This window comes from Silene latifolia, chromosome 1 (assembly GCF_048544455.1).
Source record: "Silene latifolia isolate original U9 population chromosome 1, ASM4854445v1, whole genome shotgun sequence".
NCBI lineage: Eukaryota > Viridiplantae > Streptophyta > Magnoliopsida > Caryophyllales > Caryophyllaceae > Silene > Silene latifolia.
In genome coordinates, this window is record NC_133526.1 from 118,373,642 (window position 1) to 118,445,730 (window position 72,089).

General features: G+C 37.2%; 2 protein-coding genes and 1 pseudogene across 3 annotated transcripts; 2 read left to right on the forward strand and 1 right to left on the reverse strand.

Moving 5' to 3' along the window:
- Positions 1-3,890: 3,890 nt before the first annotated feature.
- Positions 3,891-26,603, reverse strand: LOC141601731 (uncharacterized; annotated as a pseudogene).
- A 2,873-nt stretch (positions 26,604-29,476) lies between these two features.
- On the forward strand, positions 29,477-38,479 carry LOC141608701 (monocopper oxidase-like protein SKS1). 2 transcript variants are annotated; one of them, XM_074428054.1, is made up of 10 exons: positions 29,477-29,662; positions 29,830-29,914; positions 34,896-35,005; positions 35,227-35,497; positions 35,779-35,917; positions 36,020-36,383; positions 36,999-37,364; positions 37,442-37,520; positions 37,706-37,902; positions 38,001-38,479. In XM_074428054.1, the coding sequence occupies exons 2-10, from the start codon at positions 29,855-29,857 to the stop codon at positions 38,104-38,106; spliced, it is 1,692 nt and encodes a 563-aa protein (XP_074284155.1). In that variant the 5' UTR covers positions 29,477-29,662; positions 29,830-29,854; the 3' UTR covers positions 38,107-38,479. The 2 variants fall into 2 exon arrangements, with proteins under 2 accessions (XP_074284155.1, XP_074284149.1); XM_074428048.1 differs by lacking the exon at positions 29,477-29,662 and having other exon boundaries at positions 29,669-29,914.
- Positions 38,480-43,093: 4,614 nt separating this feature from the next.
- Positions 43,094-44,699, forward strand: LOC141654182 (uncharacterized). Its single transcript, XM_074461808.1, has 3 exons — positions 43,094-43,810; positions 43,949-44,497; positions 44,595-44,699. Exons 1-3 carry the CDS (start codon positions 43,094-43,096, stop codon positions 44,697-44,699), a joined length of 1,371 nt encoding a protein of 456 aa, XP_074317909.1.
- Positions 44,700-72,089: the final 27,390 nt, after the last annotated feature.

The following is a 72,089-nucleotide window of genomic DNA, read 5'->3' on the forward strand; positions in this document are numbered from 1 at the left end:
ATTTAAACATGTGATCATCATGTTCGACAATTGTGATCGCATTATTGTCGGGGACACTAACTCCAACACAACCACTAACCCGAATGTATGCAGGCAAAAAGCAATTGAATTTCATATACGTGCAAATTAATGATACATGCTATCCAAGGAGTATAATACTCAAAATCCTACATGAAACCGGTCACAAATGACACCAGTTTATAAGGCTCTAAAACTTAGAAATTATAAGTAGGTTGCCAAAATTTTCAGGTCAAGTCTATTCGTTCAGCTAAATTTCAACATTAACTCGTAGATATGCAGAAGACAAAGCTAAAAGATATTAATTTATACAAGGCTTAAGCAAAAGGACAAATTATAGTGCAGTTTCATCATTGAAATCTACCGTTCCGACTTAACCTATATGCTAAAATAAACGTGAAATTTTTTGAATTTTCTAATTTTTATGGGATTTTTGAATTTTATGAAAATGAACAACAATGCATACAAAAATTAAACGTGATAACAGAAATGCAATAAAAACATAAATGCATACACAGATATGGATGCATAACCTCTCCAACCCAAACCATACAATGGCCTCATTGTACTCAAAAATAGGGAAAGGAAATGGAAACTAAAAAGGAGAGAGTGGAGATGCGGAAAACTCACAAGAATACGTGAAGTAGGGACCTCCTAAAACCAACCAGCAACATGGGAGGTCGCTAAATAGCCCCAGAACAGCGTCACAGGAAGCGAATCAAAGCAAGCCATCTCGATCGAGAGAGTGGATTACTCGATCGAGTGAAATGGGCTGTGGAAGTGCTCGATCGAGAAAAAGGAAATGCTCGATCGAAATGGTCGTGTCTGTGGATGCTCCATCGAAGATGGAAAGCATTCGATCAAGGGAGTAAGTCACTCGATCGGGTAGAAGATTGCTCGATCGAGAACTCCTTATAGCGCAACTCTTAGGCGTCAAGGGAACACCTGCAAAGACGCAAATATCAGCTACAAATACGACCAAAAACCAAGCCTAGATCGTTCAGAGTCTATGGTTGCAAAAACCATTTATTACACACTCAAAACTGAAATGTAAAACAACTAAAAAAAATTAAAACTCCGGGTTGCCTCCCGGGTAGCGCTAGTTTCAGACAGGTCCCAGCTCGACCTTCTTTTCTTCATCCAGCTGCTCCAGTTGGTCACAATCAAAGCAACTCAAAGCTCTTAGCATAAGATCATAAATCTGCGCATGTTCTACACAAAACTGTAAGTAGCACCATAATATAATAATAATATAGGAAATTGAAATGTGCATCCGTTTAAACCTAACGAATTTTCTATGACAGCTCCCAAATTTATCCACAAAATAATTTTGCCCTCCAGCTACGGGCGGAATATAAAAGCTCAAATTGACCGCGAGTGGAAAATAAGAGAGCTCATGAGCATTTGACTCAAAAATAACGCGAGTATAATCCAGATGCACTGACGGGTTTGTATTGTGAGGTGAAGGAATCTGGTCTTCTAAAGGAGAAGGTGGGTATTCATCCCAAATGCAAGGGACAGTAAAGTCAATTGGGTCAATTGGGTCCTCAATAATAGGTTCATCCATAATATCGTCATAACTATCCCATTTAACCTCAAGACTGTCAAAACTTTTCTCCTCACTCTCCTTATGGCTAGACTCGTCAGTAGGGAAGTTCTCAAAGAGACTTTCCCACTCGTCCTCACTATCTGTGCAAGAATCATAGAGGGGTTCTAAATTATCCTTATAAAAGGGGTTATCAACCACGCTAATGGTCTCCTCTATTTCTCCGTCAGTATTTCCTAAAACGGTTTCTAAGGTCTCACCCACCCCCTCATCTGAGTCAACGTGAAGAGAGAAATTGGGTTTAAGAGTTTCAGTAGCAAACCATTCAAAAAATTCTAATACCTCTTTTTATGGGGATTCCTTCGAAATCCGACTTACCATTAGCCTCGAGGTATGCTCGCGTAGGGGCATTAATTCCCCGGATGATAGACTGGCATATTTGGAGTCTCGAAAGCATTCCTCGTCTTGGTTCGAGCCACTCCTCCCACCTGTCTATATAAGAACCAAAACTGAACTTTCGTTCTCTCTCTACGGAAAGTCAAGAACGAGAGACATGAGAATGGTCTCAAGGAACCGAGGTTCCTTGAGACAAGAAATAGACTAAATAAAAACAGATAAAACTACGCTGCCTCCCTGGCAATGGCGCCAAAATTTGATACCGTCGTCAGGTACCAAAAATAAATACCTAAGTACTACTAACAGAAGCTAGCGGTAAGTAGGGTCGATCTCCACGGGGAGGCAAAAATGAGATTTATCTATTTTAAATTAGTCTAAGAGTAACGGGGGTTTGAGTATGATTTCTAAACTAAGAGAGGTGGAAAGAGAAATTGAGCGATAAAAATAAAGGGATTAACAATAAAGAGAGAGAACTAGGATTGTCGGGTCATCAATGAATGTCAGATAATTGAAGCTGAGGTCACAGATTGGTCACTTGTATCAGTCTAAGGGGCAACGAATATCTCCTTCCGGTCTCAATTCACCCTAAAACATCATTAGCTTAGCTTCCGCCCTCACTAAAGCATCCTAATGTTCACTGCAGGTCTCACCCCTTCCAACCTTCCGGTCTAGGTCAAGGCTTACCAAATCAATTAGCTAGATGCGTCGACTCAAGCAACTAATTGCAATTATATGCGGTGATTAACAACAAAGACGTGATTTTAGCAACAGGTCTGCGAACCTAATTAGCAACTAATATCGACTCATTGAATCCCCTAAATCCTAGCAGGAGAATTAGCTAAACATAATAATGAATAAAGCAAAAGAGAAAGATGAAGCAAGAACAAACATAATGAAGAAATAAGCAAAAGAGAATTAATATAAAAGAGAGAGAAGAAAGGTTACAGAGGTTTAGAATCCTGCAAAAGAACAAGGTAGCAGCAGAAATTAAGAGTAAAACAGTATGATAAGATGTTTTTAACCTAATCCCGACTTCCTTTATATAGGGAAGTGATTATTAACAAAAAATAAACCTAACACGGAATAAAAATCCCGAGTATATAAGCTAGTCACTCGATCGAGCAACTTTATATCACTCGATCGAAAAAATCCAAGCTAAAACCTCTCGATCGAAGACTTTAGGTACTCGATCGAACACTTATCAAAAAGGCTCATTCGATCGAGTAGAAAAAGGACTCGATCGAACAAGATAGTACTCGATCGAGTACTTTCCAGCGCACAATTCCTGCTTCGCGCACTGAATTTCAAACGGCCGCCATTTCTTCGTTACTTGGTCAAACAGAGCGTTTCCGGTGGCGTTGGAAAGCTAAGAGGACAAGATTTCATATCCAATTAGAATAACCTGGAAATCAATTGTAGAACGCGAGATATAGCTCTTCAAAGTAAGAACTAGTAATTTGAAGTTCTTCCTTTGCTCGCCTAGCTATCCTACTTCTTTGCGCATCTCAAAATAGTAGTTTCCAAGCTCTAAATTAACTCATCTCTTAAATGCATGCATAAGGACATGTATTAAGCTTGATTTTGCTCCTCTACGATTCATACCTGTAAATAATACAAGACAAACCAAAGTAGCCTATTCAGGGGACATTTGTAGCTAAACACTACACATAATGCGTAGAAATGCGTGCAAATACGGCACAAAAAGTCTATATTAAATGCACGCATCATTAAGCATCTAAGCGATCTAATAAAAAAACGTTCTCGCAAAAAAAAAACAAATTTACTTAAAAATCAAATCACAATATCTTCCACAATTCACAAAAAAAAAAACCACAATTTACAGAAGAATAGATCTAACTTAAAACCCATACTGATATGCACTGGTATAAACAATGAATATGGAAGAAAAAAGAACGATCGGTTCTAAAAATCACACATCCCCTTCAATCCTAGCAGAGGTAGGAGCAACACAAGCGTCCACAAAATCAGTATCAATAATATAAATGGATAAAACCTGCAAGCGATCAACAATGCCCCTGGAAAAGCACCGAGTCATAAACAACCTCGCATATCCATGGATCCGATCCGTCACGGGTCTCACACATAAAATTGGGTTATCAGCTTGAGGGATGAAGGTATTTTCGACCCGGTAGAAAAACGTCTTAGATGACACAGGTGGTTGTTCACCCAAGTGCTTTAAATTGCTCTCAAATTTGGTTGATGGCAAATTATTATCGATCCAATTATCCTTCAAATACCCGGCACTACAAAGTAGGCTATCGTGTTTCAGAGTTGCGGACTTCCTCGGCTTCCATACACAAATGACTCGTTTAGGGAGTAACTCAGCTACAGTCTTACCAAAGATGTGATCATCCTGATGAATCAAGTGATCCCCAAGTTTTTGTTGGGATTCATTAATCTCATTTGTTTACATATCCAATATATGAAAGTTTAATTTAGTCATAAAATTAAATCAGATCTTATGCATGCAAAACAATTACAAGTATAAGGAGAAAATCAATTCTTACATTGATGATTTCGGAATATGGGCACTAGTAAGTTCACCTTCTTACTAGTTCTTGAGCTTTCCAAAGATGGAAGAACAAGATTCAAGTGGAGAATCTCTCCCAAGGAATTATACCCAAAGCAACACCCTTAATAATTATAATTAATATGATCTAGTATTAATTAAAATCTAACTTAAAATTGACACAAAATATTGATTCTGTTCTCTTATATTTCGGTTGAGAGGAGGGGATTTGATGAATATTTCTTTCTCTAAGTATTTCACAAAATGTAGAGAGTTTTGTATATCATTCTAACACTAGAAAAATTGTTACATAAGTGAATAATAATATAAGAAACCCTTGGCTTCCTCTAGGTAGAAACCGGGTGGGGGTGGGATTTATGGGAGCCAATGCATGCAAAAGTTGCTCTTTTCAAAAGCTATAGGGTTGCATGGCTATAAACAAGAGTAATCATTGTGTTTTCTATTTAAAATAATCAACACAATTAAAAACCCTAACCCTCCCCATTTTCGGTACACACGTGTATAAAATGGGGTTCCATTTTATCTTTGTCAATTGTCAATTTTGTCTAATGTCACATGTTACATGACATGTGACAATATTATGTAATTTTTAACATATTAAAAATCAACATATTTATAAAATATGTCACATATAAAATTAACTAGTAATTCTTAATTATTTGAACCAAAATGGTTTATATAATTATAAATCACAACTACTTGTGTTCATAATAAATTATTCATCCTGTTTTAATTGTTTCGTAAACAATAATTTAATCTAAGTAATAAAACGATTCGATTACTTAGACCGTATCTTATTTAATCGAATTACAATAAGACACGTTAATTTTACTCACAAAATCATCCGTCAATTTTAAGCAATTTAATTAACTCGTATCGGCATACAATTAATTAAATAATCAATTAAGAGCATTACTCTATAGGTATGACCTCAGGGTATCAACTGATCACCACCGTCGTACGACAGTAATGTCAAACTCTAGTCAGCCAATCATTACCGATATGTGTGGACCAGTTGACAATAAAGTATTACTTTCCCTCATGTATTCTTAAATATGAGATTTAAACATGTGATCATCATGATCGACAACTGTGATCGCATTATTGTCGGGGACACTTACTCCAACAATCTCCCACTTGTCCTCGACAAGTGTGCGTCACCAATTCTCTTGTCCTATTACTATCTCCCACTCAATGCAAGGTGTCTTTCAGGTCGTACTTGCAAGTGATCATATCGAGAGTGGTTTCCTCGATCTGGAGAATAACTGATTGACCGTAATTATCTACCATAGATACCTTCCGAGCGTGGCCACGCATTTCTAGTTCATTACTCCTCGAGTGGCGCTGAGATATTGTTTTAATCCTGACAAAGAGGTGGACAATTCCTATCGCACTATTCCCTTCGACTAGCCACAGCTCATCATAACCCAAAATAAGCCCATTTGACCCCATTTACGAAGGTCGTAGGAACACAAATCAAAGTTACTCTGAAACTGTGCCACCTTCGGAGAATAGTCTTTAGTCAAAAGAATCGTCTCATTAGAATACTATAGTAGCTCTCGCCACGACCAGGCTATATAAATTTGCCAGAACTCTATAAGCGGTCATAAGCCCGACAGAGTGTCCCTTACAGTCTGCCTATGTGATTGACTAGTCATCTTTTATGACTCTATGGCACTTGAACTTGCCATCAATCGCATCACATTCTAGTCACTTCGAGACGTCACCTTATACAAGTGACTATGGGCAAAATACCATGTTAATCCGGGTTCACTTTAACGGGGCTCAATATTGTCTCTACAACCTGTTTGGATGTAACAAAGTACAAGATGAGTTAATGATAACTCAAACAATAAATGTAGACATTTCATTTGAGTGGTAAATACCATATTACTACCATATGTCTTACAAGTGTGTTAACACTTTTTGATGCAATAAAAGTTCAACACACCATGTGTCCACGTGCTCAAACTTTCGAATTGCGATTTCCCTTATTTTCATGTCATCTCTCATAGCATGAACTCTACCAAGCACATGTCTAGTCTTCGAACTAGACTTTGGTTCTTTAATCTTGTAAGAAACCCTTTTGTTGTTATCACATAACCAACAATTTGGATTATGGTGGATGATACAACTTGCACTAGTCAAGTGTTCCACCAACTCACAATGCACTAGGTATATGTTTTGTAGGATCCTGCAACAATTTTCAAGATGATTAGTCTAGGACTTCTCACAAATCCTTGCATATTAGAAAATACTAGTTTTGTGTAACTTCTTACCACAACCAAGTATCCTTCCAAATTCTTATTTCTCTTAGCGTAATTGGCTTAGGATCTTCATAAATCCTTATGTGTTTGGAAACTCCAGCATGTGTAACTTCTTATCACACAACTGAGTGTTCTTCCAAACTCTAGAATAGCTCATTAGTTCTCCTCGAGAATTCATGACGATTCTTATATGGCTTACCAATGACTCATCATGCTCTAAGCATATGATTTATTTAGGAGATGTGCATGATTATTCTAATGGCGGAAACATTAGTGATCTTAATCATGTAGTCAACAGTTCTTAGGTTCAATGAATGACCATGAACTTCTCATGGTAATTCCATCTTCATCGATATGAATAACCTACGTATCTTGTTGATTTGATGTGCGCATCTTAATGCCAATCCAACATCCCATGTTTTAATTGGATTCATCTTAGTCCATATTCATCCAGAATTGAAAACTTAAGTGCTTTCTTTATCAAAGATAGTATATGCTCGTCATTCTCAATGAGTAATAAGTTGTAAAATTCATGGAGGATGATTACTCCCACTAAATCTCATGTCTGTACATGACAATTTCAAACTCCCACTCAATTTCACATGTTTTGTGTTTGACCACTCAATCGAAACATTTCATGAATTGAAATCATTTTTGCTTTGCTAGGTTGTTATGATAAAACCACATATGTTATCAACATATCCTTTCAAAATACCTATTTGGAAAGAGGTTTCGATCTCTAACAATGGAAAGAGATTTTAATCTCTAACTTATTCATTCTTAAAATGAAGCGAAGCAATGTCATTACTAAAATGTAAAATTCAATATGGAGTTCATACGTCCCTCTCAAAATACTCATTTCGGAAAGAGGTATAACTTGTCCATTTTCATGAAGTTTAGCAATGACTCTAGCATGGTTAACCATTAACTTAGCTATTATAGACATCGATATGTCTTTCTATGCAACTCTTAATCATAAATCTCATTTATATTCAAGGATGCATTTCGTTTCATTAGGCTCTTAAGTAAACGTTAACGTTGAATCTTTATGTTTAGTTTGATTATAATCAAACAAGAATCTTTATGTTAAGTCTTTTCATTAGTCATGTTCCTTTAAGTACTTTCTTTTGGTCTCCTTACGTAGTTTCCTTAAGAACATCTTCTTTTGGTCTCCTCACGTAGTTACCCTAAGAACATCTTCTTTTGGTTTGTTCACATGGATTCCATCTATACATAATTAGTAATGTATACAAATTATTTTCTCTTATATAGATCTCATATACCCAAGGTATACAAATCATTCTTTGTGTCTCTTATATAGATCTGATCTACCCAAGGTATACAAATCATTCTTTGTGTCTTAATATTACTCCCACTCTATATTTAGAATAAATACACTAAATATTCAAAAGATAGCTTTTGTGACACAAATGATGTTCTGGTGAAGAAGGAGAGATATCACATAGATTAATAGACTTATTCGATTTTTAAAGATTTAATGGGTGTATGTAGGTTATTAAGTTTCCCTTAAGTGAGTTCATTAACTCAATATTAATTTATAATCGATCATACACAAACTCCAAGCTTATGGACATATAATGAATCTATCATTATAATTGTCTATTGGATCAATTTAAGTAGATATTCATATGTTTCTATGTCAAGCATATAAAGATGAATTTTAGAACAATTAAAGTACGATAAACGTAGTGACTTGGGTTGCAAACCAAGTCACTATTAATCCAAAATTACAACCATTGTTCAAAGATTAAAACAAATTTCCATGTCAAACAAGGAAATTAAAATAGTTCTAGAATTCGAAACACAACATGAAATTAAAGACAATAAATAAAGCTAAGCTTCATGGGTGGCTACTCCTATCTCCCTCACAATCTATTAAGCTTGCTTTTCCTTACCCTTGTTGTTGCTTGGAGGAGGCCCTAACTACAATAAAAAGGGGATACTTTATCACAACTTGTATCAAAATACCAAAGTTGAATTAGAAACATAAAAGAAGGGATAGTCATTTACCTACTGGAGTGATCTTTCCAGATTTGATGTCGCCTAGTTACTTAGGACAATTCCTCTTCCAATGCCCAACACCATTACAATAGTGCATTTGTCCCCGGAGGGGGCACCCTTCTTGGGCTTTGAAGAGCTAGCTTCACAAGCTTTTCCTTTGTTCTTGTAGGGAGTTTGCTTCTTTCCCTTGTGACCACCTTTCTTGAAATTGCCTTTGCTCTTTTGATTAATGTTGAGCACATCCTTGGTGGTGCTAGCATTTAGCCTCATCTCCCTCTCGGCTTGCACAAGCATTTTGTGCAATTCATCGAGGGATACTTTCAAGTTTTGCATATTAAAATTCACCCTGAATTAAACATATGCCTTAACCTTGTTCAAGGAATGAAGAATTCGATCAATGATGAGTTCCTCGGGAATCTCTACCTTTTGCATTTTCAAGGTCTCAGCATGCTCCATTAATTTGAGCACATGAGGGCTAACTTTTTGGCTCTCCTTGATGTTGAGATCAAAGAATGCGGAAGCCGCTTCATATTAAATGATCCTCGGAGCTTGTGAAAACATGGTCACAAGATTCGTATAGATCTCATAGGCGGTGCTAATCTTTATAGCACTCCTTTGGAGTTCGGCCTCCATTGAGAAGATCAACACATTTTTGATCGCGGCCGACTCCTTTTGGTAAGTCTCATAGGCTTGCCTAGCGGCGGGAGTAGACCTAGCGGTAGGTGCGGCGGGAGAGGCCTCGGTAAGGTAACGAATCTTATCGTCACCCTCCGCGGCCAAGCGAATTTGTGCGTCCCAATCTGTGAAATTTGACCCATTCTTTTCAAGTTTACATCGATCCATAAAGGATCGGAGCCATGAAACATTAGTGAGAGTGTTTGCGTTGGTGTTTGGTGCGGCCATTTGTTATTGAGAAATAAAAGCGGACTACAAAACAAAATAGAAGGAATAATAAAACATTTATTGTTTTAATAATAATTGTAAACATTTTAAACAAGTTTTAAGCATTTATATAGTGACCTCTACCCAACTATTATAAATGATCCCGAGATCCAAATTCATATCAATTCGGGCACGGTGAGCCGATTCATCCCTTATCAATATAACTCGGTGGATTAACTCTTTAATCGATTCTACTTCTAGAACTCTCGGTCGATAAAATTACTCTAATATTTATATTTATCCCGGAACACATGCGACTACGGTCTCGAATACTTCCGTTGACCTCAATCCAAATTTCGATGTAATAACATTTTACTACCCACTTACCCAACGTAACAAGATTTGTATTACGGTGAAGCCGGATTAACTCCCTTATGAAATTAGGATTCATGGTTTCTACTATTTGGTAAGGCTAAATCTCAATTATTAATATAGCGAGAGGTTATGTCAATTTATTATCTATTACGTTTTAAGCGAACTAAAGCGGTGAACTACGATAATTATAATTGACACGGTTGATGACTCGATTAAAATAGAATGCATGTTTAGTTATGGCGATTTAGCGATGCATGCAAACATATAAATAAAATGCAAAGCATAAATATAAAATCCTAGTATGGCCTTCCTAAAAAGAAAATTTAATTAACTATTACAAATTCGGAAACCAACTCCATTGGTCCCTTGAACTTCACTTGGCACACATTCTAAGGCAACATCGTCTTGTCGCAACGCCTTTTCCAAATGGCACCGTCTTCAAGGATCTCCGGAATTACAAGTAATAATTAAAAATTACATAATTTCCTATTATACATTTGTAATAAAAAATAAATCTATTAAATTACAAACGGTGATACGAGATCACAATAATTACAACCGAATCGATATTCCCATACATTCCGGGTAATACCAATTAAAAAACTAAGGCCATACTAAGTAAAATTACATAATTCGAAAATTATATAAATCAAAAAATATGACAATCATAAATAAAATTCAGCATTAAAATATGTATGAACATGCTTAATTTTATGCTAAATCGCCTTTTAAGAGCCAATATCGTATATTACATCGGTTTTTATGGATTTGCGTGATTTAACTTATTAAAATCACAATATGTTACATAAATTCATATTTATGTTCAAGTTAATTACCCTAACCATCTTAGGACTCAAAACTTAGTCTTCACTAACATTTTGATAATAATTCAACTTGATTTCTTAATATTGTTCATAATGGACCCAAAAATACAATTTATAATATAAACTCCAAATTAAATTATAATAATTTCAAATAATTTCAAAATTTGAAACTAAAACTCATGAATATTCTGGAAAATACCATGACACTCATAATGTTCAAAACTTAGGTTGAAATTTCGAAAAACATTTCGAGAAAAACATCGTTGCGGTTTATCGGTTTTATCAAATATGACCATTAAAATATGAGATAATTAATTTTATTCAACTTTTCACTTTTAGATCTGATAAGTGGGTTAAAAAACAACATTGGACGTTTTTCTTAAGTCATGAAATATGTTTTAGCATTATAGGCTAATTTAAGTCACTATTTATTGAATTTTTACTCACAAATTCATAAATCATGCAAAAATGGTTCAAAACAGCCAAACATTTTACACACATTGAGTAAATATGCATGTGACAACATATTAAAATTTCATGACCAGATTCGAAATATAACTCATATTAACCTAATAAACCCTTTAAATTCGATTTTGACTTATAAAATTCATATTTTATGCAAAATAACTTAGTTTTTCACGAAATTTAACATGCAACCAGTAGATTATATTTCTGAAATCATATACAAAAATTACTGAAAAATTCGAAGTTTAACTATTTTTCGTCCAAAATTGACATTTTTCTCATAAAAATCACATTTTAATGCCAATAATATATATAATGAACAATAAAATCCATAAATCATCCCATATGACCTAAAATCCATTTAGGACCAGAAACTTTTAACATGCAAAATTATTTCATGATTTATCTTCATAAATCCTAAATAACAAGTTTTATTTGTTAACTAATTAACTCGGAAAAACAAACCCGATTTTGCATGCAACAACCTTGTGCTCTGATACCACTTGTAGGGATTCATTCATCTCATTTGTTTATATATCCAATATATGAAGGTTTAATTTAGTCATAAAATTAAATCGGATCTTATGCATGCAAAACAATTACAAGTATAAGGAGAAAATCAATTCTTACATTGATGATTTCGGAATATGGGCACTAGTAAGTTCACCTTCTTACTAGTTCTTGAGCTTTCCAAAGGTGGAAGAATAAGATTCAAGTGGAGAATCTCTCCCAAGGAATTATACCCAAAGCAACACCCTTAATAATTATAATTAATATGATCAAGTATTAATTAAAATCTAACTTAAAATTGACACAAAATATTGATTCTGTTCTCTTATATTTCGGTTGAGAGGAGGGGATTTGATGAGTATTTATTTCTCTAAGTATTTCACAGAATGTAGAGAGTTTTGTATATCTTTCTAACACTAGAAAAATTGTTACATAAGTGAATAATAATAGAAGAAACCCTTGGCTTCCTCTAGGTAGAAAAACCGGGTGGTGGGTGGGATTTATGGGAGTCAATGCATGCAAAAGTTGCTCTTTTCAAAAGCTATAGGGTTGCATGGCTATAAACAAGAGTAATCATTGTATTTTCTATTTAAAATAATCAACACATTTAAAAACCCTAACCCTCCCCATTTTCGGTACACACATGTATAAAATGGGGTTCCATTTTATCTTTGTCAATTGTCAATTTTGTCTAATGTCACATGTTACATGACATGTGACAATATTATGTAATTTTTAACATATTAAAAATCAACATATTTATAAAATATGTCACAATAAAATTAACTAGTAATTCTTAATTATTTGTACCAAAATGGTTTATATAATTATAAATCACAACTACTTGTGTTCATAATAAATTATTCATCCTGTTTTAATTGTTTCGTAAACAATAATTTAATCTAAGTAATAAAACGATTCGATTACTTAGACTGTATCTTATTTAATCGAATTACAATAAGACACGTTAATTTTACTCACAAAATCATCCGTCAATTTTAAGCAATTTAATTAACTCGCATCGGCATACGATTAATTAAATAATCAATTAAGAGCATTACCCTATAGGTATGACCTCAGGGTATCAACTGATCACCACACCGTAAATTTACGTAATGTCAAACTCTAGTCAGCCAATCATTACCGATATGTGTGGACCAGTTGACAGTAAAGTATTACTTTCCCTCATGTATTCTTAAATATGAGATTTAAACATGTGATCATCATGATCGACAACTTTGATCGCATTATTGTCGGGGACACTTACTCCAACAGTTTTTCCTAGAGGTACTTGTCGAATTCAGGAGGATCATCATGCCCAAATTCGGTCCGGATCTCGACTCTCGAGGATGATAACCTCGGATGTTGTCTCAGATAGGAATTTCTTCACGTCGTCTAGAACCACATCGACGCTATATGTCTTAAGGATGCCATGGCAAATCCAATGATTCTCTTCAACCTGAATGTCAAGTACCCTCGACCCTCTCACGAGCTGCTTATAGATGGACAAGGATTGACATTGGGCAAAAGGACGTGTAATCAAAGATATGTCAATCTTATTTGTGGCAGAATCATGGGTGCCTGGCCTTACAATCTTGTTTATCGTCAACTTCCCTGGATCAAACAAAAACTTATATAAGACGATATTATATGAGAGAGAAATTAATTACACAAATTGTGAAGAATCACATGTAGGTCTCCCACATCGGAGAAATAGAGAAGAGTGATCTAGCTTATAACACAAGGGGCTACTCCTCCCATCGTCAATTGGTGATGCAGGAGCAATTAGTAATAACGAAGTATTGGAATGGAATCTGTCGAAATGAAGATTATTGAACACTCGTCAGGACTTTTCAAAATGCTCCAGTGTTATTCAGACAAGTTCACGTGTTTACTTGGCATCCAAGGTAGTGATGTCGAGGCTTCTTGCTTATGGAGTCATATCCTAGTATGCTTAAAATTTAGGAACAAGTACTATAAATATACAATAGTTTATTTAATTCGAGTTAATTATTTAATCAAGAGTTGTTGTAATACTTTCCTAAAATCTTTAGGAAAGCTTTCCTAATTCTAGTTCTTTCCTAATTCTAGCTAGCTTGGTAGGCAAGTAATTTGTGTTATGGTAATTGATGGAAACCGATATAGGGTATGTTAGATCGGTTCCTATAGACTATAAATAGGGTATATGTCCTTCATATTTTATAGACATCGAATATTGAATCAAAAGTTGAGTTTTAAACTTAATTGCTTGCGAGCATCCCTTGCTAGTCTTGAGAGATTAGTGTTTTTTTTCTTCCTTGCGAGGTTGAAAGTTGAGTGTGAGTCAATCCTTACGAGGTGAGAGTCATACAAACCAGTTGTGAGTTGTTACAAATTTCTTGCTAGGAAGGAGTGCAATTTACTTCATATCCTTTACTATTTTCGTTCATTATCATACAAAAACCAAAAATAACACTTTAATTCCGCTGTGACAATATTAACGAACAGTCCAATGTACTGTTCAGATTCAATTCGTACCTATTTTACATCAAACTGGTTACCAGAGCTAGGTTATTAATTTGTTTCTTAACAAATTAATCTTAGGAAGCGAAGATGCCAGGAGATGTCGATTCAACTCAAGCAAGGGGCTTGGTAATGACGTTACTAGCTCATTTCAAGGTCAGATAGATGAGATGAAGGAAACGATGGCTCAAATGAAATATATGATGAAGAATTTTTCAAATATGCTGGTCGATGTTCCAAAGGGCCGCGGTAGGATGCGTAGTTCAAGTCGAAGTAGATCAGGTGGTTAAGATTCAGAAAAGGATGATGCAATTTCCAAACTTAAGAAGGGAAGTAAGAACGATGATGATCGAGGCCTAAAGCTTGACATACCTAATTTCAATGGTAATTTGGATCCCGAGAAGTTCTTGGATTAGATTAGGCAAGCTGAAAGAGTTTTTGAATAGAAGGAGTACGATGAGCATAAACAATTCAAGGCAGCTATTCTAAAACTCACTAAATATGCATCGTTGTGGTATGAAAACTTGAAAAAACAGAGAAAGAGAGACAAGAAGAGTAAGATCGATACTTGGGAGAAACTAAAGAAGCATCTTATGAAGAGATTCTTACCTAAAGATTATGAACACGAGAAATATCTAAAGTTGCAAGCTTTGTCACAAGATAATATGGTCGTAGCCGAGTATATTAAAGAATTTGAAAAGATGAGTATCATATGTGATCTAGAAGAGAAGGAGGAATTGAGAGTGGCTCGTTTCATCAAAGGATTAATTCCTTCTATTGCTCAACGAGTTGAAATCTAGAACTATGATGGGTTTGATGATGTTTGTAGACTTGCTCTTAAATTTGAGAAACAAGACAAGAAGAAAAATCAATCACCAACTATGATGATGTAAAAGAAACAATTTTCTTTTTGATAGTTTCAATCCGATCATGCATCCTAATGAAGCACCAAAAGTAGATCCAAAAGATAAAGGGAAGCCGATTTCTATGGAGCCAAAGAAGATTAGTTCGATAAGCTGTTTCAAGTGCCAAGGTTATGGGCATATTGCAAATGAATGCCCACAAAATAGAGCGCTCACGTTGCAAGAATTGAGGAAGATGATGCCTTACTTTGTTTTACCAAACCGTACAGCAGACTGTCAGATTCATAAAGATGAAACAAAGGAGGAATGTAACACCCCGCGCTTTCCTTATATTTTTAAATAAACTTTTAAGTATTTTTTATTAAATAATTATTATTTAAAGCTTATTTTCATAAAATATCGTCATAGTCGTATAACGGTAATAATAGTGTAGATTTAAATAATATTATTCTCCCTCTTGAGTTATAGTAGACTCGGGACGAAAATTCTAGTGGATACCGACTCATTTTGAGTTATTAGGCTTAACTTGGCTCATGGGTCTTTTCCCTCCTCTTTCCTCTACACTAACCCCCAACTAAACCCTCACAACTTCATCTCCCTCATTTCTAATTTCTGAAATTTCCCAACAAACACTCCACCATTGTTAAACCCTTTGCTCTCAACCCTAAAATCACCATAACTCACTCAATTCTTCACCAATCTCGTCCCTTTTCGCGCCATTCTCTTCCTTTTCTCATTTCCCTTCTTTCTAAGTAAGAAAGTTACCATCTTTTCCTCTATTTCGAGATTTTCATCTTACAAGAACATGGGTTCTTGACTTAATAGCTTTATTTTTGTGTTTAGGGGAGAACTTGGACAACCCGGAGGAGGATAGCTACATCATTGACGAGTCTTTAGAAGATTGAAGTGCAAAAAAGGTAACGGTGATGGGTTACTCGACTTTTATGTTAAAATTGTGTGGTTTTATATAGTTATAATCTCATATGAATGTTAAAAGTTGTATCTTTCATGATTAGTGCTAATTTGGATGTTGAATATCATGCTTGTTTGAAATTCTCACATGTTTGGTGGAAAATCTCATGCTACATCTCTTGAATCCGAAATTACCCATTCACATGCTCAAATATGTTGTTTTTCCGAGTTAGAATCATGCTAGGATACGTAAACAATTTATGGGAAACGATTTTTGTTGGATTCAAATGGTTTGGAAGTCGATTTGCATTGAACCCGTGTGTATGTACTCCCGGCCGGTCGACCGGCAGCCGGTGTTCTGCCCGGCTGGGAGATTCCTGTAAGTTTTTGAGATAATTCCGCAAGCTTGTATTCCCAGCCGGTCTGCCAACCGGCTGGGAGTGCACTGAAGATTTTATGTGATTTTGAGATTTGGCCGTATTCCCAGCCGGTGGACCGGCAGCCGGTCTACCGACCGGCTGGGAAGTTTCTGTAAGTTTTTGTGAAATTGGGATTTGGCTTGTACTCCCAGCCGGTGGGCCGGCAGCCGGTCCACTAACCGGCTGGGAGAGCACTGTAAGTTTTAATTAATTTTCAATATTCGCATGTTGCCCCAGCCGGTGGCCCGGCGGCCGGTACACCACCCGGCTGGGAGTCCCCTGTTTGCTCTATTTCACTTGCAACTTCTAATAATGATTGAGTTATGCATGTATCTTCTTTCCTATCGATAATTGGTTACTTTAAGACTTATTCATGTTATGATCATGCAAAACCATGGACATTCCCTTTTGACCCATGTGCGACGATTTACATTGCATGACGACTTGACAATACCTTATTAGCCTTTTCGGACCTTTGGATACGAGTGCGTACCATGTTTCCGATTAGAGGTTACTCGACCTTTGGATACGAGTGCGTGCCATGTTTCGAGTCTTGGATACGATTTGGTATCGTTTGTCGAATCGGGTGTCGTCCATCCCGAGAGTCTGGATCCAGGTTTAGACTAGGACCGTATTATGATCGTCGTCCTACCAAGAGGTTGGAGTCTAGGTTCTCCGTCTTGTCCGTCTGTTCTTTGTATTTGTCTTACATGTGAGTCGAGTTGGTGTGTGACAGTTTGACCTAATAATTCTTCTCTCGTTTGTGCTTTACCATTCCTATTTTCTTATGCCCACTAATCATGATTTTCGTAATACCGTAAGTATTTACTCTTATGCTTGTTTATTTAATTAAATTCGTAATTACTTGTATTTTGACATATTGTGGCTGGGAGAACCCTGAGTTACTCCCCACTGACTGTGGCTTTCATATTTATTATGAATGACAGGTTGGTGATGAAGCTTAAGTGGGGAAGACCGTGTGAGCTAGCGAGTTCTTACCTCGGACCTTATTTAGTTATCATTTAATAGACTCACCTACTTTTGAACTATGTTAATTCGTGGGATATCTTTTCCCCAATAAATTGACTTGTGTTGTAAACTTAAACTTAACTATCTAGACTTACTTATCGTGTTAGTGATACCTCGCGTTGGACTTCAATAGAAGTCCCAAAAAGTTTTTAAAACCCCGTGTTTTCCGCTGCATTTTACTTTAATGTCTATACCTCAACGAGGGGTGTCACAGTTGGTATCAGAGCATATATTGCTCCCGACGCACACACGTGTACCCCAACTTAAATTTCAACTTGACCGTGAATAATGAATGAGAGATGGGTAGAATTAAGGACCTAAGTTGGTAGCCTTTTTGTGTATGTTTTGTGATAGGTTCTAACTTGTTTGCTCTTGTGCAAAGAAGATGGTACGACCGACCAATGTGGAAAATGCTATCATGCAAGCCCTCACACAAGTACTTGCTAATCAACAAAATGCTCAACCCGCTCCCCCTGCACCCGAAGCTAACCGTCAAGGAAGTTATGCTTGGATTGCAAGTCAACTAGCAAGGAACAGGCTAAGACCTTTGGTGGTGAAGTAGATCCCGTTGCTCTCTCGGAGTGGTTTCGTGATATGGAGAAGAACTTCTCTCTCTTTGATGCCCGAGAGGAGGACAAGGTGAGGTTAGCCTCTCACTTTCTTATGAAGGAAGCCGATAGATGGTGGATTTTGACCGGTCCTACCGCTACTCAAGACCCCAACTTTGATTGGAGCCGCTTCAAATCACTTGTGGAAACCCGCTTCTACCCTAAGGAGCTCAAGCAACAAAGATTGAAGGAATTCATGGAATTCAAGCAAGGGAAGCTATCAATTCAAGCCTACACCGACAAGTTTAATGAACTTGCTCATTATGCCTCCAAGTTCGTGAAAGATGAAGAGGATCGTGTCTACTTCTACAAGAACAAGTTAAATCCTAAGGTGGAAAGCATGGTGAGAAGAAGCTCAACTACCTTTGTGGAAGTCTATGATGATGCTATTTGGGCCGAAAGCTCTTTGAAGGCCATTGAAGAAGATTCCAAAACCCACTCCTCTTCTCATTCTTATCGTTCTAACTTTCATGGCAAGAGACCATTTGTGTCTTCTACTTCCAACTATGCCAACAAGAGAAGGTTTGTGCCGAGGATGCAAGACCATGGAGGACAAGAACCAAGAGTACCAGAACCCAGAGATCAAGAACCAAGAGGACAAGTTCACACCTCAACTAATAGGCTTGGGAAAGATCGTAAGTGCTAACATTGTAGACAAGCCCCACACCCCGGAGTTGGATGCTATGGCAAGCCCTTGACTTGCTTTCATTGTAAGAAGCCCGGACACCGTATGGCCGATTGCCCCGAGAAGAAGGATGCTTCTACTCCAAATGCTAAGCCGAGAGGAACTATCTTTGTCATGAGTCGAGCCGAAGCCGCCGCTCATCCCGATATCATTACGGGTATGTTCTCAATTTTTGATCAACCTTGCCTCATTTTATTTGATACCGGCGCAACTTTATCTTTTATATCTTCCAAATTCTCCGAAAAGCTAGCCATTGAACCAATTCCTAGTGAGGAAACTTCTATATCCTTACCTTCCGAAGAGATGTTCTCTTGTTCCCTTTATTTCTCCAACATTCCTATCTCTATTTCGGGAACCTTATTCCCCGCTAACCTACTTCGTTTTCCCCTTGAGGAATTCGATGTAATTTTGGGTATGGATTGGTTGTCAAAGTATGATGCAAGATTCGAGTGTAGAGACCAAAAGATTTGCCTCAAGAGTCCGCTAGGCACTCGTGTGTCTTATAGAGGAGTCCGTTCCTAAGAAGGTGTGAAGTTGATTTCCGCTTTGAAGTTGATGAGTATGAGGAGGAAAGGTTACCAAATCTTCCTTTGTGTGGTGACTTCTACCTCCCCTCCCTTACCGAAGATCGAAGAAGTGCCCGTGGTTTGTGAGTTCGCCAATGTCTTTCCCGAAAAGTTGCCCGGAATTCCTCCCGAACGTGATGTTGAGTTCTCTATCGACCTTGAACCCGGAACCGGTCCGATTGCTAAAGCCTCGTACCGTATGGCGCCAACCAAGTTGAAGGAGTTGAGAAAGCAACTTGATGAGATGATTGAGAAAGGATTCATTAGACCTAGTGCCTCACCTTGGGGTGCTCCCGTTCTCTTTGTGAAGAAGAAAGATGGATCCATGAGACTTTGCATTGACTACCGTGAGCTTAACCGTGTTACCATCAAGAACAAGTATCCTCTACCAAGAATTGAAGATTTTTTTGATCAACTCAAAGGTGCTTCTACCTTCTCCAAGATTGATTTGAGATCCGGTTATCATCAAATTCCCGTTCGTGAGTCTGATATCCCTAAGACCTCCTTTAGCACGAGATATGGACATTTCGAGTTTAAGGTGATGCCCTTTGGTTTGACCAATGCCCCCTCCATCTTCATGGATCAAATGAACCGAACTTTTAGTGAGTTCTTGGACAAGTGTGTTGTGGTCTTCATTGACGATATCCTCATCTTTTCCAAGTCCGAAGAAGAGCATGCCGATCACCTCCGTATCATTTTGGGAATCCTCCGTCGTCAAAAGTGGTTTGCCAAATTCTCCAAGTGTGAATTTTGGTTGTCTAAGGTGTCTTTTCTAGGCCATGTGATATCTAAGGATGGTGTCATGGTAGATCCTTCGAAGATTGAAGTCGTGATTGAGTGGAAGAGTCCAACCGATGTTGGTGAGATCCGTAGTTTCTTGGGTTTGGCAGGTTACTACCGTCGTTTCGTGAAAGATTTTTCCAAGCTTGCTAGACCGATGACTCAACTTTTGAAGAAAGAGACCAAGTTTGTGTGGACCGAGGCTTGTGAAGATGCATTCCAAGAGTTGAAGAAGAGGTTGACTACCGCTCCCGTGTTGACCTTGCCCGAGGATGGAGTTGATTTTGATGTGTTTTGTGATGCTTCTAAGATGGGTTTGGGTTGTGTTCTCATGCAAAATAGAAGAGTAGTTGCCAATGCTTCGCGGCAATTAAGAGTTCATGAGGTGAGCTATCCCACTCATGATTTGGAGTTAGCCGCCGTTGTTCATGCTTTGAAGATGTGGAGACACTACCTCATTGGAGTCCATTGCCGCATCTACACCGATCATAAGAGTTTGAGATATATCTTCACCCAAAAGGATTTGAATATGAGACAACGACGTTGGTTGGAGTTGGTGAATGATTATGACTTGGAGTTGTTATATCATGAAGGAAAGGCAAATGTGGTTGCCGATGCCCTTAGTAGGAAGTCTACTCACTCCTTGAGTGCTATTCGTGTGCTCCCCGATGACCTTTGTGCCGAGTTTCGTAAGTTAAGTTTGCAACTTGTGGAGAGTGGTTTTGATTATCTTGGTGCTATGGTTGCCGAGCCCGTTCTTCACCGTGAGATTCTAGATAGCCTTGTGGACGATGCTACCTTTAAAAGTTTTCAAGCCAAGCTTCTTGAAGGGAAAGCTAAGGATTGTGAGATTGATGCTAGAGGTTACCTTCGTTACCGAGGACGCATGTATGTGCCCGATGCCGTTGACTTGAGGAAGAGAGTTCTCGATGAAGCTCATCTATCCCCTTATTCGATTCACCCCGGAGGAGATAAGATGTATAAGATTTGAAACTTCAGTTTTGGTGGCCTAACATGAAGAATGACGTTGTGTCATATGTTGGAAGATGTCTTACTTGTCAGCAAGTGAAGATTGAGCATAAGAGACCCGGTGGTTTGCTACAACCGTTGGATGTTTCTTTATGGAAGTGGGAGTCCATTTCCATGGATTTTGTGATGGTCTTGCCCAAGACCGTCGGTGGAAAAGATGCCGTATGAGTTGTCGTGGATAGGTTGACCAAGTGTGCTAGGTTCATTCTTATCAAAGAGACTTGGAGTTTAGACCGTCTTGCTAGTGCCTATGCGGAGGAGATCGTTCGTTACCATGGTGTTCCTAAGGAAATCATTTCGGATCGTGACCCGAGGTTTTGTTCAAGATTTTGGAAAGCTTTGCAAGATGCTATGGGTAGTAAGTTGTTGATGAGTACCGCTTTTCATGCCGCTACCGATGGACAATCCGAGAGGACGATTCAAACTCTAGAAGACTTGTTGCGTGCTTGTGCCCTTGACTTCCATTCTAGTTGGGAGAAGAGCTTACCTTTGGTGGAATTTTCTTACAACAATAGTTATCATGCTTCTATCAAGATGGCCCCTTATGAAGCCCTTTATGGAAGGAAATGCCGTAGTCCGATTTGTTGGGATCAAGCAAGTGACGTTCGTGACCTAGGACCCGACAAGTTAGCCGAGACAATTGATCAAGTGAAGCTCATCCGTGAAAGAATGAGAGCCGCCCAAGATCGCCAGAAGTCTTATGCCGATGTTCGCCGACGACCCTTGGAATTTGAAGTTGGAGATAAAGTGTTCTTGAAAGTGTCCCCGATGAAAGGAGTAAAGAGATTTGGAGTCAAAGGGAAGTTGAGTCCAAAGTACATTGGACCTTATGAAGTGATAAAGAGGATTGGTTCCGTGGCTTATAGGTTGGATTTGCCCCCGAGTTTGGGTAAAGTTCATGATGTCTTCCATGTTTCTCAACTTAGGAAATACATTAGCGACCCTAGTCATGTGTTGCAAAATGAGATTCCCGAGCTTGAGCCTAGTCTTTCTTTCGAGGAGAGACCGATTCGTATCTTGGATAAGAAGGAGAAGAAGCTAAGGAGCAAAGTGGTGCCCTTAGTGAAGGTTTTGTGGAAGTGTGGTGATGTAGAAGAAGAGACTTGGGAGCCAGAAGTTTCCATGCGTGTCAAGTACCCTAGTTTGTTTTCTTAAGGTAATACCTTTTCGTTTCAAGTTTCGAGGGCGAAACTTTTTAAAAGGTGGGATGATTGTAACACCCCGCGCTTTCCTTATATTTTTAAATAAACTTTTAAGTAATTTTTATTAAATAATTATTATTTAAAGCTTATTTTCATAAAATATCGTCATAGTCGTATAACGGTAATAATAGTGTAGATTTAAATAATATTATTCTCCGTCTTGAGTTATAGTAGACTCGGGACGAAAATTCTAGTGGATACCGACTCATTTTGAGTTATTGGGCTTAACTTGGCTCATGGGTCTTTTCCCTCCTCTTTCCTCTACACTAACCCCCAACTAAACCCTCACAACTTCATCTCCCTCATTTCTAATTTCTGAAATTTCCCAACAAACACTCCACCATTGTTAAACCCTTTGCTCTCAACCCTAAAATCACCATAACTCACTCAATTCTTCACCAATCTCGTCCATTTTCGCGTCATTCTCTTCCTTTTCTCATTTCCCTTCTTTCTAAGTAAGAAAGTTACCATCTTTTCCTCTATTTCGATATTTTCATCTTACAAGAACATGGGTTCTTGACTTAATAGCTTTATTTTTGTGTTTAGGGGAGAACTTGGACAACCCGGAGGAGGATAGCTACATCATTGACGAGTCTTTAGAAGATTGAAGTGCAAAAAAGGTAACGGTGATGGGTTACTCGACTTTTATGTTAAAATTGTGTGGTTTTATATAGTTATAATCTCATATGAATGTTAAAAGTTGTATCTTTCATGATTAGTGCTAATTTGGATGTTGAATATCATGCTTGTTTGAAATTCTCACATGTTTAGTGGAAAATCTCATGCTACATCTCTTGAATCCGAAATTACCCATTCACATGCTCAAATATGTTGTTTTTCCGAGTTAGAATCATGCTAGGATACGTAAACAATTTATGGGAAACGATTTTTGTTGGTTTCAAATGGTTTGGAAGTCGATTTGCATTGAACCCGTGTGTATGTACTCCCACGGTCAACCAAGCAATGTGTGTCTGCCTACCGGGAGATTCTGTAAGTTTTTGAGACAATTCCGTAGCTTGTATTCCCAGTAATGGTCGACCGGATCGGTCTGCCAACCGGCTGGGAGTGCACTGAAGATTTTATGTGATTTTGAGATTTGGCCGTATTCCCAGCTGGTGGACCGGCAGCCGGTCTACCGACCGGCTGGGAAGTTTCTGTAAGTTTTTGTGAAATTGGGATTTGGCTTGTACTCCCAGCCGGTGGGCCGGCAGCCGGTCCACCAACCGGCTGGGAGAGCACTGTAAGTTTTAATTAATTTTCAATATTCGCATGTTGCCCAGTGGTGGGGTCTTGGCACCAAGACACCACCACCGGGCTGGGAGTCCCCTGTTTGCTCTATTTCACTTGCGACTTCTAATAATGATTGAGTTATGCATGTATCTTCTTTCCTATCGATAATTGGTTACTTTAAGACTTATTCATGTTATGATCATGCAAAACCATGGACATACCCTTTTGACCCATGTGCGACGATTTACATTGCATGACGACTTGACAATACCTTATTAGCCTTTTCGGACCTTTGGATACGAGTGCGTACCATGTTTCCGGATTAGGATACCCTTCCGCCTTTCTTCGGACCTTTGGATACGAGTGCGTGCCATGTTTCCGATTAGAGGTTACTCGACCTTTGGATATGAGTGCGTGCCATGTTTCGAGTCTTGGATACGATTTGGTATCGTTTGTCGAATCGGGTGTCGTCCATCCCGAGAGTCTGGATCCACGGATCCAGGTTTAGACTAGGACCGTATTATGATCGTCGTCCTACCAAGAGGTTGGAGTCTAGGTTGTCCGTCTTGTCTGTCTGTTCTTTGTATTTGTCTTACATGTGAGTCGAGTTGGTGTGTGACAGTTTGACCTAATAATTCTTCTCTCGTTTGTGCTTTACCATTCTTATTTTCTTATGCCCACTAATCATGATTTTCGTAATACCGTAAGTATTTACTCTTATGCTTGTTTATTTAATTAAATTCCTAATTACTTGTATTTTGACATATTGTGGCTGGGAGAACCCTGAGTTACTTCCCACTGACTGTGGCTTTCATATTTATTATGAATGACAGGTTGGTGATGAAGCTTAAGTGGGGAAGACCGTGTGAGCTAGCGAGTTCTTACCTCGGACCTTATTTAGTTATCATTTAATAGACTCACCTACTTTTGAACTATGTTAATTCGTGGGATATCTTTTCCCCAATAAATTGACTTGTGTTGTAAACTTAAACTTAACTATCTAGACTTACTTATCGTGTTAGTGATACCTCGCGTTGGACTTCAATAGAAGTCCCAAAAAGTTTTAAAACCCCGTGTTTTCCGCTGCATTTTACTTTAATGTCTTTACCTCAACGAGGGGTGTCACAAGGAAGGTGAGTTTGAAACATATATCATTGATCCATTAAGTGATGATGATCAAGAAGAGTCGGTGGCTCGCAACTTACACCTCGAAGCTGATCCAATTATGGAGGAAAAGGTTAAATCTTTTGAAGTTGCACGTGAAGAAGAAGAAGAGCATGTTGAAGAAGTTTTTGAAGAGCACAATGATAATTTGATGGTGAATCATACCAAAGAAGTTCTGATTTTGCTTGATGATAAAACTGGCGTGAAAAAGGATGATAATGCAGGCTATAACGATCCTACAATGCTACCAATGTTGGGTAAGAAATTAATATGCAATAATATGTTGTTGGATTATCACATTGATCAACCTTACAAGTCACAACTTGATAAATCCATCGACAAGAAGTTATATGGTCAGAATTGTTTATGTAATTTCTTACTAAATTAGATTACAATGGTTGCTCAAGAAGATCCAGTTGTTTTGAGGAAGTATTATTTTAATTTTGCTACAATTGTGCATGGAGGGTGGTGGGGTGGAAAGCACAAGCAAAGGTGGTTTAAGGGGAGCTATAATAACAAACAACTCGAGGGTCCTATAAGCTACATGAGGATTGTTACATTGAAGGATTTCACAAAAATTCTACATGGAATCATAACTACGATCATGGTTAGGTTTAGTTGGTTCCTTTTTTTTATCCCGGCGGCATCAAACATCTTCAAAATTTGAGGGCAAATTCTCAAAAAGAAAGGGAGAATGATGCATGAGCAATTGGTAATAACGAAGTATTGGAATGGAATCTGTCGAAATGAAGATTATTGAACACACGTCAGGACTGTTCAAAATCCTCCAATGTTATTCAGACAAGTTCACGTGTTTACTTGGCATCCAAGGTAGTGATGTCGAGGCTTCTTGCTTATGGAGTCATATCCTAGTATGTTTAAAATTTAGGAATAAGTACAATAAAGGTACAATAGTTTATTTAATTCGAGTTAATTATTTAATTAAGAATTGTTGTAATACTTTCCTAAAATCTTTAGGAAATCTTTCCTAATTCTAGTTCTTTCCTAATTCTAGCTAGCTTGGTAGGCAAGTAATTTGTGTTATGGTAATTGATGGAAATCGATATAGGGTATGTTAGATTGGTTCCTATAGACTATAAATAAGGTATATGTCCTTCATATTTTATAGACATCGAATATTGAATCAAGTTATTAAGTTTTACGCTTAATTGCTTGCGAGCATCCCTTGCTAGTCTTGAGAGATTAGTGTTTTTTTTCTTCCTTGCGTGGTTGAAAGTTGAGTGTGAGTCAATCCTTGCAAGGTGAGAGAGTCATACAAACCAGTTGTGAGTTGTTACAAATTTCTTGTGAGGAAGGAGTGCAATTTACTTCATATCCTTTACTATTTTCGTTCATTATCATACAAAAACCAAAAATAACACTTTAATTATATTCCGCTGCGACAATATTAACGAACAGTCCAATGTACTGTTCAGATTCAATTAGTGCCAATTTTACATCAATTGGTTTGGGATGGAACCTCCTTGGGTTTATAAAGCGGAGACTCTCTCCTCCTCGAGGGTGTGGCCCAGGCCTATATGCAAATCTAATACAAATACACGAGGTATACTTGAGACCATATATCAGATAAGAATCGCTACATGGATCAAGGCCTGCCATCCAGTTTTTCCTGTCAGTTGGGCGGTACTCACATCTTGGATAATCACAACCACATTTTTGTTTAATATCAACCAAAGTCTTCTTCTCGACTGATAATGATTTTCTCTTTTCAATTTCTTTCGAAACATGAGCACCCATTTTTAATTATCAACAAAGAAGAACAACAATCTGAAAACGAAGATAATTGTTCTTCTGTTGAAGATTGGTACACACAGGATGAATATTAATATAAGCACACAATGCTTGATCATCATTTTACCTGTGGATATCTCGCACTTAATCATGTTTGGAAAAAATAACGCTTGCAAATTAGCCGGGTACCATTGCACAGACCTGCAACAGGGTCCAAGTTTCTCAATAATATAACTGGAAAATTCTCCTTTACAATCAACTCATGTGGTGTCATTCCAGCAGGGCATAACGAATTCAAAAATTCATCAGGATACACATTTGAATTGTCATATATGACACTGTTAAAACTCTTGTAAATATGGCGGCAACCTGGGAACTCTTCAATCAACATAATGTTAATAGCATCAACATCACTATTACGTGGCATAGTATGGCTCTTTCAATGAAAATATCTGGACTGAAAGTGGCTTGTTGATTCAAAACAATGATCAATGGAAGTCCTGGAACATTATTAATAGAATCATTTGTTGTCGATGTACCTGATGGGAACATGGAAGATGATACATGTTGCTTTGTTGAGGCTCTTGTCAACTGTTAACCTAAATTGCTTAGCTGACGTCTCTGAGAAGATTACATCACGCAACAACCCTTCAAAAAGCGATCACGTACAAGTTAAAGCTCTTGAAGAGCGACTGTCACCTCAAGTTGGGATTGTGGCCGGATTTGGTTACCAGAAGTTAAGGTTTTGGCTTGTAGGGTATCTGCTTAAGGATTTTTTGATAGTGCGACTTTGCGTGTTATAGGCTTTTTCATTGCTTTAGATTTCCCTTCGTTTATTTAATTCATATTGTTTCAATGGAGATTCATGGTTTTGATTTGCTGTAACTCAAGCCAGTATTATTTTTATAGTGTCGAATGTATATGTATTGTTGTAATTGATTCTTATTCATGCCCAACTCCATAATATAAACGTGCAGAACACTGTCATTGAAGCTAATGGCGTAGAATTTTGCAAAGGATGCGTCAACTATCTCTTCTTGTTACAAAAATCACATTTTCATAATTTCTCTATCTTGTATTGTTATTACACATATAGGTCTTATGAGACCAAATATACAGTAAGAGGCTCGTTTCATGATATATATGAATATCCGAATTCATTGACGGCCAAATATAAGATAATATTTTTGGTAATCTAATGGCTAGCTATCAAACGATTTCATTGAGGTTGTTCTTTGTTTGATAATTATCTGAGTTTGTTTCAAGTAACTTGCAAAGGTATATTAAGATGAACTACTGTCGTCGATACGAAAATTTAACTTTCCTTACACAGTTCTCCCTAAGAGAGAGAGAGAGAGGGGGGTGTGAATAACTTTTACAAAAGCGAAAGAGACGCATTGAGACTTTGAGAGGGAGGGAAAGGATGAATATGTGAACATAGACGAAATAAAAAGACAGAAAAGGAAGAAGAAAGAAAGAAGAATGAAGAATGAAAAATGAAAAATGAAAAATAAAAACGAGAGGGTCGTAGAGGGAGAGGGAGAGGGAGATGGAGAAGGAGAGGTTAAGAGTGAGAATTGATGAAAATATGAACAGAAGCGACTGTGATCTCATTCTATTATTATAACTTCTCATATACTTGGATCATTAACAATACAATGAACATGTACCTACGAATCTACAATGGAAATAAAAATTCAATGTTAACCTGCGCATGAAACTTCAACAATCCAGATACTCCAATAATATAGTTTAAAAACGATCAATCATCAATAAAGTATAACAACAATAGTTTAAGTTTAGCGACAATCAACATATAAAAGAAATAAACTAGCATGCACATGAACTGTCAGCGATCAACATGTCATATTGAGTGTTAGTTTGTCAAAGCGCACACACCTTCTCCCTAAACAGGCCAGTCTTTGCATCATCACCCAAAATAAAGCTAATCTGTCTATTAGTAAATTGATGGGAGTACTATGCTAATCCGATGATCCTAGTTCTATAGAATATTCGCAGATTTTGTAAAAATAAGAATAAAAACACTCCTAATGAATATAGTTGGTAAAAAACACGATATAAATACCAACCAAGTTTCAAGCGTAAATCGATTGACCCATCTAGGCAAAATGTGTATATTCGTGTTCCTAACAAAGTAGATACAAAATATTTACGAATCTGATCTTATTTGCAATCGATTCGAACATCAAAAAAATTATAGCGACAAGAATTTCATTTTGATCGCCACTCAAAATGTATAAAAAACAAACCAAATCAAGATTCGCTTAAATGATTAAAATAACTTAGGGGTGCAACCAAGTGAACCAACTAGTTTTCTAAAAGGTCGTTTTGTTAAGAGATCACAATGGTAAAGTCGTTTTGTTGGGAGCAAAAAAGTGCGGATCCAATAGTATCCTTGTTGCGGAAGCACTTGCTTTAAAAGAAGGTATTTTAGCAGCTAAATACTTAGGAATCTCAAAGTTAATTGTGGAGGGTGATAACTTATGTGTTATTAACTCGATTCGAGGTACTTGGCAAATTCCGTGGGAAATTTCTAGTATTATCAAGGATGTGAAATTAGACCTTCATTTTTTCGATGAAGTGATAATTAAACATTGTTTTAAATGCCAACAAGGTTCTTGACTTCATTGCTTTGGACATTCATGTCCAACTCTTTCGAGGTGGTTTGATAGCCGGTGGCTTCAACTTACCTCCCTCATTCGAAAGGATGAGATAGGTTGGTTCTACCTTAGAGGATCAACCTAGTTTTCTTACCTAAAAAAAAAAAAAAAAAAAAAAAAACTAGTTTTCTAAAAGGTGGTCAAAAAGAGAAAGAAAGACTTGAATTATCAAACAAAAAAGACGGTAAGAGCGGGATCAAAGCATAAATTAAAAATTAAAAGGAAAAAAAAAGCATGAAAAAGATGTTAATGGCCTCAGCAATCCGGCGTAATAAGATGCAATGTAATCAATCACATACCCAAATTACCGGACTCAAACGTAAAATGGGACCCTTTTGCTGACTCCAAACAGTCATGGCCTGATGGGCACTGCCCACTCTCCATGTGAACACTCTTTCTATTCTCATTATACCATTTAATTTCACTTATAATATTGCCAAATAAAATCCCTGCATTTTGTCTCTCAATATCGGAAATACAAAATACATTGAGATAAAACTAAAAATGTGGGGATTTTATGTGTCACTAATTGTATTGTGTTTATTATTCAGATCTTGTTATGGAAGTGACCCATATATGTTTTTTGATTGGAAAGTTTCATATATTAATGCAGCACCTCTTGGAATCCAGCAAAAGGTATTCTTACTTAATCTTTTATATGACTTTGGGATGTAATCCCTGTTGTATGTGAATTGCTAACTCTATGTACTCTATACTCTATAGTGTAGGCAATAATCAAATATGACTATACTATATGCAAGCTCCGGTGGGTTTATGATTTGCTTTGTAAATGCTCTGCGCTATGCTAAATTAACTTTGTCAGACCCATGAACATCGTTATAGGAAATGAAAGCCTTTACCGCTCACACCAACCTACTTCCGGTAACTTTAGCCTTAATAGAAGCATAGGAAAACTTTTGTTAGAGGGTTATATTGAACTAGCTTGAGTAATCAGGCCTGAGCTCTCCTATGAAATGGCAGTCAAAAGAAGATAGCCAAGGACAAGTTCGGGTCACGTGGGAATTTCAGTCAAACAGAATTATAGAGAATTTCAATCTGAGAGAGCTAAATAAAAGTGCAATTTTTATGATTGAGAGAATGAATTCCATAAGTTACAATGTGAGTTAGATGGCCTAATATATACAATGGGTATGAAATGATGTAACAGAATTCTGTTACAGATATTTATTCAAAGGAAAAGATATTTATTCTACCATCCCCCTCAAGTTGGAGGTGGTGTAATCAACCCCAACTTGCTTAGTAAAGAATGATGGTGAGGACCTGGTAGTGCCTTGGTAAGTAAGTCTGCCAGTTGAGAAGCAGAAGGAACATAGGATAGAGTGATTAAACCCTCAATCAGTTTCTCCCTGATAAAGTGACAATCAAGGTCGATGTGCTTGGTGCGCTCGTGGAACACAGGATTCCTGGCAATTTGGATAGCAGCCTGACTATCGCACTTGACAGGGATAGGTAAAAGATCAGGATAGCCAAGCTAGCTCTGCTGTCAAACGTCGTAATGAACGATACTCAGCCTCTGCTGAGGACAAGGAGACTGTGTATTGCTTCTTTGATTTCCAAGAAACCAAAGTATCCCAAAGAAAAATTACATACCCACTCACAGACCGCCTAGTAATGAGACAAGACGCCCAATCTGCATCACAATACCCTTGTAGAGAAAAATTGGGACTGTGATTGACTAAAATGCCTTGAGAGGGTTTAGGATCAGACATGAATTGGGTTAAATTTTGAACAGCAAAGCATATATCAGGACGAGTGTGAGTTAGAACATTCAACTTCCCTATTAGTTTCCTGTAAAGAGAAGGGTCTGCAAATGGTAGTCCTTCACCAGCAAGAAGTTTTATTGTAGTGTCCAAAGGACTGACAGGACACCTCCAGTCTTGGGTATCAAGTTCCTCTAAAATATCTGTGGCAAATTTGTGTTGAGTGACAGTGAAACCAGAAGTAGAGGAGTAAACTCAAGACCTAAGAAGTAGTGCAGGGATCCCAAATCCTTGATTTTAAACATTTCATCAAGGAAATTCTTCAAAGAAGTAATTTCAGAAGAGTCATTACCTGTGACTAAAATGTCATCCACATAAACTGCTACATAAACTTGCAAGCTGTCAGGTACCTGTGTAAAGAGAGTAGTCATTCAAAGACTAAGTATATCCCCTGGACTTAAGAGCATTGCTGAGTAACTGAGTTTGTCATACCATTGACGAGAAACTTGTTTTAAACCATATAGGGATTTCTCTAGTTTGCAAACAAGAGTAGGATCAGTCACATTCAAACTAGGAGGCTGCTTCATGTAAATATCTTCATTCAAATCTCCATGAAGGAATGCGTTGTTCACATCAAGCTGAGATAAAACCCATCCCCTCTCTTTGAGTGTAGCCTTTAACTACCAAACATGCCTTATACCTATCTATAGAGCCATCAGACTTATGTTTAACTTTAAAAACCCATTTGCTGCTAATGGATTTCTTACCAACAGGCAAAGGCACAAGAGACCATGTTTTGTTGGCCTCTAATGCTGAAAATTCAGCAGCAATGGCCTGCTGCCACTCAGGAAAAACAATGGCCTATGGCCTGCTCATAATTCAAGGGGTCTTGGATAGGAAGCAAGGAACCATTATCCAAACAAGATGGAGTAGAAAAAGTAGAACATGCAAAATAGGATGAGAGGAGGAAGAAGTAAAAAGAGAAGTAAGAGTGTGTGAGCACTTAGAAGAAGCATTATTTAGAGGACAGTGATAATCTTTCAAGTAAGCTGGAGGATGAGAGGGTCTGGAAGATTGTCTTAGAGGTACAGAAATAGGAGTGGAAGAAGAAGAAAGCAGAGAAGTGGAGGTGGAAGAGGAGGAAACCTGTTCAGATGGTTCAGGTTCAAGAATAGGCAGAGGTAAGAAAGGATGAACAGAATCCTTCTGATAAGGAAAAATGTGCTCATTGAACACAACATCTCTAGAGATGAAAACAGAGTGAGTCTGCAAATTGAGAAGTTTATTAGGCTTTCTTACCAGATGGATAGCCTAAAAACAAAGATCGAATGGTTCTTGGGTCATAACATAAACAACCAAAAGATCTCATGTGTGAAAGATTAGGTTTATAGCCAAATAATTTTTCATAGGGAGTCTGTTGATGATATAGGTGGAGGTAAGGACACACTCACCCCAATATTTCTTTGGTAATTTAGATTGGAAAATTAAAGCTCTTGCAGTCTCAAGTAAATGTTTGTGTTTTCTCTCAACTACACCGTTTTGTTGAGGAGTATGAAAACAAGATGTTTGATGAATGATGCCTTGGTTAAGAAAATATTGTGCATTAGTAGGACTGATGCCTAACTCATGGGCATTATCAGATCAAATTGATAGAATAACGGCATTAAATTGGGTAGAAACCTTGGTCACAAAGTTTTGAATAAAGGGGAAAGCATTACTTTTGGCAGAGGGTAAGGGTGTGTTTGGATACCATTTTAGGAGGGAAAGGGAGGGAAGGGGGAGTGAGGGGAAGGAAAGGTAGGGGAGGGGAGGGGAGGGAAAATAAATTATGGTTGTTTGGATAACAAAAATGATGAGAGGGTAATGGAAGGGGAGGAAGAGGGAGATGGTAGAGTGGATGGAGGATGATGATGAAATGAGAGTCAAAAAAGGTTTTCCTTCCAAATCTTGCCAATGATGGAAAGATTTTAGTTTGGTCTAAAGGAGGGAAATTAAATCCTCTCATTCCCCTTCCCTTCCATTTCCCTCCTTCCATATATCGTAACCAAACAAAGGAAATTAAACCCCTCCCTTTCCCTCTAATTCTCTCAATCCAAACACGCCCTAAGTGTCTCCAAGTGGTTCTAGTAAAGTCGTCTACTAAGGTGAGAAAATATCTGAAACCATTGTATATCTGAGTAGGATAGGGGCCCCAAACATCAACATGAATAAGCTGAAAAGGAGAAGAGGTGTATGTATACTACTTCGAGAAAAAAGCAAGTCTGTGTTGTCTAGCTTTAGCACCAATAGCACAAGAAATGATATCTTTTTCATTAAAAGAAGAAACATTACAGAAATCAAATTGCTTAAGTTTGTACAAAGGTAAATGGGCAAGTCTATTGGGCCAAACATGAGAGGTGGAAGCTGAATCAGTACTTTGGGCACTCCTCATAAATTGCAAGAACTGTTGACATATCTTTATATCCCTGTCCTGTGCAACAATCCCAACTGTTTCTGTCTGGTGTGAAGTGTCAAAGATGCCTAACAGACCTCCTGTTATCAGAAGTTTCACATTATGAGCAAAACTCTTGTTCCTACTGTTCTTATACTTCAACCTTTCACAAGTGCTGATGCAGTGACCAGGTTGTTTGCAGTAATTGCAAAATTTTGGTTTGTCTTCAGTAGGCGCAGCAGATGAAACTTGAAACTTAGGCACTTGAGTATAACTGTTTCCAGGGTACTGTCTCATAAAAGGTTTGTTGTTCTTGACATAAAAAGAAGCTGAATCTGACTGAAACTGAATTGGAGAATGCATTTCCCTTTGTCTTTCTTCCTGCACAAGATTGCTGTAAACTATTCCAATTGAAGGGAGAGGATGCATCATGAGTATAGCACCTCTGATTGTGGTATAGGAAGAATCATTCAGTCCCATCAGAAACTGCACAGTTGTTTGATCTTGCTGAAACTTGACACGTTTTGCAGTAGCACCACAACTGGATGCACAGAAACATTCTGGACCTATTCCCATGGCATCTAATTCATCCCAAACTAGTTTAATCCTGGTGAAATAAGTTGCAATGCTATTGTTTCCTTGAGAAAACGCAGAATTTTGCTTGTGTATACCATATAATTGAGTTCCATCTGTACTGCCAAATCTTTCTTCTCTAATTAAGACCGAGCATCTTTAGCAAAAACACTGTAAAGAATTGAACTGGAGATTTCTGGAGAAACTGAATGCAAAATCCAAGAGAACACCATATCATTGCAAGTTTGCCATTTAGATGCATTAGGTTCAGTAGAAACAGGCTTAGGAACGCTGCCATTAATAAAACCGAGTTTATTATTCGCTGAAAATGCAATTAGCACGGAGCGCTTCCAATTGCTATAATCCTTGCCATCAAAAACCTTAGAAACAAGTTTCATGTTTGTTTGATCTGAGAAAAGAGGACTGTTTTGATCAATTTCAGTAATTGTCATTGCTGTAAGAAAAGATTATGAAAGAATTGATAAAAAATGATGAATTTGATGAAAATTAAAGAAAATCAGAGAAATTGATGAAAAGAAATGCAGAATTGATTGTGAAATTTCAAAAGAAAAGCAAGAAATGAAGTATCAAGGCGATCATAAGCAGTAAACTGCTCTGATACCATGAAAAACTCCATTGGACGCCATTGTTGATGCTGTAGAAGCTTCGAGAATAGCAAATAAAGAAACAGAATTATAGAGAATTTCAATATGAGGGAAAGCTAAATAAAAGTGCAATTTTTATTATTGAGAGAATGAGTTGCATAAGTTACAATGTGAGATAGATGGCCTATATATACAATGGCTATGAAATGATGTAACAGAATTCTGTTACAGATATTTATTCAAAGGAGAAGATATTTATTCTAACAGTTTGTTGATTCACATACCAGGTTATTGCCATCAATGGACAATTCCCTGGACCAATTCTCAATGTTACAACGAACTGGAATGTCGTTGTGAATGTCCACAATGATCTTGATGAGCCACTGCTTTTAACTTGGTATATTTTTGTGACATGAACCTCAGCATAAGTTTGTTGTCTTGATCATGGTATTAAATTTGGTCCGGGTACCGCAACTGTATTTTGATGCTATATGTGGTTATCTGCTGCATTTATGGTCCCAACGGTTGATCAGACTATGATGATTGCGCGAACCAAATTTTAATACCGCGGCGTTGATGCATATATAAGATGACATTAATATACTTAGAAATCTGCAGGGCTGGTGTACAACAGAGGAAAGATTCTTGGCAGGATGGTGTTTCAGGGACAAATTGTCCAATTCCGGCTGGCTGGAACTGGACATATGATTTTCAAGTTAAAGATCAGATAGGGAGTTTCTTTTACTTTCCGTCTCTAAATTTTCAGAGAGCTGCCGGTGGATTTGGTGGAATAACAATAAACAACAGGGCAATCATCCCTATACCCTTTGGTACCCCAGATGGAGAAATAACTCTTTTGATTAGTGACTGGTATACAAAAGGCCATAAGGTCAGTATAAATTTTTCCTCTTAGACATTGGCAGAATCTCTAACACTTTCCCATTCGATTTTGGTGGTCAAACAATCTCGACTTTGACCTATATTTGGAGAATGCATACGTGACAAACTGTACATGGTATCTCTACATAACATTGTATATTTAGACAAACTATTGGTCAAAGTTGTCACCCGTTTAATCAGTACACTCAGACGAAGACAGTAAGTTGGGAATAAGGTCCATGGAGGTAGTATTTCTCATTTTTTTGCTCAACTCTTGTTAATTGTATGTAGGAACTAAGAAATATCATCAAAGATGGGCATGACCTTGGTTTTCCTAATGGTATACTTTTCAATGGATTTGGTCCATATCGCTATGATTCAAATATTGTTCCCGAGAACATTCAGTACCTCTCGGTGTTTGTCGAACCAGGTACAGTTCGTTTCCGGTAGAGGTTATATTCTCTATTATGTATTCAAACAAATACAAAGAATGCTCTTTTCCTCCTCCTGATTTCTGGTTCTCCTGAAACAGGGAAGACATATCGTGTACGAGTATCAAATGTTGGAATTTCAACAAGCTTAAACTTCAGAATACAGAATCACAATCTAATCCTTGTTGAGACTGAAGGGTCATACACAGTTCAGCAAAATTATACAGATATGGATATTCATGTTGGTCAGTCGTACTCATTCTTAGTCACCATGGATCATGATGCTAGCAGCGATTACTACATTGTAGCCAGTCCTCGGTTTATGAATTCCTCTACCGAGGCTAGTGCTATTGGTGTTGCCATCTTGCATTACTCCAACTCTCAGGGGCCCGCTTCAGGTCCTCTTCCAGTTCTTGCTAATGAGTTAGACCTATCTTACTCTATGAATCAAGCAAAATCCATAAGGTTGGTATTAAATCTAGAAATTATCGATTTGAATCAATTAGTCTTCTGAGACACACTTTTCTGTTTTTATATTGTCGGAACGACTCATTTAACTTTTTTTTTTTGGGAAAATGTAAGATTTCATTGAAGCTCAAACAAGTCGATTACTATTTGAGCAAGCAAAGACTAGAAGATGACTTAATATAGTCCATCCATCCAACTCTTTGTCGTACTACATCTACTCACAACCTTACAACATCTCAGCCTCTCCCTTACATGGTTTAATTTCAGGCCTAGCTAATACAGCTCCACATCTGCTCGTGATTCTACATGCCCATATCTGGTACATTAGACTGCCAATGACAATTGCACGACTCATTTAACTTGAAACCTAATCATGTATCCATTTATCTACTAGAAACTGACCAAAAAAAAAAAAAAAAAAAAAAAAAAAAAAAAAAAAAAAAAGGAATTCTACAATATAAGGGTTGTCTCATGATAATCTTATCATAAGGCCGTCTCATATGTAAATTTGTTTATTTGAATATACATATGGCTCCCACTGTACAAGTTAATATTGCTTCTAATCTTGTAGTTGACTCTTCTTGCACTGCTCTATGATTGGCCTTTCTGAAGGTGGAATCTGACTTCTAGTGCCGCTCGTCCAAACCCTCAGGGGTCATTTAGATATGGGCAGATACCAGTCACAGATGTTAATGTCATCGTCAGTGGACCTGCGGAGCTCATAGATGGAAATTGGCATGCAACACTTAATGGAATATCTTACTTCACGCCTTCGACACCTTTAAAGCTTGCTCAGCATTTTAATGTTCCGGGGGTGTACAAGGTTGATTTTCCGAGTAGACCAATGAATAGACCACCAAAAGTGGACACCTCATTGATCAACGCAACATATAAAGGCTTCATGGAGATCATACTTCTAAACAATGGTACAACTGTTAAGAGTTTTCATCTAGATGGATACGCATTCTTCGTTGTAGGGTAAGCTCGAAAATGCAATTGAATCATATACAACTGTTAATACAGGTTTTCTTTCTGAAGATTTGTTTAATTGGTAGGATGGATTTTGGAATGTGGACTGAGGATAGTAGGTCCAGTTACAACAAAGAGGATGCAGTTGCACGTTGCACCACTCAGGTACTTGGTATTTAGTTATGATGGTTTGGCCATATGAGATGGATACCACAGGAGGCCCCGGTTATGATAAGGTTGTAGGGGATTAGAAAAACATGGATAGCTTTTGCTCATTCATTTAATGGACTACTGCTATAGATTATGTTGCACCAGATTTTGTATCATCTAATCTAATATAATGCTTGTAGGTCTTTCCTGGCGCATGGACTGCAATTATGGTTTCTCTCGACAACTCTGGTATCTGGAATCTCCGTGCTGAGAACTTAGACTTGTGGTATTTGGGACAGGAGGTTTATCTGAACGTGGTGAATACCGAAAAGGATAACTCTGAAAACCCATTGCCGGATAATACAATCTATTGTGGAGTACTATCATCTTTACAGCGGTAAGTAGCTATCATGTTATGATCTGCTTTAGCCTATGGAAATGGTTATAAGCCTGAACATAGGACTCATGTTTTTTTTGTCCTGGGCCTTATTACAGAGATCAAGATCGAAGGATTGATTTTTCGGGTTCTCAACTTAACCGATTGAAACCAGCAGCTCTGGTTTTTGTACCTGTAACTATTTTCTGTCTTTTACTCCTGTGATTGCTGTGAAAAGTTAGCTAAATATGACATCTTAGTGTTCATATCGGATTTTGAAGATGCACCTCAAAGCGACAAGGCGGCATCTCAGAAAGCAAACCGGAGTATTGAACGAGTCACAAATGGGCTCCTAATTCCTTAGGGAAATTCAATTTTGTAATAAATAGATTTTCTTGTTATCTTGTAGCATCAAACATCAACGGTAAGTCTGTAACATTAACGGCAAGTCTGTAACATTAGTTGAGTGTAACATTAGTTGAGTCTGAGTAGTGTAACTTTCTTTTAGGTTTTATTGCTATACATTTCATTATCCATCAATTTTAAAATTAATCACTCCGTATTTGTTTTGAATTAATATTAAAAATGTTCTTTTTTATTTGGAATCAAAAATAAAAATGTAGGTTTGTGTATTTTTCAATCATCAAATCCACAAATCATCGTAAGCACGTTCTTTTGGAATTTTAGTAGTACTCGGTATTTAAAGTGTATAGAAAGGAATTTTTAAAAGAGGCTTTTTTCGAGCGATTCTAGAGCGTAAAGTGGAGAATCTTTTAATTATTATAATATATATATATATATATATATATATATATATATATATATATATATATATATATATATATATATATATATATATATATATATTTTCTAAATTATATTCAAGTGATATTTCCAATTTTTATATAAAAACTTTTCCATTTCATTTGACAACAAAGTATTATTAAAAAAATTATGAAAATAATATAATTAGATTTCTGATAAAAAAATGCTATCATTAGAGTATAAATTTTATATCATTTGCACATACTAAAGATAGTGTACCTCTTAGTTCTTAATATATTATATGTCCCACATTGAAGAAAAATAATGTAGGTGTGGAGATTATACTATGTATAAATAATAGAATTGTCCCAAATCGAAAGATTAACAAAGTGGGTTAATCATATAATTATAACTATAAGACATCCTTGAAACTTAGGTATTAACCCATATCTTTTGAGTCTCTTAAGTATTGTCTTGAAGAACTCTTAAAAGTTTGTATCATATCTCCACAATATGATATAAAAAATAAAGTGGATATTTTTTAATTATTATAATATATATTTCCTATATTATATATCCAAGTCATGTTTATAATTTTTATATAAAAATATTTTACATTTTATTTGATAAAAAACTATCGTAAGAAAATTATATAATTAGATTTGGGATAAAAAAAAAGGAAAATTATTAGAGAGTGAATTTCATATCATTTGCACACACAAAAAAAAAGTACGATTATTAATAGACAGTATAGGATGTCGAACTAGGCGAGAAAAAGAAGACGTGCTTCTTTGTATGTTATATGTCACGTATTGAAAAATAATGTAAGTGTGATGAACATACTACGTATAAATCGTAGAATCGTCCCACATCGGAAAATTACCATAAGGTGTGGTCATCCAATTATAAATAATAGAATTATCCCACATCGAAAGATTAACATAAGGTGTGATGATCCTATGAGTATATATATGAGTCATCCTTTGAACTTAAATATCAACTCAATATCTTTTGAGTCTCTTAAGTATTGTCTTAAAAAACTCTTATTTGTTACAGTTGTCTTATATGTTACATTTGTTGTGCTCTAACAGTTAAATTGACACAAGTGACCTTGATTTTCTTGATTCAATTATCTAATTATATTATACTTTAATCTAACAATCGAACACCGATAAGACTAACTAACAAATGTAACAATAAATATGCATGATCTCCATAATTAATAAGTCTTAAAAACGATTAATATTGATTAATTCAATTTAATGAGATTTAGAATATAAAAATGAGTTAGGTATGATTTCATTACAATGAGACCAACTCACTGAATATTAGTCAAACAATTAAGTGGACAACAGTTGAAGAAATCCAAGTATAGCAAAGAGCTCACGGTTCAGCTACCATATTAGCTCTAGGAATTGTCAACACACTCATAATAAAAGGCTACAAAAACATTTTCCTAAAAAATTCATAGGCAATAACAGCTTATGTCGACCGAGAAGCGATTGCTCATCTCCATCTAGGGCTTTAATTTTCTATGATTATGGCCCGTTCTTCTTCATCAAAATCACCAAAAAAACATTAAAAAACGTAGTACTAGTAATGATTCATTGAAAGAATGTGATAGGAGTATTGTTATTGAGAAGAAACAGGGGCCAGAAGAAGATGATGTTTTACGAACAAAGCCCATGCATGAAGTTAACACGATCCCTGGTCTGTCTTTTGAGGATGAGGAGAACCCGGAAGGTAACATCCAATGGGTGACAAAGAGAGGAAAGAAGCAAGGTATGCCTTCCCATGTGGTTGTAACAGAGGAGAATATTGAGACTGCTATGGAGGACTTGTTACAATTCACATCAGAGGATGTCAGTGAAGAAATTGCTTACTGGAACCAGGCTGTATATTGTTTCGTTCTAGGAGCAAACCCTTCTTGGGAGGTTTTGCAGGGTTATGTGCAAAGGATATGGGGACGACATGGTATTGACAAGATCTCTTTTTTTACCAAATGGCATGTTTTTGGTAAGGTTTAAGGAGATGAAGGATAAAGATGCGGTTTTGAATGCAGGATACCATATGTTTGACAACAAGCCCCTGATAGTTAAGCCTTGGCAAGAGGATATTGATCTTTTGAAGGAAGAAGTGAAAGTAGTTCCTGCGTGGATTCGTATACATGGTCTTCCTCTCAAGTTTTGGGGAACATGTTTACCATCCATTGCAGGACTAGTAGGCCCCTATGTGAAGTCTGATGCAGCAACTATGAATAAAACCAGGTTGGGGTTTGCTAGCTAGGACTATGATTGAATTGAAGGTTGGGCAAGCTTTCCCATCTTCAGTTAAGTTTCGAGATGAGATTGGAAAGATTGTTCTGCTGAATGTTGAATACGAATGGAAACCTGTTTTGTATGATAAATGTAAGGGACTAGGGCATGAAAGCAAGAATTGCAGAAAGGATCAGCAAATGAATACTCAGTCAAGGCTTATTGTTAAGAAAGTTTGGAGACCTATTCCTAAGGCTAATGTGAGTAACCCTACTGTGTCTGATAAAGAACTCCCTGCTCTGCCTACTGTCACAACCCCTCGTCTGCTTGTGAATACAAATCTTGAACCAGATGCTGCTGCAGGCCCATCTGCATCTGCAGCAGAATTACCCCCTGATGTTGTTGAAAGTATTCAGGTGGAAGATATAACAGATGAGGAACATGAGACTAAAGAGAATCAGGTGGTGGATATTGGTGACCCTATTTCTACTATTGATAATAATGAATAATATAGGGTTCTGGAATGTCCGAGGCATGAATTGTGTGAATAAACAAAAAATAGTTAAAAGTTTTATCCATAATAATGAAGCTTGTTTATTTGGTCTTTTAGAAACAAAAATAAATGGTGTTAATGTAGGTAATATAGCTCATAATATGCTTGAGGGATGGAGTGTCACAACCAATTGCAGCTTGCATAAAGGAGGGAGGGTCTGGTTATTATGGCGTCCTAATATCTTTGATGTTACTATTCTTCAGTATGATCCTCAATTTATTCACTAAAAAATTCTAATTAAAGCAAGTCAGAAAGTTTTCCTCCTCACTATTGTTTATGCTTTCAATGAGGGTTCTGAGAGATTGGATTTATGGGATAAATTGAATTCTATTTCTAGTCAATGTGATGTACCTTGGGCACTAGCTGGAGATTTCAACACTGTCTTTTCTCCTGATGAGAGGTTGGGGGCTACTACTAAGCAGGAGGACATGGACGCTTTCATTGCTTGTCTGACTGCTTGTGGTATGCTTGATATCCCTGCAACAGGAGCCTTCTTCACATGGACTAATAAGCAGGATTCTACTCATAGGAAATATAGTAGACTGGATAAATTTATGGTCAACCAAGAGTGGGTAGATGTGTTTCCTGATATGCATGCTCATTTCCATCCTGAGGGCTTAATGGATCATACTCCTTGTATTGTTAGAAATATTAAATTGGATGGAAGGAGAAATGCTAGCTTCAAATTTTTTAATATGTGGAGTGATGCTCCTGGTTTTCATGATACTGTTAAGAATATTTGGTGTCAGCAGATAAATGGTACTAAGATGTTTGGAGTAGTGAAGAAATTTAAAGCTCTCAAGGGAGGTCTCAAAAGGCTTAATAAAAACTGCTTCTCTAATGTTGAGCTCAAAGCCAGCAAAGCTATTATGAATCTTGAGAAAATCCAGCTTCAACTACAGGAGAATTATGACAGTCCTGAACTTGTTACTCTAGAGTTGCAGGCCCTTGATGAGGTGAAATTTTGGTCTAAAGCCAGGGACAGCTTCTTACAGCAGAAAGCTAAAACCCAATGGCTTGATGAAGGGGACAGTAATACAACCTATTTCCATAGTGTCATTAAGAAAAGATGCCTGAGAAACAAGATTGTACAGATTGAGGACCAGTATGGTAACCTCTGTCTTGTCTGATCGATATTCAGGAAGCTTTCTTGACCTTCTATTAGGGTTTATTGGGTAGCAAGAAGATGACTGAACAGGTGAGAAGTGAGGTGCTGCTTACATGATCCTTTTGTAATGAGAACCATGCTATATCCCTATCAGCTCCTGTCACTAAGGAGGAAATCAAAGGTGTGGTGTTCTCTATTCCTATTGACAAAGCCCCTGGGCCTGATGGCTGCACCAGTGGGTTCTTCAGGGATTCCTGGGACATTGTTGGGGATGAGGTCTGCAGTGCTATAATGGATTTATTTGCTAATGGTCGGTTACTCACACAGATAAATGCAACCAACATTACTCTTATTCCAAAATGTGACAGACCTACTGCTGTTAGCCATTTCAGGCCCATAGCATGATGTAACCTGGTTTATAAGGTGATTTCTAAATTGCTTTGCAATAGACTTGCTCTTCTTTGCTGACCTTGTTCATGAAAACCAAGGAGCTTTTATTAAGGGGAGGTCTATCATTGAAAATGTCCTTATATGTCGACATCATTCATATGTATGCCAGGAAAGCGATCACTCCCAGGATGCCTGTTCAAAATAGATTTGCAAAAAGCCTATAACACTGTAGAGTGGGATTTTGTTGAACAAATGCTTCATGGTCTCAAATTTCCACCTCATTTTACCCAGTTGGTTATGCAATGTGTAAGGTCCACCTCCTTTACTTTGTCTCTGAATGGGAATAACTTTGGTTATTTTAAAGGGCAAAGGGGACTGAGGCAAGGAGACCCTATTTCTCCCCTTCTGTTCACTATATGCATGGAATATTTAACCAGGTTGATCAAGTTTGCCACTAACAGATGGCCATTCCAATATCACCCCCTTTGCAAGAATCTGAAGCTCACTCATCTCATGTTTGCAGATGACCTTCTCCATTTTTGCAAGGGTAAGCCTCAATTAATCTGGTTACTCATGAGAGCTTTCTCTTCATTCTCTAATGCCTCTGGCCTATCTATGAACAATGCTAAATCTGAAATCTTTTTTAATGGAGTTGTTGAGGACATTAGAGAGGGTATAAAACTGGTGACTGGTTTCAGAGAAGGTACTATGCCCTTCAGGTACATGGGAGTTTCAATAAAAGCAGGCAGACTTACCAAGCAGGAATGCTCCTCATTGACTGAAAAGATGGTGTCTAGGATAAGAGGGTTGGGAGCAAAAAAGCTCTCCTATGCTGGCAGGATTACTCTCATTAATGCTGTTCTCAATACTCTTCATAATTATTGGGCTCAAATGTTCATTATTCCTAAGAGCATCATTAATCATATTATGGCTATTTGCAGAAACTATCTTTGGGATGGCTTCCCTGATTACCATAGAGTTCCCCTTGTAGCCTAGGATAAGGTCACCTTGCCTAAAAAGGAGGGAGGTTTGGGGATTAAGAAAGCTGATGTTTGGAATGTTGCTACAGTAGGTAAGCTAGTTAATTGGGTATACTGTAAAGCTGATAGGCTTTGGATTAAGTGGATAAATGATGTGTATATCAAGAATCAGGACTGGCATAACTATTCTCCTCCTTCTGATGCAACTTGGGTATGGAAAAATATATGCAAAGTGAAAGAAAAACTCAAAGATGGCTTTATTGACAGCATTTGGACCATGAGCTCTAAAGGATACACAATCAAGGGTGGGTATGACTGGCTTTGCCCTGCTCATATGACCCTTAACTGGTCTGCTATAGTGTGGAACAACTGGAACATCCCAAAACACTCCCTAACTACCTGGCTTAGAATGCATGAAGGAATGAATGTGAAGAGCAAATTATTCAGATTTGGCTGTTGTGAAGATGACCTATGTATTCTCTGTCAGAGACAGACTGAAATAGTGGAGCATCTGTTCACAAGTTGTACCTATCTCACACGATTCAAAGACCATCTCATTCTGATGGTATGGGGCTCTTTCCCAACTCGTGGACGCTTTGATTGCGGAACAACGAAATAGCATTCAGTGGAGGATTAAGGTTGCCATGTTCAATGCCTTCCAGTATTTCATATGGTTTCAAAGAAACAATTCCCGGGTCAATGATTGGCTACTCAGACCTGAGGTAGTTGCTAGACGTATTGAGGAGGATATTAAAAAGGAGAGTTAATCAGAAATTTAGGGCAGTTGATGACCAGACTGTCTTCTCATGGCTGCAAAGCATGGGAGTGTTATGATATGATTGTATTGGGACTCGATCCCGGAACCTCATGTAATTATTTCTTGTTTTTGATATATATTATACTCACATTACACCAAAAAAAAAAAAATAACAGCTTATGTAGTCTTAATACCAAATTTATTTGTATTTTATTATCCACGAATTTTTATTTAAGACGGAATTATCTTATTATTATTTTTATTTTTTTTTGCAAAAAGTTATAATTCTTCTCATTCATCCACAAGGGGCAAAGAAAAGAATACAAATTTTACAAAGTATAACCCCTTAAGCCTTAGAGAGAAGGCCCTTTAGGCATTTAAGCTCGCACAAATTCTAGTATCAAGCACAGAAGGACACTTGTAAAGCAAATAGACACTGACAACATACTTAAGTCGAAAAATAGCCTGCTCAACAGTGCTCTCCTTTTCAGCAAAGATTCTGTTGTTCCTCTCGACCCAGACTGCTCAACTATTCATTATTATTATTATTATTAGAGAAAATTGTTGATTACAGCCTTTTAAAAATCACTTTTTGAAAATTACAGCCTTATATAATTTTTTTTGAAAATTACATCCAAAATATTACTTTTCTTCTAAAATTGCACCAATTTGAGGTTTTTGGTGATTTTTGATGATGTTTTTATGATGTATCCTTTATTATTTGAGAGCCTACTTACCCAGATTTCTTACCTCTCCTTGACACAAACCAATTAATCACCCCAAACATCATAAAAACATCATCAAAATTCACCGAAAACCTCAAGTTGGTGCAATTTTAGAAGAAAAGTAATATTTTTGATGTAATTTTCAAAAAAAATTATATAAGGCTGTAATTTTCAAAAAGTGATTTTTAAAAGGCTGTAATCAACAATTTTTTCTTATTATTATTATTATTATTATTATTATTATTATTTTTTTTTTTTTTTTTTTTTTATTATTATTTTTTTTAATTCTTTTTTATAAAGGATGCGCGCAGCTATCATTAATAGAAAAATAAAAGTTTACATAAAATTGGTGGGGAGCCGAGAAACAAGCTGGGCTCCCACACCCTTAGCAACAGCAAAGCTAAGTCTAGTAAAAATGTAAGCGGCCACCCGAGCCCCCGCATCCCGAGATACCGAAAATTTCGGATCCGCTGAGCAAGGCAACAAAGATCCGAACCCAACTCCCCAAGTGATGAGAAAGAGAAGGGAAGGAAACCATAACCCGGCTGCGCGCACAAATCCCCCGTACTTAGCACACTTACGCTGAAAGACAAAGATCGGAACAACCCGGCCAGGCACAAAATTGTCCATCCCGATCGAGTCAAAGGAGAAGACCCGGTCAAGTCAACGCACACATCACGCCCCCTGTCCCAAGAATAAAGCAGCAAATCCGCAGGACGAAGAGAACCCCCATGCCCGTCAACCAAACCGATATCAACCTCCTTTCCCGCAGAAATACCAGATCTATAGCAGATGTCGAAAAGAGTGTCACGGACGAGGTTATGCCGATGTTTAACGCCCACAGTACCAGTAGAAGAAACAACGTGGTCCCCAAAAACATCATCAGCAAAAACCCGAGAGCAAGCTGGACAAGGCCTAGAGATCGTGAATAACAGAACACCCAGACGATACCCAAGCACACTACGGTAAGTCCTCTCGTTCATAGTCTGAACCAACCCCGAGATAGGAACCGCACGCAACCAATCATAGGATTGGGAACCCTGCTGCGACTGCCACAAAGCAAGCTGGCGAGGTGTCAAAGAGAAAACAGACCCTGAAGCAGCAGCAACCGTCGCGAAATAAATGTCTGCCAATTTCTTCATAAGTTTGGGGGCAGCAATTTCACTAGGGTTACCTAAGATACCAGAGCACGTAGTCGCGAAAAACCCCGCGCATCATCATCAAAAGCGGGGCCAGGCTACAATACCGGAGGGTCCGAGGAGCTTAGCCGCAAATCGGCAGATCGCAAACGGGACGCAATAAAAGCATAATGTAAAACATCCCCCGCCGCATAGACACCAAGACCACCAAGATGAAAAGGGAAAGTAGCAAGGCGCCACCGCCAATCCCAAAAACCCGGGCCGGACGCGGTGACGATACGTTCCAAGTCGGAACGAAGAGCAGCATCAAAAGGAAGATGGACGGACTCAAAAACACTAGGGGAAAAAGTACGAAGGGAGAAATAGAGCTTAGAAATACCAGTACAAGCTCGAAGTAGAAGCAACTCACGTTGCGGGTCCTCAATCCTCGCAACCAAGTCCATTAGCTCAATGGTCTTAGTTACTCTCCTCGCCACAATCTCACTGCCAAAACCAGGGCAAGTACTGACAGGTCCACCCAAAATTGTAACACCCCTCATGGGCCGAGCAATAGAGGGGGGGAAAACCCCAGGGAGCCGACTCTGAGGATCCTCAACAGGCCAAAAGACCTCCGTCTTGGAGACATTAAGGTGCAGTCCAAAACGGGGGCCATCCGCCATAATCAAATCCAAGACCTTCCCCACCTCCAAAGTATCCCCCACAATGGTGCCATCATCCAAGTACCATGCCTGCATAGTGAGGTCAAAAGTGTCCCGGATTTTGCATACTAAGGGATGCAAAACCAAAGCGAAAAGCAACGGACTCAAAGGATCACCCTGCTGGACTCCCTGACAAGACCACAAGCAATGCTCCCCATAAAAAAGACGGGCAGGGCTGGAATAACAAAACTCCACCCAACGGGAGAGAACCGGGCAACGTCGGCGGACTTCCAGAAGCATGGTTGTACGATCAACAAGGTTGAAGGCATTCTGGAAATCAACTAGTAACATGGAAAGTCCCACCTCTGCACCCCGAGCCTCAATGAGCCGATTCAAGGCATGCAAGATAGCCTCTCCTCCACCGGACACACCCACCCCAACCTGTAAACCAGCAAAATAAGACGACAAAGAAGGACCCACCATAAAAGCACCAACCTTAGAGACAAGCCGTCTCCAGACTGTGCCAACAGCAATAGGACGGACCCCACCACCTGGTTTCACAAGCGGCGTGAGAGGGGCGCTGACAATGTACTCTCCCAATGCAAGAGGGCACCGACCCTCAAGAAAAAGATTAACCACCCTAGTAATAGAAGTGATCAACTCATCAGAAATAGCCACAGCAGCGCCACTCAAACAATCCATAAGGTGCTGGGCACGGAAACCATCCCTCCCAGAAGAAGTACCACGAGGGAAACTCCAAATCATATCCAAAACCACTGACTTAGAGGCAGCCAAAGGATGATGATCCCCAGACAAAGGAGGCAATGAAGGAGGTGGGGCGACATGATGCTTCTCACGCAGGGCCACAAGAGTGGCATCGGAGTAGGGGGCGACCCCAGAGGAAGAAAGTACCCGAACAAAGCATATAGTGACCATCGAAATCTTCTCACCGACATTGACGGAGGTTATGCTCACCCAAATCCAGATCCTCCTCCACATTAAACAAAGAAGGACCCTCATCAAAACACTCCTGCAATAGCTGCAACCCCCCCCCCCCCCCCAAAGGTACCCCCAAGCAAGGATAGCCCCAGCAATACTCTCCTCCCGACGCCGGGCGCCGAATAGCCGTCCTACACTCAACATTACTCCGAGGAGCGAAAGTCTTAAGCAGACACAGCGGTAAAACAAGCAACCGAATCCAGCGGGAGAGATCACTAGGGGAATCAGCCACATCATCCAGAGCTCCTTTCAAAGCCCGAGCAAACCCAAGACGACACTTAGGAGGAATAGATTTGACGGTGCGGAGGCCCAAAGACAATAAACGATCAAGGGAAGATATAGACCACTTAGCAAGCTCAACACCATCATCAGAAGAAACCGAAGTAGAGGGAGCCAAAGGTCTCGGAATACCATAAATATGAAAACTGTAGAGGCCATCAACACGCTCCGGAGACAGCACAATATCATCCCGACTATGTCGACATCTAGCACGAGTGGTACAGGTCATAAAACACACCCCACACAACCAGAGCCCATCCATCTCAAAACACTCTCGACATTGGAATAAACAGTCAAACTATCAGTAAGAGTCTGACGCGTAAGTTCCAACGCACCATTCTGGCAATGTCGGTCCTGAAAATGTTTCTGCCAAGCTGCCTTAGTAAGACCCTTACCAAAACCATCCCGACAAGCATGAAGACTCGAAAAAGGACAATGGTACCGCACAAGCTCGGGCATGAAGGAACACACCACCAACCTGCACAGAAAACTATAGAGCCACCAACAAACACCACCTGAGCGGAAACCACCACACACAAGCAGCTAAGAGCTCAAAATGTACCCACTACTAGCAACCAAAAGGGCAGCCCAGTTGACCACCAACGCACCACCCACTCCGGTGGAGATCAATAATCAACGTAACAACCAAAACGGCCACAAATGCAGCCGAGAAGGAACCCACACTCCACAACAGCCTTAGCCCGTAACACCCACACAACAACCCAACAGCAGTGGTAGAGGTGGCCGGCCAACGGAGGACAAGGGAGCAGCAACAACCAGCAGCATGGGAAGAAGAAAAGAAAAACGCAAAAAAAAAACCCACGGTAAAAAACAGCAAGAAACTCACCGGTGTTAGGAACGAAATAGCGCAGGCAGTTGTCGGCCACCACGTCAAGGACCGGCGACGTGAGGTCTGGTGGCCCCGCAGTGGTGGCGCAGGTTTACTGGTCGCAGAAAGGCGACAAAGCTCCCTGAAAAGGACGACACTACAGGCGAACTAAAACCCTCCCAAACAGCAGACCGTCGCCGAAACCACCAACAAAACCGTCCCCTGACCGGTGACGTGAGGTCTAAAGGTCGACGTGGGGTAGATGTTCGTAGCCAACGGCGGCAACTCGACGGAGAAACCCAAAGCCCTAACTGTTGATCGCAGGAGAAACAAAATGCCCTAAAACGCGAACCAACACCGCAAACTAACAACCCAGCACCGACGATCAACCACCGACGGGGTGAAGGGACTGATGATGGTGGCAGTAGGCGGTAGTAGTGGCAGCAGCACGGCAGACTAGGGTTACGTTTCCACGATCGCCAGTCGCTCTCCCTCTCCCTCTCCTCTCTATTATTATTATTATTATTATTATTATTATTATTATTATTATTATTATTATTATTATTATTATTATTATTATTATTATTATTATTATTTTTTTTTTTTTTTATTTTTTTTATTTTTTTATAGAAGGATGTGCGCAGCTTTCATTAAAAGAAAAATAAAAGTTTACATGAAATTGGTGGGGAGCCGAGATACAATCTGGGCTCCCACACCCTTGGCAATAGCAAAGCTAAGTCTAGTAAAAATGTAAGCGGCCACCCGAGCCCCCGCATCCTGAGATACCGAGAATTTCTGGATCCGCTTGAGCAAGGCAATAACATCCGAACCCAGCTCCCCAAGTGAAGAGAAAGAGAAAGGAAGGAAACCGTAACCCGCCACCGCGCACAAATCCCCATACTTAGCACACTTTCGCCGAAAGCAAAGATCGGCGACAACCCGCCAGAACAAAATCCTCCATCCCAGTCTGAGTCAAAGGAGAAGAACCTGTCAAGTCAACGCACACATCACGTCCCCTATCCCAAGAATAAAGCAATAAATCCGCAGGACGAAGAGAGCCACCATGTCCATCAACCAAACCGATATCAACCTCCTTTCCCGCAGTAATACCAGATCTATAGCAGATGTCGAAAAGAGTGTCCCGGACAAGGTTATGCCGATGTTTAACGCCCACAAGACCCAGTCTGAAGAAACAGCGTGGTCCACAAAAACATCCTCGGCAAAAACCCGAGAGCAAGCCGGACAGGGCCTAGATACCGTGAATAACGGAACACCTAGACGATACCCCAGCACACAACGGTAAGTCCTCCCGTTCATAGTCTGACCCAACCCCGAGATAGGAACCGCACGCAACCAATCGGAGGGAGTGAGAACCCCGCCGAGACCGCCATAAAGCAATCGGCTTAAGGCGTCAAAGAGAAAACAGACTGAGAGGCAAAGAAGAACTGCGTCGCGAAATAAATATCTGCCAATTTCTTCATAAGTTTGGGGGCAGCAATTTCACTAGGGTTACCTAAAAGGCTAAAACACCAGATCCTGTAGTCACAGTAAACACCTGCGCGGCATCATAAAAAGCAGGGCCAGCAGCTACAATACCAGAAGGGCCGAGGAGCTTAGCCTGCAAACCAAAGAGACCAAAGCGGGACGCAATAAAAGCATAAAATAAAACATCTCCCGCCGCATAGACACCAAGACCACCAAGCTGAAAAGGGAATGTAGCAAGGCGCCACTGCCAATCCCCAAAACCCGGCCCTGACGCGGTGACAATACGTTCCAAGCTAGAACGCAGAGCGGCATCAAAAGGAAGATGGACGGACCCAAAAACACTAGGGGAGCAAGTACGAAGTGATAAGTAAAGCTTGGAAATACCAGTACAAGCTCGAAGAAGAAGCAACTCACATTGCGGGTCCTCAATCCTCGCAACCAAATCCATTAGCTCAATGGTCTTGGTTACTCTCGTCGCCACAATCTCACTGCTAAAATCAGAACAAGCACTGACAGGTCCACCCAAAATAGTAACACCACGCGATGGCCGAGAAATAGAAGGGGGGAAAACCCCCGGAAGTCGACTCCGAGGATCCTCAACAGGCCAAAAGACTTGGTATGTGTAAGTAATTTAAAAGCATGGTATGTGTAAGTAAATTATCCATATTTGAAGGGTAGGTATATGGTTCAAACAAAAATATATACTCCATCCGTCCCAGTCAATAGCTTACATTTACTTTATTCCTCCTCACAAAATACAGCAAATGTAAACTATTCATTAATTTCTCACCTGGCTTTATATTAATCATAAGGGCTATCAAAGCGCCCCGATTCCTACACTTATGATGATTAGTACTTAATAAATTTTTCTAGAATTCGAGATAACAAAGCTTTAGAGGTTACTTAATGCTTAGAATCAAGTACTTATCAAGAGACCATAAGAGATTAAGATATTTCATTTTTTTTAGGATTACATAACACCCGGATTTGAACTTCGAAACACCTATTCGATAATGTTCTATAACACATTGCAAAATAATAAGATGTGGTGAACATACTACGTATAAATAGTAGAATTGTCCCACATCAGAAAATTACCATAAGGTGTGGTCATCCTATTATAAATAGTAGAATTGTCCCACATCGAAAGATTAACATAAGGTGTGCTGATCCTATTATTATAAATAGTAGAATTGTCTCACATCGAAAGATTAACATAATGTAGGGTGATTCTATGATTATAAATATGAGTCATCCTTGGAATTTAAATACCAACCCAAAATCTTTTGAGTCTCTTAAATATTGTCTTAGATAGTTCTTATAAGAGTTTGTATTATTACCTCCACAATAGTGAAATTTATTTGTATTATACTTATGATTTTGGTGGTTTCTAAAGTCCAAAGTTTTAAGAGACTCAAAAGATTTTGGGTCTTCAGACCCAAAACCGACTCAGAAACCCGCAACTCGAGTCAACCTGAGTCAACCCAAATCTCGAATGTCGAAAATAATGCCATGAATGTTTTTATCATGCCATTTGCATTAAAATGACCCTAATTAGAGTCAAAACCGACACCGGGCCAAAAACCGACTCGAAATTCAAATCTCGACTCACACGGGTCAAACCCGAGTCAAGCACACAAATTACCTACCCCAAGTAACACCAAAATCATCTTATTAGATGCCCATATTGTTACAGGACATCTCATTTCAATACCACATATCAAACCAACCAAACAAGGGATAGAGCAAAGGCCACGTCCAAATTGAAAGGGACAATACACCCCTTTCAATCACAAGGTGGCTCGCGCCTAAGCAAACTTAACCTCTAAGCAAACTTAACCGACCTACCATCCCATATTTCTCTATAAATACCCACCATCACACACCACAATCCTCACGCGAGTGTCCGTCCCCTCACCTCTCTCTTAAACTTCTAGACCCGACTTCCTAAGTCACAAAATCGACACGTGTTTACGACCTACCGATCGTAAACACAAGCCTTACACATTTTGTTTGGTACCGTCGTCGTGCATTCGACCGACCCATTTGACCAACTCAATTCATCAATCAACATGTTTTAATTAACATATTTCCAAAACAAAATCCTTTTTTAAGGCACTCGTTTAAACTTCTTTGATCGCGATTAGTCACAACGAGAAAACCGTCTCTAAAGTCGTCTACTTCGCAAACATCAATACACGTAAGTTTGAGGGTGTAAACAACTCATTTATTTCATATCTTTACTGTTTTTATGAGTTCATATGCATGAACAATGCATAACACGATTCAAATATAGGTTAGACGAGCCAAAACCGAGTTTTGGCCTGAGACAGAAGCCCTTTGCTATGCAAAGAGGCTCGCGCCTCTTGTGGGTTCTCGGGTCAGACTCAAACGTGTTTGTTCTCGTCTTTCCTCTTTATTTCATTTCTTATTTGTAATCGGTTTTTACCATTTTAAATGTTCCAAATCATTTTTATGACAAACTTTTTAACCATAAATCATAATCACCCTTGGTTCCATATACCATGACGGTTTAATCCGTGACTCGGTGATATTAACTGGTTAATTACATTTTAAAAGAACTTCTTTTCTTTTATTTACCATTTTAATGCATTTTTATGTTACATATTTTGACCATTACAAAAATCATCCTTGGTTCTTTATACCATGACGGTTTATTCCGTGACTCGATGATATTATTGGTTAATTACAAATTAAAGAGTATTTTAACCCCCCCCCCCTTTATTTTATTTACCATTTTTCTCATTTGTTTACATTTGTAAATATATTAGTCATAATTCATAACCATCCTTGGTCCTTTATACCATGTCGGTTTAATCCGAGTACGATGACAAACTTGACTAATTACAAATAATTGAACTTAACATAATTAGTTCAAATCAAACATTTTCCTTTTACACATTTTAATATGCTTTCCAAACTTGCAAATCCGACAACGAATAGTACTAACATAATAGTAATTATTCCGAGTCATGCAAACCATACTTGCAAACCATTAATCACAAAAAACGGTTTTAAACAACCTTTTAAACAACTAGGAGACGCTCCTTGGGTCGACTCATGGCTTGCGCCCCAAGAGGCCGTCTGTTTTCATATTTTAAAACCATGACAGAGCCCCTTCCCTCGCCAATAGGCTCGCGCCCCAATGGGGCTGCCTGGCACTGTTCTGTTCCGTTTTAGCACTTGTTTAGGACGGTCCCGACTACGGTTAACCCGTATACATGACGGATCAGATTGACAAGTTTAAGTGTTTTTACACTTTGTCATTCGACACCCTTTTTCAAATAAATGGATCGTGTTAAGCATCATAATCCGAACTTGGTAAATGGATGTTTAATTTCCGTTTTCACATGCAAATCAATCTAAATCCAACTTGACATCTTATACTTGATACTTGGATTAAATCAACCGACTTAGAAATCTCTCACATGTTAGGTTTAAACTATTGGATCCGCATTCATGCATTTACACCGTTTTATTAACTTTTGCACTTAAACAACCACGATCGATCAGTAGAGGCCGCTAACGCGGGCGGGATTGGGTGTCCGATTAAAGGGCTTCCCAATATGTACCCTCACCCCTTACTCAGAACCTTTGGATAGTGGATGGCCTTATCCAGGGCACACGAGAGTCATTTTAGTCATAGAATGCTAAAAGGGGGACGATTCCTTATCTTTAGTAACTATGTCAAACACCGCTTTTTGCCTTGGTTGACCTAGGTATAAAGTGGATTTCGAACGGGTTCCAAGCATCCCACAAATGCTTGGTGGCGACTGCGAACATCTCTAATCGTTTTGTGGCCTTTGCCGAGACGAAACTGACCGATCTAAAGAGATCCGGTCGAAAGCATTTTTACGCCGCCGAGCGTGGCTTTCAAGAGACCAATGTACGTCCACAGATTGGCTAGGCGTGCATGTTGCCTATGTCCACAATTTGGCGACTCCGCTGGGGAAAACTAGGACACTTGTGTCTTTGTGATCCTTAGAGGTGAAACTCAAACGAGGTCGTGGTTAAAGTGCATTAATTGATATTATGGTCATAAGTCGGGTTCCTTGTCCGGTCCCATAACCTAAACTTTATCGACCAATTGGCTCGTCTCGTCGGCGTGAGTTTTCTCATCCCCGCGTTTCGAATCCCGATTGAGTCAAGCATACCATTGACGATACACATTTCTGTTTCGTCAAAGAGCTTTCATCACCTTCGAGCACGAGGCTAGGGCACCCTCCTTACACATTTTGTTTGGATTGGTATCTCTCTCGCAAATCAGGGTTTGATCGCTTGGTGTGTAACCCACCCTTTTAAGCCAAAACCCGTGTTAGCATTATGCATAATATAATGAACTGTGAGTGCTTATGTGTTTTGTGATCATAAGTCCTTCCGTGTCATTTTTCAAAATTTTCAAAAACACCTTTTTGCGCCGTTATAATGGCCATTTTAAACTCGGTCTTTCGCCGACCGTTGCACACCTTTTAAGGCCGTCGTAATGACGATTTTTCCAACCGGTTTTCTACAACCATTTCAACGCGCCTTTCTATGCCGTTGTAATGACGACTTTCAAAACCTGTTTTTCACAACCGTTTCAAAAACACATTTTGCGCCGTTATAATGGCCGTTTCAAACCATGGTCTTTCGCTGACCATTGCAGCACCTTTTTATGCCGTCGTAATGACGATCATCAATCCCGGTTTTCATAACCATTTCAAGTACACCTTTTTGTGCCGTTATAATGGCCATTTCAAAACCCGGTTTCTTATAACCATTTCAATTGCACCTTTTCATGCCATTGTAATGACGACTTCAAACCTTGGTTTTCACAAGCCATTTCAAAATACCCTTTTACGTCGTCATAATGGCCATTTCAAACCTCGGTCCCTCGCCGACCGTTGTATTCTCAAAGCGCCCTTTTACGTCGTCGTAATGACGAATTTTACCCCCGAATTTTCAAAATTCGAAATCAGTTTTCAAACAAAAACGTTTTTCAAACCGTCGTAATGACGATTTCAACCCGTGCAACTTTCCAAATTTCAAATCTCGTTTTCGAAATCAAATTTGGCTTTTCTAAGCCGTCGTAATGACGATTTTAATTCTCACACTTTTTGATTTGCATACCGTCTTTGAAAGGTTAAAACGGTTTTCTAACCCGTCGTAATGACGAATTCAATCCTCATAATTTTCAATTTCAAATCATCGAAAACGAATTTACCGTTTTCAAATTTCAAATCCAATTTCGAATCATTTGAAAACAATTTCAACCGTTTTCAAATTTCAAGTCCAATTTCAAATCTTAGAAAACAATTTCAACCGTTTTCAAATTTCAATTCAAAATCAAATCATTTGAAAACAAATTTAACCGTTTTCAAATTTCAATTCAAAATCAAATCTTTGAAAACAAATCTAACCGTTTTCAAATTTCAATTCGAAATCAAACCATTTGAAAACAAATTTAACCGTTTTCAAATTTTAATTCAAAATCAAATCTTTGAAAACAAATTTAACCGTTTTTAAATTTCAATTCAAAATTAAACCTTTGAAAACAAATTTAACCGTTTTCAAATTTCAAGTCCAATTTCAAATCTTTGAAAACAAATTCAACCGTTTTCAAATTTCAAATCAAATTTCAAACCATTTGAAAACAAATTTAACCGTTTTCATGGCCATTGTGATGACGATTCCAAATTCTTCAATTCTCGATTTTTAAATCGGTGATTCGGAATTTCAAAAACCGTCTTCGGAAACAACACATTGTTTTCAGAGCCGTCGCAATTTCAATTCAAACCGTCTTTTGAAAACAGACCTAAGACAACCCTTTCAACTGACCGACTTTTGAAGATCCTTACTCTTCAGAAGCCGTCCATAAAACGACAAATGAATCTTTTTGAAAATTTCTATTTTCGAAAATTTCAGTCCACCATTCGGATTCAGCCTCGTGTCGATTTCAAGTCAAGTCACCTAGATAACGTCGAATCTCCGCCGAAGTTAGTACCTACCTTCTGGTCTAGGTCCTGTCGCCTAATTGTCGAGATATCTCCAATGGCGTTAGCAGAGTCAAAACCTCTCGGGTAGTAAACCCGTCCTTCCCCTACATTATGGGTCAAAGGTCAAGTTTGGGTACATGTCTCGTCCAACGTTGTCACTCCATCGATAAACCTCCAAACTAAGTCAGAAGTCGACTGTCTAGGCATCACTATGCCAAAGTCGACACTCGAGTCTAAGTTCAAAGTCATGCACCACGAGTTCAAACACAAAAAGTCATTCACGATCTTTAATGAACTCATAACCTAGTCACACCATCGCGTCTCCACAACAAAACTGCATTTTATACATATGTGTCGTACTTGTCTTTGTTTGTGCAATCCCTTACCAAGAAAAGTTATAACGCCTATCGTTATGTCAAATAGGAATCCCTTTGGTTCGTCGGTTTTGTTACTCGTCGTCAAAAGTTACCTAGACCAAAACAATATTTATAACTTCACAAACTACTCTACTATTAGCAAAGAGGTAAATAAAGGTCGGATCCCAAGGGACGGGTATTGATGTAGGATTTTTGATTGCAAATGGTTGTGTCTAAGGGTGTCACAATTTGGGTTGAGGTAGGAGATCAACTAAACTAATCAACAATAAAAATAAAGCAATGAAAGCAAGCAAGATGATTAAGATGTAAACAAATGATTAAAAGTACTAGGGTGTCATGGGTTCATAGGGGATACATGGGAATTGATCATATAAACATATTCTCAAATTATAAGCAAGCAATTATGTTGTGATAGGATCAAGTTGGTTTATATCTTACAATCCTAGGATGGTTTGGGTCCCGGAGCCGAATCGATTAGATTGTACAATACCTACAAGTCAACTTAATCCTCCCTACTCAACTATATGCATGGTCTAATGAGACTCGAGCTGGTTTATGGCTTACAAGTCTCATTGAATAGGTAAGTGATGGGTAAAAAATGCAAGGATTCATAGGCTCGCATTTCATCAAACATAACATGTGCATAAGTTGAGATCACAACAAGTAAGCAAATAAATTATGTGAACATATTAGATTAAGCATGAATCATCCCCCATGTTGGTTTCCCTTAATTACCTATTAACCCTAGTTAAGAGACTACTCACTCATGATCAAGTTTAACATGCTAACAAGGTTGTCAATCATATTAACAAGGCAAAACATGATGAATGAATGGAAATCATTAACAATAATTAAAACAAGGATTAAGAGAGAATTATACCTAAAGATGATTCCAAAGTAATAAGCAAAGAATAATAGAATTACTTGATGATTGATGGAAGGTTGTTAATCTCCCAATAATACCCAAATAATCTTCAATTACCCAAAATAAATGATGAACAATAGAGAAATTAAGGAAATGAGATTTGTATTAAAGCTTAATTAAGAGTTGATTACAATATTAAGATGAGATTAAAATTGGACTAGAATAACCTAAAAAGAGCATGATAATTTAATTAGTACAATGGGGAATTTATACTAAGGATTAGGTACATAAATTAGGGTTACTAAGGGCTTAAATGACGATTAAGTCCCTTAAGAAAAGTTGAGGAAGTGCTCCTCTCGAGGGAGATGCGCATATCCGTTTTGGTGGTCTTCATGGAATACGCTCGTCCCGAGCGGCTTGGCTGAGGGACGGTCTGCACTGGAGAGGAATCCGAGCAGATTGGGGGTCGGGACGCTCGGATCAAAAGGCCTCAAGACTAGCGTCTTGAGCACGGGACGCTCGGACTGTAGCAGGGCGACGTTCGTCCTGGGCACTGCGACGCTCGGATTGCTGGGCATTCACTTCTTCTTCTTTTCTTTCTTCAACAATCCTCAAGGATCTTGTTGGAGATACAAGGATCTTTTCATCCTTGCCCATTTACTTCATTATTTACATAGGCCTTCTAGTCTTGTCTTCCCTTTGATGCTTGGTCATTAGATTCGATCAATTTAGCTCCATTTTGCCATGAAAATGCAAGGTTCTTACTCCTTTCCTACCAAGGGATCAAAACCTCAAAGAATATGCAAAACGAAAGACTAAAGATAGTAAATGACCCAATTATGCACTAAAAAGCATAGGAACGAGGCTAATTCGGGGACTAAATATGCTCTGAAATGAGTCACATCAAATATCCCCAAACCGAACCTTTGCTCGTCCCGAGTAAAGAGGTGACAAAAACTAGGACCCTTATTCAAACTAACCTACTAATATAACCGATGTGAGATAATTAGCGGGTCTCACTCCGCCCCTTCAACTCACAACAAGACAACCATGAGGTAGGATGCCTGCTTGCAAGGCAAGGTGGGGCTTGCCAAAATGGCGACACATCCAAGCATTAACGCACACAAAACAAGCAATGGATGCATCTAAAAAAATGAATATCCACTTTCCTCATCTAAGTGGCGAAAATTATCTAAAGAGGAAGCAATTCAAGGGTACACATTCCATTATAGATACGGTTTCTTCAAACTACTAAGCCTAGAAGGATACCAATAAATCACCTCCAAGTTGTGTCAAGCTAGGGTACCTTTGTCCTCAATCGTTAAATGCTTTTGTCAAAAGTAGACTCCCTATGGTGTTAGAAACACTGGAGGATCGCGGAATTCCCCTTCTTGCCTAGACAAGAAGAAAGGTCGTCCCCTCTCTACCATGCACAAAAGTGGATACGATGGAAAAGGGATCAATAGAACTTTGAGTTTCATGTGGGAGTTTCCTTTTTTTTTTTTGTTTTCCCCCCCAATTTATTGTGGCATTTGACATTTGAGAACATTTTCTTTTTGCCATTTATTTTGATGTTTGACATTTTCAATACTTGACAACTTTCAACTTTTTGTTGCATTTCTTTTGAACATTTTCAAAGTCACCCCAATTAGTAACGAGGGTGCCTTATATTTGAAGTATATGAGTTTTTATTTTTGTTACTCCTCTTTTCTTTTGATGCAATTGCAAACTTTTTGACTTTTCTTTTCATTTCTTGAACTCAAATTTTTGAACAATTTTTGTGCCCATTCCCTTTTTGATGAAAAACGTGGTAGAACATGGATGATGGTTGCATGGTTTCAAGGGTCACCTTGGAATAAACGGTAGCCAAGGAGTTATCACACCACAACGTACTCTTGACTAGGCCTTAATCCATGGGTCAAAGGATACTAGCATGACACATCCTAGGGTGTTTTACAAGAATTCCAACAAGCAAAGTTTCAAGAAGAAAAAGTATCTACAAGGGCCTTATATACACTTGTCAAGCTTCCCAAATAGATGGTTCCACAAAATTTTTCCTAAATACAACTATATGACATGATGCAACTATCATATATACATCCTAATGCATATGTTTCTACCAACTAGTATGCCAAATACTCTAAATGCAATCCTAAATTCACATTGTTTATACCGCATCAATCAAAATAAAGCCACATAGTCATTAACATAAAGAGGAAAAAGGTGATTGGAAAGATCATACCATGTGGTCTTTAATATCCTCATGTCTCGGATGTGGCGTAGTCGATCAATGTGAAAAAGGATGAATAAACACAATATATACAAGACTACACTACAAAGGAAATGAACATGTTTTTGGATTTTTGAATTTTTGAATTTTTTTGTATTTTGTTTTAATGAAATTAAAAGACATATTTTTGTATTTTTCAATTTTTTTCAATTTTTATCATTTTTGTTTTAAAAAAGTCAAGTTAGAATTTCCCATCCCCACACTAGTATGGGCATTGTCCTTAATGGCCAATACGATAGGAAATTATGCAATCTATATGAAAATGTATGATTTCTAAGCTAAATGCAAATTATATGACATATAAACAAGAGTGAATGCAAACTAAGCTATGTTGTGATGCATGGTTTTTTTTTGTTATGTTGGAGAGCATAATTTAGATTAGCTCCTAATGCATATGCATAAACTTCCCCAAACCAAAATAGACACTATTTCTAATGTCAACAATAAAAGAAACACCTCAATGTGACCGAGGTGTGAGCCCTCTAGATGATGCTAGGACTCCAAATTATGATCAAGATAAAAATTATATGAAAAATAAGAGAAATAGACAAACCTCAATCTTCGCCCATGGCGTCATCACTGTTAGGTATATATACCTCTTATTAGACTCCTCTAATAGTGAAATAATTAACTTCTTAATTATTTGTTCTTTAGATCTAGTGCATGCATAATAAAATGAGAGATTTATGAGAAACCAATGTCCCTTACATTGTTAATTTTGGTTTTGTGGGCATAAGTAAGGTCTTCTACCTTCACTTGTTCTTGAGCTATGATGAGTATTAGGATAATCCTCCAAAGACTCCAAGTATAGAAGTCACTCCTCTTGATTGCACCCATGATTATTCCTTATCTCTACTAAATAATATGTGCTAGATATTTATTTAGTAGTTTACCTTAAAATTGATTACTAATACTCATATATTACATTAATAATATTAGTAATGTGATTGAACAATTTAGATTATCATTTCTCTAGTTTTTGAGAAAGATAAAACAAAGTATGAGAGAGTTTGCATGTGAACAACAATGAATGAATAGTGTGTTGAAAATATGAGAACAATTCTCTTATATTAAGAGGAGGCCACGGTGGGAGCATGCAAATAGGCCAAGGAATGGCATCTTTCTTTTTGCTTTTGGTCTTCACAAGAAATAGGTTGTGTAAGACAAATAAGAGTAGGTGTGTAAGACATGTAGTGTAGGCATGATTACATGCATTTTATCCCATAAAATAATCAACCACAATCTACCATAACTCCCTCCATTTCGGTCCACTTCATAAAATGGACTACCATTTTATTTTGTCAATTTGTCATTTATCACACAATATGTTACATGTAGTATGTTACATGTTATTAATTAATTTAATGCATATTTATTACATAAATATCATTTTATGAATTAATTAAATTACATACAACAAATTGACTAGTGATACTAGTTCACATAAATAAAATGGGTCATATAATTGTAATTCACAACATCTTGTAATTATAATTAACCATTCATTCTTATCTCTATTGTTTCTCAAACAATAAACAATTTTAGTAATAAAGCATTTTTATTACTAAAATAAATCTTATTTAATCCCATTACAATAAGATATCAATATTCTCTCTCACAAGTGAATTGTTCAATTTTAAGGAATTGATCAACTTGTATCGTTATACAATTAATCAACTTTGCTGATTAGGGCATCATCCTTTAGGTGTGACCTTAAGGGATCAACTGACCACCACCGTCCTACGACAGTAACGTCAAACTCTAGCAAGCCAATCGTTACCGATTAATGTTGATCAGTTGACTATATAATGAATCATCCCTTACGTATTCTTTATATGAGATTTAATTATGATATTAAATCATGTGATCGCACTATTGTTGAGGACACACATTCCAACAATCTCCCACTTGTCCGAGACAAGTGTGCGTCACCAATTCTCTTGTCCTATTACAAACTCCCACTCAATGCAAGGTGTCTCTCAGGTCGTACTTGCATTTGATCATATCTTGAGTGGTTTCCTCGATCTGGAGAGTAACTGTCTGACCGGAATTATCTACCATAGATACCTTCCGAGCGTGGCCACGCATTTTCAGTTCACTACTCCTCGAGTGGCCTTGATATTTCAAACAACCCTGACAAGGGGTGGACAATTCCTATCGCACTATTCCCTTCGTTCAACCACAGTTCATCATAACCCAAAATATACCCAGTTTGACTTCATTTATGACAGCCGTAGAGTATAAATCAAAGCTAATCAGAAATTTGTGCCAACTTGGGCGAATAGTCTCTAGTCAAAAGAATTGACTCATAAGAATACTATAGTAGCTCTTGCCACGACCAGGCTTTATAAGTTACCAGAACTCTATAAGCGGTCACTGCCCGACAGAGTGTCCCATACAGTCTGCCTATGTGATCGACTAGTCATCCCATATGACTCTATGGCACTTGAAATTGCCATCAATCGCATCACACTCTAGTCACTTCGAGACGTCACCTCAAATTGCCAACTTTATTAATTGCTATTTCCTTCCATTCAATGTCATCTCTAATGACATGAATTTATCTAAGTATATGTCTAGACTTCTTATTAGACTTGGGCTCTTTGACTTGAAAGATGCTCCCACTGTTATCGCATAACTTTTTATAAAGTCATTTGTAGAGGGATTCACCCTTAATCCCTACGTTGACCATTTTATCACAATTTACTTAGATTCCTTTTATAGAATTTGCAATGCGCGAAACTAAAACACTTTTCTAGTCTCTTACTCCTTAGTCAATAAGACATCCTAGGATATCAACAAATCCTTTTCGGTTTGGAAACTAAAGTTTGTGCAACCCTTCAACACATAACTTAGTTCATCATCCAAACATATGAACGAATCCTTAATTCTTCTCAAGAATCTCAAGGATGTTCTTCAAGGCTTTCATAGGCCATATCATGGGAATTATCTCGTTATTGACTTATCATGCTCTAGGCATATGATACATCATGGCATGTGCGTCTGTTGGCATAAATGATCATTCCAATGGTGGAAACATTAGCAATCGATTTCATGTAATCAACAACTTAATAGGTTCAGTGAACGACTATGACTCCATCATAGTAATTCCACTTTCATCAACATGAACAGCCTATTGAACCTTGTTGATGTACAACAGATACAAAAGATCTTATCCTCATAAGATTCTCAACTTTATGCCAATATTCTCTCTCATAGATTCAAAAATCTAGAATACTTTGCACCCTTTTCCAAGTCTCCAATCACTCTTTCACAGAAGAAAGCATTGGTACATTATTCTCAATAAGTATTATGTCATCAACATATAAGACATGGAGAAACAATTCTAGCTCCCACTTAACTTCATGTATAATCATGATTCTTCAATCACGTGAATGAAACCATTCATTATTATCACATGAACGAAAAAGTATAATCCTTTGATGCTTGCTTAAGACCATTCTAGGATCACTTAAGAAAGCTACGCATAATATGTTAGGATTCTTAGATCTTTATCTAAGGTTTTGTGTTCCAAACACATCCTTCTCTAAATTCCCATTTTAGAAAAGCGTACTTTTAATATCATTTGCCATTCTTCATCAAAATGAAATGTGGCGATTCCTAACATAATTTATCTTGATCAACATCTTTATGTCAATCTTATGCATTTGAGTACTCTAAAGCTCTATTTACTTTTAAAGAGACCCTCACTTTAAAGTAAATCTACTCTTGAGTAACAATTTTTGGATTGTAATGCTATGGCTCGTATGTAACAAGGTCGATTTGGGACAAGGTCATAATACTATCACTTTCACAAAGCAATATTTTAACCAATAAGACATGTGTGATAAACTCCCACTGAACTATGCTCCCAATCTATCTTTATAGATTATAGTTTAACTATACTCCCACTATATAGTTCCATTACTTTCACAAAGTAACACTATAAGACATGTTTGTAACGATCCAATCTACTCCCACTCTATCTCTCAGAAATACATCTATCTTCTTGAGAGATAGCTTTGTGAGATACAAACATATATATGGTGGAGTATTTAGGAGTTTATCTAGACTATGCATTAGCTTTCAAAAGGCCATCCCTATCATGGCAGTTTGATTCATGTGATATGCGAGTCTTATCCATGTCATATGTTTAATAGACTCTCTATTTTAGGTATCTCATGGTTGACCACCCGTTTAGAATTACTTGTTCGTTTTGGATTGCAAATTCCCAAAATTGAGTTCAATAACTCAAACCGACTCATTTTAGTTTGATCTTATGGGTAGTGACACTTGGTCATAATCCATATTTAATAAATCAAATTCATTACTTAGATCTTTGCCACTACGATCGAATCGTAATGCTTCAGTATTTTGTTCAATTGGTTCTCGAGGTCATTTAGAAATTTCTCAAATTTCTCAAATGCTTCACTTTATATTTGATTAAGTAAATATACCCATATATACTTAAATCATTGGTAAAAGTGACGAAGTAGTCATAAATTCCCTTTGCGGTGATGCTCATTAGAACACATACATCGGCATGTATTAGTCCCAACAAATCACTTGCTCATGTCCCTTTACCACTAAAGGGAGTACAAATCATTTTGTAAAGGTGACAAGATTCGCATATTCCATATGATTGAGAATCAAATGGTTCATAAAATCTAGTCGACACTAGCCTTTTAATGCGTTTCTCATTTATGTAACCTAATTGAAAAAGCCAAATGTACAAATCATTTGGATTAATAGTTTGAGTCTTTTGGATCGTATTATGAAGATATCTTTGCTCGAGTTGGAAGTGTCTAAAACTTGTATATCATAAAGATAAGTGACGCTCACAACCATGTCTGTTTTCAACAAAATACAAATCCTTTCATGTCTAACATAGAAATGGAAATAATGTTTTAGACAAATTGGGTACATAATCACCATTATGTTGATTACAACTCAAAGTTATTAGCTAAAACAAGTACACAAGTCCCTCTTGAAGTGGCGGCTACCCTAGCTCCATTTCCTTGTCAGAGATTTATATCACTCTTGTTTAGCTTTTCCATATTTACAAGTCCCACTTGGAGTAACAAGTCCAACTTTGATATTTCCCAAATACTTGGGGCAATTTCGCTTCCAATGGCCCATGACATTACAATAATGACATTCCTCATATGATTGGGCACCCTTCCTGGTCTTGGTTTTGGTAGTCCCACTATCCATTTCCAATTCATTATCAGGTTTGGGTTTCTCACCCATCTTTGCCTTCTCTTTAATAATACCAATACTCCTTTCAGTTGCAAGGACACTCTTGCTAGAACTCCCACTGAATTTAATACTTTTCCTTGTTTCTTCAGACAAGGATGCCTTGGGTTTAGCGAGATTTTCTTCACAAGATTTTCTTACCAAAGTGGTGGGCATTAATATTGGAGTGGGTGGTGTAGAGGTGGTAAAGAAGCAAAAATTTCCATCCTAACCAATGCCAACGCGTAATTATCTAATCGTATCATTGTCATACTCGGAGCATTATTCATCGAATGATTGGAGCCATGAATCAATGGTGATTGGTGTAGGAGTATTAGATGAATTCATTGCATATAATTAACTACAAAAATGGAAATGAAGGAAATAATTAACATCTATCGTTTTAATAATACTTGTAAACAAGTATTGCATTTATATAGTGACCTCTACTCAACTATTATAAATGATTCCGAGATCCAAATTCATATTAATACGGGTACGGTGAGCCGAGTCATCCCTTATTAATATAACTCGGTGGATTAACCTCTTAATCGATACTACTTCTAGAACTCTTGGTCGATAAAAATTACTCTAATTTTCATCTTTAGCCCGGAACACATGCGACTACGGTCACGAATACTTCCGTTGAGCTCAATCCAAATTTCGATGTAATAACATTTTATTACCCACTTACCCAACGTAACAAGTTTAGTACCCCGGTGAGCCGAATCTACTTCCTTATGAAATTGGGATTCATGGTTTCTACTATTTGGTAAGGCTAATTCTCAATTATTATATGTGAGAGGTCTTGTCGTTTTATTATCTATCACGTTTTAAGTGAACTAAAGCAGTGAACTACGATAATTGTAATTGACACGGTCGATGACTCGATATGATATGCATGTGTTGTTATGGCGATTTGGCAATGCATGTAACATATTAAAAGAAATGCAAAGCAATAATAAAATTCCTAGTATGACCTTCCTAAAATAGAAAATCAAATAATCTATTACATATTCGGAAACCAACTCCTTTGGTCCCTTGAATCTTCAAGTGGCACGCTTCCAAGAACACCGTCTTCGTCGGATCACCTTTCCGAATGGCAGCGTCTTGAAGACACTCCATAATTACAAATAATAATAAAAATACAAAGCTATTCCTATGATACATTTGTAAAATGGAAAAACTAGTAAAAATAAAAATAAAAGTGATACGAGATCACATTAAATTACAACCGAATCAATATTCCCTTTCATTACGGGTAATATCGATTAAAACTAAGGCCATACTAAGATAAAATTACATAATTCAAAATTATATAAATAAATAACATTCAACAATTAAAATATGCAGTATTATAATATTTACCTATCATGCCAAATGATGTGCCAAATCGCCCTATTTAAATTATGTCGTATATATAACCCGGTTTTATGGAAATGCGTGATAATAACTTCTTAAAATCACAAATGAACACTTAAATCACATATAAGCTCAAGTTAATTATCCTAACACTCTTAGGACTCAAAAATTAGTCATCACTCAATTTTTGACAATAATTCAACTTGATTTAATTTTATGCTCATATTTGACCTTAAAATCATAATATATATGAAATAAATCCAAATTAAATTACAATAATTTCAAAATTTTAATTTTAATTTTTTGAACATTATGGAATATTTCCATGACACTCATAATGTCAAAAATCATGGTTAAAATTTTCGAATTAATTTTGAGAAAATATATTGCATTTTATCGGTTTTATCTCATAAAATATTTAAAGTATCCAAAAATTAATCCAATAAATTATACAACCTTAGATCTGATTAGTGTGATATTTATGAAACCTAAAATAATTTTCTCATGCCATGCAATTTGTTTTAGCTATTTATGCTAAAATAGTCACTATTTATGCCATTTTTACACTAAAAATTCATAAATCATGCTAAATGAGATCATTTAATCTCGAAATTTACATACACTCTGTAAATTATGCATGTGACAACATATTAAAGTTTCATGGCCCAATTCAAAATTTAACTATTTTTAACCATTTTACCTCTTTTAATCCATTTTTATCTCATAAAAATCATAATTCATGCAATATTAATCCAATTAATACGAGATTTTACACACTATTTTTAAAATATGCATGTGAGGTCATATAAAATTTTCAAAGTCAGAGAATAAGTTTAACCATTTTTAGTCATTTTAACCTCTATTTATGCCATTTTTACACTAAAAATTCATAAATCAAGAAATATTAATCACATTAATATGATATTTTACATGAAATACATAAAATATTCATGTGAGGTCACACTAAAATACTACGGCCAGTAGTGAAGGTTAACTTATTTTAGTGAATAAAAGTTCATTTTACTCATAAAAATGTAATAGAGCTGATCAAAAGCGGGCTTGGGCCGGACATGGGCCGGGCCTGGCTGCTAAAAAAGTGTCCGGCGGGCCGTATTTTATAGCCCGAGCCCGCTAAGCGGGCCATTTTCCACTGTCCGTACCCGCCCACTTCAAGAGAGCGGGCCGGCCCGTGGGCCTGACTAAAATAAAATACAAAAATTAGTGTTTTTATTAAAACACGAGTTTGTTATTGCTACATCCCTCTAAATCTTAACAATTATCTTTAAAAGCTTACTCTTAAAAAAGTATACTCATTTTCAAAAGATAAGTTTACTAGATTTTGGAAAAAATACAAGTTTGGCAATGTTCTACTACAAACATCAAAAGTTCATTTTTGCCTCGGTATTTGCGCGGCACCGTTAGCGGTTACATACACTCCTGTGTAAGTACTTGAAAAGTACTATCTTTATACGACAACATGTTAGCATGTACAATTTCGGAGAATTTTTATGACAAGTGTAAATACCGACAATCTTCCACTTATACGTAAGGCAGAAGTATTCATTTGCGCTACCTAATTGATTCAGAGTGTAAAAGTTGCAAATGAAATGAGCAGAGAACGTCTGAGAATTTAGGGTTTAAGGACTTTATGAGATTACTAATAATAGCGGGCCTAGCGGGCCGCCCATGGGCAATTTTGTTTAGTCCAAGCCCGTCCATTTATTTTAGCGGGCCTATTTTTCTTGTCCGTCACCCGTTTAATTTTTTATTTTTCTTGTCCAAGCCCGCTATTTTAGCGGGCCGAACGGGCTGGGCCAAACGGGTCGGCCCGCACTTGACCAGCTCTAAAATGTAATAAAATCACTAAAAATCATTAAAATGAGCAATAAATTTCCATAAATCATAAAAATGACCTAAAAACATTTTAGAACCAGAATATATAAAATGCAAAAATTTTTGTGGCTTTATCTGTTGGAGTAAGTGTCCCCGACAATAATGCGATCACAATTGTCGATCATTTTGATCACATATTTAAATCTCATACCAAGAATACGAAAGGGATGATACATTACATATATAGTCAACTGGTCCACACATATCGGTAATGATTGGCTGGCTAGAGTTTGACATTACTGTCGTGCGACGGTGGTGATCAGTTGATCCCTTGAGGTCACACCTAAAGGACGATTCCCTTAATTGAAAAGGTTAATTAATTGTATGACGATACAGATTAATCTATAAATATTATTAAAAGGCTAGACATTAAACGCCACGTAGACAAATGTGACATGGCAACAATTAATTGTGACGTGGCAAAATATAGTCCACGTGGAATTACTAGCATAGTAGTACACATGAAAAAAAAATTATCAATTCCACATTTAAAAGTTACTCTCATAATTAATGGTAAAAAACTAAATTTAGATAATTTATTTTCATAGGATAATTTTTAAATCACTCTCATGCAAAGTGGATTTAATAATGATAATAATCTATAAATATAGCTAAAAAGTAAGCCAAACTATCAACCATCAACTATATGTCTTATTTTAATTTCATAAGATAATTTATAAACCACTCTCATGCAAACTTTTTACATTACATTTCTCCTTGCTCCATATTTATGTATGTAAAATCAATAACTCTATAATTTAAATACAAAATCTATATATCTAACTTAAAGACATGCTAAATTAACTATCATAATCTACATGTCATATCTATACAATAATATAAAAAGGCTACCTTGAGCATATGTATAAGACATGCGACAACGTAGAATCACTAAGAAACTTTCGTTTGATAATATGTGACTAATTAATAATATTCATTCATAGAATTAAGATAGAATACTTATTATTACGTTTATGACCCCTTATTCGATCATCTCTAACTCTTCATTTTCTCTTTAACTCTTCCTTTTCCTATTTGATAATTCCTTTCTCCCCCTAAAATTTAACTCCTTATTTGATGCTAAGTTAATATAAGTAAAGTCTTTAAAATAAGCACTTTTATTTTTTTACCCTCTTTTTCTAACCTTTTGGCATATTCATATGTTATTGAAACTTTCCATTACATATAATTTTTATTAATCATTTGCATTTGTGAAAAAAATAAAGTTATATCATACATAAGAATTGTGTTTTATTTGGTATTGTTTAAATAACTTTTATTGATGTCAATTTGTATTTCTCACCTTGATTTATTTTTGCAGATGGAATGATACAATTTTCTTATTATTGCAAAGTTGGATTGTGCAGTTAATTACGTTATATATAAGGTATGTTCTACGAGTTTTGTTTGTATAATTTATATAAGCTTATTGTAAAATGCACAGTTTTTTGTAATTTATCCATTAATATCGTTTTGTGGTAGATTTATTTTATACTATCTTTATGTAAACCCTCTTACAAGATTAATTGAATTATCGTTAAATGTATGTTTGTTTCTTATTCTATTTTTGTAGGTGATGCTTCCTTTGTTTTCTCATAATATTAACATAGTGTGTTAAAAAAAACTACATGGGAAATGTGTAGGCAATAGAAGGATTTAGTTGAACAAAAACTTGATATCCGTCCTTGAACCATGTTCTAATGATATTAAAACTTATTTGGTACGTAATTGTCTCACTTGATATAAAAACAAAACATTTTTAGTTTTTAATTCGAATTTAGAGGATCATAGTAAATTGTTTTTTTTATAACTCTGTTTTTGTAAAAAAAAAAAATACAATATAGTTAAAAGGCTACTTAAAACATCTAATTTTAATTCACATGTCATTTTTATATTGGTTAATATTAAGGCTACATCAGACTTATTTATTTAAATTCTTCATAAGATTTACTAATATTTTTTGATGGAAATCATAATACCGATCATGATTTAAATTATAAAAATTAATTAACAATTTACTCTCATCATTTAAATCGTACAATTTGTCCATCTAACTCTTCATTAACCATAGAGATAGTAGTTAAAAGGTCTTATATGTAGTAAATAAAAAGTCTAATAATTTGGATTATAAAGCTACTAATAATATTTTTTAGTGGAAACCATAAGATCATGTACTAAATTACAAAAATAAATTAAGAATTTACTCTCATTATTTAAAATTTAAATCGTAAAATTTATCCATATAATTCCTCATTAGTAATAAACATAGTAGCTAAAAGGTCTTATATGTGGTAAATGAAAAATCCAATAACTTGGATTATAAAGCTTCACAATTTTTCATATTGTTACTTTTGATTTATTTCAAAACCATCTTAAATATTGTAATTAGCACACTTGCGAAAAAGTGAAAAATAAAGTGTAATTAGCACATGTTCATAGTCTTCTTAAAAGCACTCCATATTTCTATCTTTTAAGATTTTAAAATTTTAAACGTTTACTAAGTTGTATAGTTAGTTTTGTAATTAAGATGATGCTTATTTAATTTTAATTTTAACTATCTCAATTTGCAGATTATTGATTGTGAGGAGGCTATTAAAAAGTGGAGATTACATATTTGGATCTAAATGTGAAAAACGAAAACATATTTTTTACTCTTTTAGTTGGCTTACAAAGCATCACCATTCATCATCAGCGGGATTCTCTATTTCACATGTATATTTTTGATAAAAAGTATAGATTTTGAGGAAAAGTTAAATTAATAGTATCTATTTAACTTTCTTAAAAAAACCTATCAGATATGTAACCGCAATCTTGGAGTGCTTTGTTTATCGATCTAACGACGCAGTCGTTTTTAGCTTAATTATTTATGACGTACATCATAAATACATAAAAATAACAAATTTGTAAAAAATTTAAACAAACATTTATAGTTATAAAATTAGCTACATTAAATTTTTGACTACAAAATATTCATGAATAATATTAACATGTATTAAAATATATGGAAATAAAATTCAAATTAAAACTTCTATCTATATTACTATGATCATGAAAAATAATGTAAAAGAAGTAAATATTTACAAATGTTTGGTTTATAACTTATTCGCGATAAAAAAATATATTTTATATTTTAGTTAAAGATGGACGTCAACAAAAGTAAATAAACGGGACAAATAGAACAAGTCCGCGATTTTCGCGGGTAAAAAACTAGTTAATTCCTTAAAATTGAACAAATTATTATAAGAGAGAGAAATGACATCTTATTATAATGTGATTAAATGAGATCTC

What these genes read in the sequence shown, in the direction of transcription:
- LOC141608701 (XM_074428048.1), top strand. Translation starts at nt 29,783, where the DNA reads ATGTGGGGATTTTATGTGTCACTAATTGTATTGTGTTTATTATTCAGA. An exon ending in GAGCCACTGCTTTTAACTTG is followed by an intron (nt 35,006 to 35,226) that starts GTATATTTTTGT and finishes AGAAATCTGCAG; the next exon opens with GGCTGGTGTACAACAGAGGA. An exon ending in TTGCACGTTGCACCACTCAG is followed by an intron (nt 37,521 to 37,705) that starts GTACTTGGTATT and finishes TAATGCTTGTAG; the next exon opens with GTCTTTCCTGGCGCATGGAC.
- LOC141654182 (XM_074461808.1), top strand. Translation starts at nt 43,094, where the DNA reads ATGTCGACATCATTCATATGTATGCCAGGAAAGCGATCACTCCCAGGA. An exon ending in GGATTACTCTCATTAATGCT is followed by an intron (nt 43,811 to 43,948) that starts GTTCTCAATACT and finishes CTTGTAGCCTAG; the next exon opens with GATAAGGTCACCTTGCCTAA. An exon ending in AAGACCATCTCATTCTGATG is followed by an intron (nt 44,498 to 44,594) that starts GTATGGGGCTCT and finishes AATGCCTTCCAG; the next exon opens with TATTTCATATGGTTTCAAAG.